Genomic DNA, 72,089 nt, shown 5'->3' on the forward strand with positions numbered 1-72,089 from the left:
CCATATCAGTTTATCACAAAAGAGTAAAAATTAGATATATCCCAATCTCAACCACATTAAAGGAAACAGTGTTGAATGAGCGTCGACTATTAAAAACCTTTTGGGGGCCATAAAAGTTTTGGATCAAGCTGATCTTTGTTTTTTACATTCATCTGGGCCTGTATGACCTAATCAACAGATTGGATGTCAAATAAACAGTACAGGAGTCCTTAGGATGATTTTAATGATGGATATCCAATCACTATTGTTTTCCCCTGGTCTGATCGACCTGAGATTTATATCCCTCTCATTTTTGGTATCAAAACCTAACATGATTTTTAAAAATGGATGAACGGAATGGATGAAACACTTATATCATAATGGGGCCCACAGAGCACCGACCATCAGCCACGAGGCTGGTGGCAGGGGGAGTAGCCAATCCGTTTCCATGGTAAACCTCCATTTATTTATCCAAGCCTTTACCAGGAACTTCCTGCCACGGGAAGCTACGTGGGCCCACCATGATGTTTGTGGGAAATTTGCCGCGTCCACAGTTTTGCAAGATAATTTTAAGAGGTGAGCCAAAAAAATTATCCAAATCGTCGGGAAAAAGTGTGAGTAAATTCCTATCGTTAAAACCCCTTTGGATCTTCCACGATGCTTATATACCATCCAATCATCCATACCATTCATAAGTTCAGATGAACTGTAAAAACAAAATTATCCGTAGCCCACGCATGTTCAACTGTGGTGGATTTAGTTCAGTATTGGGCTCTTGTCATAACATGGTCTGTAAAAACGAATGGAAGAGGTGGATTTCCCATAAACATAAACATCATGGTGGGCCCACGCAACTTCCCGCGGCAGGAAGTTCCTTTGAATCCGCGTCCTCCTCCTCGGGACAAACGATCACATACAGCGGCTGTATATACATTTTCGATACAAATATTTTTTCTAACGAAATGCGTCATGCGTGCAGAATATCTTATCAGTAAAAAATGTATGGAAAAAACAATGATTTCAAGGGTTATGAAGATTGGACCGATCTATGCATCGACTACATCGCACCATCAAAATCAATTGACAACCGCTTGTTTGACTTATAATCTTTTTGCAGCGAAAATAAATAATTTTATTAGAATTAATTTAATAAAAGGTTATAAATATGCTTCATTTCACTGTTTTCACGGACTGGATTCTCTACGTATAACAAAATTTAGGAAAATAGAAGTGGCTGTATTTGAAACCTTGAGTACAGCCTCTGCACGTAATTATTTCTCACTCCCAACGCCACCCTCTCCTGGTCGCCACTTTCCCGGAACCCGGCCCCAATCTCCATGGGATCCACCGAGATTTATTTGTTATATCCACTCCGTCCATCCATTTCGCATGATCATTTTAGGCGAGTGAGATCCACAACTCAAATAGACCACACAACAAGGTAAAGTGGGAATGGAAAAGACACCATTGAAACATTCAAGAGGCCCACCATGATGTTTATATGCGATCCAACACCTTCATAACGTGACTCCCACCTAGATGAAGGAGGAAAAAAATTCCGAATATAGCATGATGGTGGGCCCCACATTACTTGGGTTACAAGGATTCTAGTAACTGCCTACGTGGAGGCTGGGACATGAAACCAGTGATGAAGGTGGAATCCTGACCGTGGGGCCCACTTCTAATGCATGCATTGTATATGTATGCCGTTCATTCGTTTTATTGACTTATGTTATGGCATGAGCCTAAAAATAAAGCAGCAAAAAAATCTATGCATGCATATATTGAGGTGGGCTTTGTTATTGCTTGATTTGTAGTTTCAATAACATGATAAGGGGGGTGCGTTGGAATTGAATCATGCGGCTCAACTCAAACCAATAATTATCATCGTTGATGTAGTTTTTTGGCGAACCCTCCTTGGCTAACCCTATAGGACTTACATAGAAGAAAATGAGAGATAAAGGAAACCCTAGCTAATACAAGGGACTCTCCGATGCCTAAGTTAGGTTCTTAGGTCTTTTAAAAGAGATGATCCCCTTGAAAAAGAGTCACTGGTCATGTTTTGTGAGTATGTGTACCTTTAATCGGCTAAAAGTATCTCTATTTATATGAGAATGAAGATCACGCCATAAGAAATCTTTCTCATTTAGAATTCCTGATATGTCGGAGATTTTCTTGAGATTATGGCTGTTTGAGATTCCTAGGATCTGATTTTATCTCCCGAAGATTTTGGGAGAGATCTTCGAGCTGTTGGAGGGATTCTTGGACTGTTAGTTGGGGAAAATGTCAGGTGGTAGGGGCGCTAGATGCAGTAGACGTAAATAATACTGAGTCTTTCGTCTAATCAGCATTTATCTTGTCAGAGGTTATGCCGACCTATAGCCGACATATGGCCGATCTATATTCGACATATGGCCAACCTATGGTTGGGTTGACATGTAGCCAACCTATGGCTGATCTATATCCGACCTATGGTTTAGGTCGACTTATATCCGATCTATGATTTAGGTCAACAACCGGCCATTTGAGTGGATTTACAGTTGCATCTTATTTGAGTGGCCTTACAGTTACATCAACCTACTTGAAGGTTGACCCTTGCTTGTCAATAGATGCCTCTTAATGCCTGAGCCCTATTGGGTCTATGCTGGTTTGTAGAGTTGGTTCATTCCATAAGTTGTTCTATTTTTTCCCCCAACAATCACCTTAAGCACCAAGATAGACAGATACACAGTCTGTGACTAAAATTGAATAAGATCGGTCGTCTATGTAGCCAATTGCATTAAAAGTATAAGACGCTCTTCAGATGGTAGGGTTCGTCATCTAATGATGGGTTACACATTTAACTTTATATGAAAAGACTTTTCAATATAAATAAAAGAAAAATGGAATATATATATATATATATATATATATATAAAACTTTATAGTTGTTTACAAAGATTAAATACAAAATATCTTTTTTAATGTTAGGATTGAATCCAACATACGAGCATATATCCAAATTACAAGTAAAATTATCAATTACTTGATTAACACTAAAGATTACACTAAAGAATCTAAACAGTAGGCAAATATATTCAATTTGGTTAGGTTAGTACGAGACCATTTGCTTTGCCGAAATCCTTTTTTATTTATAGTCTTAATCCAACCATCTGTATGCTTATCATGTTCTAACAATTGTTGTTAATGTAAAAACCTGGTCACTCCTGCCTCACCTCCTGTAAGCTAGATTATCTACAATTTACTGAAAAACATGAGAAGACACAGGGAGCACCGGTTAAGGTGTTGAGAGTCAAATATTACATATTAGACCCCAGTTATTACTTGGTTTTACATACATGATAATGTTTAATGTCCTATTTTAATCATGTTTTTATTGCAAGGTGAATTTAAGAGCTTGGATTGAAAAATGGTACTATAAAGGCATGGATTTAATGCTCACAAATCACCAAAGCAAGAGACGGATCTTAGGGGACCGAGATTAAAGAATTCACACGCCAAAGATCCGAGAAAACTCAATGATTGAAGTTAAATGGGCCTGAAAATCGTCCTGAATGCAAGATCACAAGGTTCCCACCATCCGTTTGGCTTGAAACTTTATATATGCCCTGAAGACCCTAAATTAACCGTACATGTCGAAATTCAACCCTTAGATCATTGTGGAAGTGGTCCAACAGACAGATCAGCCAATAAATCATTGATTTGGGGCCCACCTGATATCTGGATATGCTTCAATTTTGGTTTCAACCCCTTAAATTAGATAAGAAAAGGAATGGGCAGAGTGGATTGACCCCAAAACATCGTGATGGGCCCCACCTTGGGTTGAGTGCGCACACACGCATGTGAGCGTGTAGCGTACCGGAACCAGGGGTCAGGTCAAACGTGCGTTTGACATGACTTATCTCTCGTTTACGCACAGCGACTAGATGTGCATCCGCTGAGGTGATCAGTGGGCCACCATGATCATCTATTCAAACGATCTAAACCGTCCATTCGATCCAAGGGGGCACCGACCACAACCATGCTCTTCATTTACATCCATGCACGTGTACACACAAAAATCTCATCCAAAATGCTAGATGGATGGCAGGAACAAAGATATAATGGGCCACACCAAAACTTGACCAAAACCACCCCTTCCGACTGAAATCTCACCAGTAATCTAATGGACGGGGTGAATCTCTCCGAAAACATCATTGTGGGGTCCACCAAGCATCTCAGCGAATTCGCATGCGCAACGCACGCTTAGGAAAACCGGAATTTTTGAGAAATAGTGGTCTGCCATCGTTGATCTGATGGCTGATCCGGACCGTTCAGGTGGAGCTTAGGCCAGCCACGACCCCAACCATGGAGCCAAAACTGAGATGTGGGATGATCAGCGTCCCAAAACTCAGTCTAAGCGCAAGCACTGCCGCACTTTCGCTGCGCACGTCGCTATTACTGCGTAAAACGTACCACTGACTACCAACCTAGCAACCGACCTCGTTAATGCTTATAAAAGAAAGAAAGATGAGACGTGAGGGATATCCAAGGACATGGAGAAGCAAAGAGAGAGAGAGAGAGAGAGAGAGAGAGAGCAGCCGGCCAAGCTCCATCAAGAGTAAGAGAGAGAGAGCAGCTGGCCAAGCTCCATCAAGAGTAAGAGAGAGAGAGCAGCTGGCCAAGCTCCATCAAGAGTTCTTCCTTCCTCTTCCTTTACTTGTTTTGATGTTTTTAAGAGATTCTAGCTTAATTATGTCTATAATGAGCTAAACCTCTTAGCTAGGACTAAGAGATGGAGCTTGTAGCGTGATGGGATATTTTTTACGGGTTTAATTCATGTTTAAGTTGAGTTATCTTTGATTTTAGTTGATTATAAGAGATATTTTTAGTTTTTAATGGTTTGTTGTGATTTAAATTACAATAGATCTGCGATAGCTTTAAGTATACTCTTTGCATTATAAGGATTGTGAACTTAGGAACCCATTGTTCACCATCATCTTATGGGCATGGTTGGATGATGGAATCATTCCTAACGTTCATAATTCTCTTAGATTAGTTTCGGATTGGTTAAATTCTGTTGTTTACTTTGTCTCATGGGCATGGTTTTATGATGAAATCACTTCTAGTTCTCATACCGATCATTCATTGAAAACTAGATCAAAAGTAGTTCATAGTTGATTTTTAATGATATATCTTCCAATTGGATGAAGATGAGACTCTAATTCCAGTTATGTTCTTAAATCAATCATGGATCTCCCTGATCTCTACAAATGGATCATTAAAAACTCTAGTTTCCCACCTTTGAATTTTACAAGTTTTAAATAATAATTCACCATTATTCTCTTACATTCTCCTGATTAGATTACATCTTCTTCTAGTTCTAGTTCTGGTTATTTTAAGAATACGTACAAGGTTTAGTCCCTGTGGATTCGACCTTGGTTTTACCGAAATTATTACTACATCGTGACCCTGCACTTAGGGTTGTGAACATAAAACCGGAAACCCTCCGATGCCTAAGTCATGATATGGACTTACAATAGGTATAATATAATTGGAATATTTGTCGTGTGTACCTTTACTATAGAGGAGGCCTTTATTCATACCATTTGGTCTCAGAGACGTATATGACAATTAGAGCTGTACACAAGCAACAAAAGCTTGGTAACTCGCTTGACTCGACTCGAAAAAGCTTGACTCAACTCGGAACTCGAGCTCGAAAAGAGTTCGAGTCGAGTTCGAGCTTGCCCTTACTCGACTCGACTCGAATACTGCTCGAACTCGGCTCTACTCAGTAACTCAGTACAAGATATATATACCCTTTTAAAATTAAAACTCTAGTCCCATTCCCAGCCTAGGCACTCGTTCTGATGCTCCTCTTCTTTTCCATCTCAAGACTAACCTTTTCAAGATTTTAACAAAAATACTAATAATTAGAACTACACCTTGTTGATGCTCCTCTTCTTCTCCATCTCAAGACTAACCTTTTCAAGATTTCAACAGCTTGTTTCAATATAGGTGAAGCTCTGTTTTTCCCATCTTTCTCTATAGCGCTTGTCTTTCTTTCAAACCGTTCTTGTAGATTTGTTTGGGCCACCAACATGCTCAGCACAATCGAAGTGGAGTCTTCTGTCATCGAATTGAACCGTCTCTTCATATCTTTCTTCTCTTCCAACAGTCCATCCCGCTCACTCCTCATCTCCCAAAGCTCTACCAGATTCTCGCCATTGCTCCTTTCTAGCTTCTCAATCTCCAAAAACAGCCCATCTGCTTCCTCTTTCCTCAATTCAACTCTGCTCGAAATATGCTCGAATTCGGTCGAATCGAGCACGAGCTGTTGCTCCGAGCTCGAAGGTCGAGCCGAGCTGAGTATGAGTTGGGGTTCAAGTAGACCGAGTTGAGCACGAGCTGGGCAAAGCTCGGCTCACCTCGACTCGTGTACACCTCTAATGGCAATGCCTCTTGTATGGTGATTGCGTATCACAGGAGAGATCTTCCTCTAGGCGTGTCGTGGTTAACTTCGTGAGATCCTCGACGAATATCTCAAAGGATAATCTTATCTTAATATATTGTAATTGAATTTGTATTCTGAGATGGTGGTCGATATTAGATGCCGACCTTCAAGGCCGAGGTTGATACCCAAAACCAAGGTCGGTATCCGAGGTTGACTTTCGAGGTTGGGGTCTTTGTTTGAGGCCGACCTTTGAGGCCGAGGTTGGTACCCAAGGCCGAGGTTGGTATCCAAGGTCGAGGTGCTTTTTCAGCCCTCAAGTAATTCATAGTCTTTGAGTTTGTACATTTAGTCAGTTCATTTTTACCCATAACAGTAGCCCCTTACTTCTGAGCATTCTCTATGATATTAAAAAGTTAGTATGGACTGACACTATGTGACACCTTGCGCCGAAGAGGTCAGACAGAGTAGGGCTAATAGGTCGAGCAATCGTAAGATCTATAAGTAGATTGATCAGTGGTAGATTGCGCACAATATAATTAATAGGAGGGACTTTTTTCTTCAATTGAGGGAACTCCTAGTCATTGGCCAATCGAAGTAGAATGAGTAGGTCGGGCGATGTATAACTAATAGGAGAGGCTTTTCTTCATCTCACTTGAGGTAAGTCCTAGTAGTCGATCGCGTAGCTCGGATAGTCAGAATTTGAAAGAAATTCTCCTCCCCTGACCTTAGGGGGGGGGGGGGGGGGTAGTAGAATTCACAGTGAATGACTTTCTTCCGTTGCACTAAGAGAAGTCCTCGTAGTCGGTCGTGTAGTTCGGATAGTCGAGAAATCAGTAAGAGATTTTCTTCCCCGAATCGGGGGAAGCTCTTTTATTGTAGAACACATAAATGTAGACATAAATAGTAGTTTTTCAAGCACATTTTTCCCTTTGAAAAAGGAGGTCGCCCTTGCCGAGTAGGTCTGTCAATTGAAGCGCTCCTCAATATATGTTGTCGAGGTCGGGGTTAGTTGATGAGCCTTATTATCGAACTCGATTGATTGGTTTAGATTGGTCATCAGGTTTCCTTGACCAGCTCAGCTTTCTCAAGTACCTGATCCGGCTTGGTGTTCAAGGGAGTGTACTGATGGAAGAGACTTTTCGGATGTCGGTTGGTACGATGGTATCGGTCTCTTCCAACATAGCCTCAACCGAGGTCGAGACTCGAGCACAATAAGCTTGTTGGATGTCACCAATTTGTCCTCGGATCTTACTGAGCTCAGCCTTCCAGGGGCCCTCATTATCGGCTACCGCCTCAGGAGCCTTTCCACGCCTATTCTTTTCCAAAGTGTGGCACAAGTCAGAGTAAGCGAGCATGGCGGTTCTCGAGGTGTGGGAGGGTGCATGGCTCGGCTGCCTAGGTTGTTGTTTAGTTCTCTGCGAGTTGATCGGTGCTTGAGGTGGTGCAAAAACCTTGGTAGCTTTCCGTGCATCTGCCCCGTGGTCGGGAGGTGGTTTTTGTCTCTTTAAGATACGCATTATCGGTTAATGTTACCTGTCAATGTTTCGACTTTATATTACAGAGATACGAGCCAACCTCCTCAGTTTTAGGACCATCGTGTAGGGCTTGCGGGTGCAGAATAAGTCTGAAGTTGGGAAGGCGAACTGCCTTGGTCTGCGGGCTGCTTCGTTGGTGTAGAGGCAGTTGCAGTTATTGTGACCAGAGCCATTTTCCTTCCTTTCGCCATTGTAGAACCTCAGTGTATAAGATGTGAATGACTTTGATGTTGTTCCCATAGACGACGCCAAACTGTTGATGTAAAAATTTGGTCGCTCTTGCCCCACCTCTTGCTAGCTAGAGTATCTGCAATTCGCTGAAGAATAAGAGAAGACATAGGGGACGCCGGTTAAGGTGGGGAACCCTCCGATGCCTATGTCATGATATGGACTTCAAGTAGGTGTAATAGAATCAGAATATTTGTCGTGTGTACCTTTATTGTATAGGAGGCCTTTATTTATACCATTTGGTCTCAGAGACATACATGACAATGCCTCTTGTATGGTAATTGCATATCACGAGATTTTCCTTCAGACTTGTCGTTGTTAACTTCGTGAGATCCTCAATGAATATATCAGAAGATAATCTTATCTTAATATATTGTAAGTGTATTTGTATTGAAAGCTGGTGGTTGATATTCAAGGCCGACCTCCGAAGCCGAGGTTGATACCCGAGGTCGAGGTCTTTAGTCGTGGTCGACCTCCGAGGTCGAGGTCAATATCCGAGGCTGAAATGATTTTTCGGCCTTTAAGCAATTCACGGTCTTCGAATCTGTACATTTGGTCAGTCTATTTTTACTCATAATAGTTGCTATAATCGTTTAACACTATTTAGCTTTCTGAACGCTTTTTATGTTCTGATAGTTGCTATAATCATTTCAATACTATTGAGCTTTTGGATGCTTCATTTTGAACTCACCACCTATTCCAATAATTACTTTAGGCATTCTTGCCAACTCAATTATATTCCACTCAGCCACTCAGACAACCTTTTAGATAATTATCATGCGCTTGCTCTAATTTTGAATTCTCTTTAGCTATTCATTCCTTAAATGTGAGTTGTAACATGCATTTGTAATAGGCATTTCAAGTATTATAAGCATATAATATCTTTTATTTGCTTAGAATACACATCTTGCTTTTACAGGCCTCACGGTCATGTACCATCCACGTCTTTGGTTCCGGTGTCCCACGGAAGTCGTGCCCCCCCTAAACCTCGGGTTACGGGCAAGGCGCGTCCTCGGAAGCAGATCGGCTGGTGTATGTAGTTACCTGTAGCTCGAAGACGAGTGCGGACGCTCCTCGAGCTCCGAGTTGTAGGTATGGTCCAAAGGAGATCAAAGTTACATGGCCCACAATGATATATTTATTATATCCATACCGTTCATCCAATTTTTGATATCATTTTAGAGAATTAGAAAAAAAAAATGAATCATATCCAAAACTCAAATGGACCACACCAAAAATAGCAGCGATGATAATGATTTTCACTGTTAAAAATTTCGTAGGGCCCACCATAATGTTTACTTTCCATCCAATCTATTCATAACGTCACAAAGACCTAGATGAAAAGGAAAAAAAATTTCATATTGATCCGAGAACCCCAAAAGGGTTTCAATGGCAGACGTTCAATCCCCCACTGCTTTTTTCAGTGTGGTCCACTTGATCGTTAGATCTGTTTTATTTTTCGTCTCAACACTTAAGACGAGCTCGAAAAATGGATGGACAGTTTGGATATAACACATACCTCATGATGGGACCCACAGAACTTGCTGACGTTAATACATCAGCTAATGTACACCAGCCCATCCGCTTCCGCGCGTCCCGGCGTCCCTCCCTATCTCGGCGTCACGCGCTTCGCACGTGCTGTCTTACAAAATGAATCCACGAATATAAGGTGAAAAAAAAAAAGAGACGGTACTCCACCGGACCACCAAACCCTAAAAAATTTCCCCTCTTTCGTTCCCTCTCCTTCTTCCCCTCCCTCTCTCTCTCTCTGCAACCCTAGCGAAAACCACCCTCGAAATACCAAAGCTTCCAGCAGCGAAAGGTAGAAGAAGAAGAAGAAAAACCCTAGATCTGGCCATCATCAAAACCCTAGATTCTTCCATTTCCGGTAACCCCCCTTCTCTCTCTCTCTCCATCTCCATCCAATAAATATATATCTTTCGAGAAAAAACCACCTCTTTCGACTCCTCTTATTATTTCTGCAAAAATAAAAAAATCTTAAATTTTAAATTCCTTCTTTTTAATCTTCCTCTTGGTATTATATCTTTTCTTATTTCCTTCTCTTTCGTAATGAAAATCGAGGTTTTTTTTTGAAATATCTGCAGAGAGTTGTCATGACGGGTTGACGGTTTTGTTCAAGACGATGGCACCTTCGTGAAACCAAAGGTACGGATTGTATGAGCTCATTTTTCTAGGGTTTTATTTTTTAAACACCATTACTTACAATATTATCATTTCATTTTATTCTTTTTCGGGACCAGAAAAATGTTGGATCTTTTTTTTTTTTTTTTTTTTCGTTTTGATTTTTTTTTTTTTTTTGGGTAGTTATACTGTGTGATTTATAATCATGCTTATCGTCCCTCTTAAATTCTGGAGTGGGGCCCACCTGCATGATGCCAGCATCTGAGACGCCATAGCTTGAAACTGATAGCTCGATTTTAAAAGTTGCCAATTGGACCATGTCTACTTGTTGAAGCAGGACCGCTCATAATCCGGTGGGCCCTGCTGTTTGAATTGAGGCATCAAGTGTTTCACTAGGGTATTGAATAGCTTTCCCGAATTCAATTTGATTACGTTTCACTTCACACTTCTGGCCATAGGATTGGAGCTGTTCATCCGGTGGGCCCTGCTGCTGAGCTGCTATTCAGCTGCATGTTCCTAACCAGCCGGTTGAAGCACCTTCCCCCCATGGAATTAGGGATGTTCGTCTTGCAGGCTTTATTGCTGAAATGTGCTGGCCCCAAAAATTTCTCTAGTACATTTCATCAGAAAAATGGAGGTCCAAGGATTCATCGTGACCGTCCGATTGGATTACTTCTGCCCATTTGATTGGACTGTTTGGTGTTCATCCACTAGCTCCACTGTGGAGACTCTGTGGCCCAGAAGATACTCTGATTGCATGTTCTCAACTTTTTCAATTGATTTTGGACTGTTGTTACATTTTTCCTGAACTGCCTATTGCCATGGTTAGAATTGTTCAGCCATGTTTGACTTCTGACCTATGGCATCTTTACAGTGGGGCCAATTGATCAGGCTTGTAGGTTTCAAGTGGTGGTAAAAGAAGAGGAATCAGATCAGCTACCGTGGGGATAACCCAAAAATGAACCCAATGCAATAACCAAACCATTCAATTGGGGTATCGTTACCCATTGGATTCTGGTCATCATTGTAATGATAGCCGTACTTGTCCCAGCTATTGGGTTTCACGTTAAATTCTGATAACTTCTATATATGTTTGTATATAACATGTGTGTGCGTGTGCATGTGCGTGCTATCAGCCACATTCACTCATCAGGGGGGGCACACTTGTATTTTGTTGTTTATTTGTTGGTAGACATTATTTCTATGGTGTGGCCCCACTGATGAGCGGATGGGCTGATTTTTTTTCCACTCGGTGATCCTCATGGTGGGGCGAACCTATTGGAAGGGTTGATGTTGCATGCACATGATAGGTTGGAATTTATTCGCTGACATGTATATTCTTTTACCGTTCGTTAGCACACTTAGGATTGTTTGGTAGATCTACAATTAAGATTGTCTGTCAAATGCAGGAGAATATGTTTAACATATTAGTGATAGCCAATAGCCTTCATCTTCTAATTTTGCCAAAAAGGGGTTTTCTTGTCAAGTCTGGGCTGGGAACCCAAAGCCAATCTAGCAAAGGATAAATGTGCATACAAAAAAGAAAAGCTAAGAGAAAAGGCATATAAGGTATTCTGTAGATTTTGGAGGTTACTATTGGCACACGTGCATAAGGCAGCCAATGCAAATGCGACTGCCTGTGCCAATGTCTGCAGGTCTGAGAAGTTGTCCATCAGGTGGGTCATCACATAGATGTCCTGACCCTAAAACAGGAGGGCCCACTTGTCAAGTCGGCCATGATGTTGGAAATGAATGATATCTTTGAAAAATTGATCTCTACCTAAAACAGGTGAGCTCACATGTTAGGTTGGCCATGATGTTGCAGATGATGTCTTGGAAAAATTGGTCTTTCTGTTCATTTGTTTGGTACACTGTGGCCTGCCTGATTATCGGACCAGGGAATCTAAATGGTGGGACCCACCTGATGGACAGCTTGGATCTTGTATGCTTATCTTGGATTAACAAACCTCATATTTCAGTCATAGATCAAGGTCCTACACTTTTTTTTTTTACGCACGTACTGACACCCCACACGCACCCATGCACTCACACCACAGTGAAATTTCACCACAATGGGCGCTCGAACCCATGACCTTGTGTTGAAACTCTTGTGAGTCTACCACCGAGGCATGAGTAAGGACCCACAGTCCTACATGTGCGAAGAAGGTGTTTTCTCTAAATGATTCTTTTGTTGGTTACAGAGCTTCTGTCCCTTATGTTACATAAACTCTCCGTGAATTCTTGATTCTCCTTCCAACTTATCATTATTATTAGAGGCAATCTGAGTCCTGCAACAGAACTGAAGCATTGTTGAGAAATGTAGTTCCACATTGGTGGACGACTCGTTGGCTCTTCAATGCATTTATGTGTTTTTTTTATGTTGTTCCAACAGATGTTGTCTGCTTCTTCTTGTTGATTCCTAGATAGTTGTGGCAATGGTACAACCATCTCATGGTAATTTAGTTAAATTCTGCAGCCCTCGCTCACTTCATGTGCTCTTGTTTTGGCTTATATTTTCAGTTTCGATCTTCCACAGGAAATCTAAGTGGCATCAGATCACGGGATTTGTGACCTCTGATATCAGCTATTCTCGGACATGTAAGGGCACAGTTTTCATCCTTCACAGTGTGGTCCTTTTCAGTAATGTTTTTATTTTTTGTCATTTTCATGTATCATCTAACTAATACTTGCCCTCACCTTCTTTGCATCTCTGTTTTGTATGTGCAGAACTCGATTTAGTTAAGTTATAGAAGCTTGTGTGGGACGTGATAGCATCATGGAAACTAGGTCAAAACTAAGAGCATTGAGAGAAGGGCGGACGGGTACTCAAGATGGGAGCGCAGAACGTACTCCTGCACCACGTCCTAGTAAGACTGAAGTTGTGCCAGTGGTTGTCGTGCCTCTTATAGGCGAGGATGGAACAGTTCTAGAACCGTACGTGGGTATGGAATTTGATTCCGAGGAGGATGCACGGAAATATTACAATGATTATGCCATGCGTACTGGTTTCGGCAGCCGTGTTAGTAGGAACCGCCGTTCAAGGAGAGATGGAGAGATCATTGCTCGGGACTTCGTGTGTTTCAAAGAGGGTTTCCGTATAAAGAGACATGGAGATAATGGAAACAAAGCAAAGCGGAATCGTATTAACACTCGGGAAGGTTGCCTGGCGATGATATCAGTGAAGAAAACAAGTAACGGGAAATGGGTTGTGTCGAAATTTATAAAAGAGCACAATCATGCGCTACTTAGTCCAAGTGAAGCAAGTTGCCTTCGATCACACAGGAGTGTATCCGGTGCCCCAAAAAAGCTGGATGTTGAACCTCTCTCTGATAAGGATCGTGAATTGATTGAGAAGTTTGAAGGAGCTGAAAATTTAGAACCGTATGAGGGTATGGAGCTTGAGTCTGAGGAAGCTGCGAGGATATATTACAGTGTGTATGCAAGGCGTGTTGGTTTCCGCAGCCGTATCAGTAAGAATCGCCGTTCAAGGAAAGATGGAAAAATTATTGCTCGGACGTTTGTGTGTTACAAAGAGGGCTTCCGTATCAACAGGAATGATAATAATAATAATAATAATACTAATAATAATAATAATAAAAGGGATGATGGTTCTTATCGACCGCGAGCAGTTACAAGGGAGGGCTGTGAGGCAACATTTACGGTAAAGAAATCAACTAATGGGAGATGGGTTGTTTCAAAATTTGTAAAAGAGCATAACCATCCACTACTCGATCCAGGTAAAGTGCGTTGGCTTCGATCTCATGCCAGTGTATCTTATGCTCCAAGAAGATCAGTTGATTCTGATGGGAAAAGAATAGCTGGGAGTGAAATGAAGTCCTTGGCAAAATCTGGCTTAAGTAGCAATGCTGGCCTCACTGACCTAGATAGTTTCAACCGTAGTCAAGCTATTCGAAAGAGAAAAAAGATCCCTGGTAAAGACCCGCAGAATGTCCTAGACTATTTAGAACACATGCAATCCGAGAATCCTGCCTTCTATTATGCAGTAAAAATTGATGAAGAGGAGAATTTGCGCTGTATCTTTTGGGCTGATGCAAGGGCAAGGATGGCTTACAATTACTTTGGTGATGTGGTTCGTTTTGACACAACATATAAATCCAGTCGATACGAAGTTCCATTTGCACCATTCACAGGAGTCAACCATCACCAACAGTCAACGTTCTTTGGGTGTGCTCTACTATACGATGAAACTGAATCGACATTTGTTTGGTTATTTAATACATGGGTTGAAGCAATGTCTGGACGTCATCCGATCACGATAATTACTGACCAAGATGCAACTGTAGAAGGAGCAGTCACTCAGGTGTTCCCGAAAAGTCGGCACTGCTTTTGCAAGTGGCGCATCTTACAGAAAGCCCCAAAGCAGTTGTCTCAAGTAAATCGTGCAAATCCTGCCTTCCTTGGGGAATTCCAGAAATGCATCAACCTATCAGCTTCAGTTAATGAGTTCGAATCATCCTGGAAATCACTGATGGATAGATACGGAATTAAAAAGAACGAGTGGCTTCAGTCTTTATACACTGCTCGTCAAAAATGGGCCCCAGTATTCTTACATGATACATTCAGTGCACAATTATCTCCAATCCAAGATAATGAATGTGTAAGCCCATATTTTGATGGCTACGTGACTGCGAAAACTACCATTGAGGAGTTCATTATGCAATATGAAAGAGCCCTTGCCAGTCGGTATGAAAAGGAACTTGAGGAAGATATTCGAACAACGCACACCAAGCCTAACTTGAAGACGAGATTGCCAATTGAAAAGCAAGCAGCAAACGCTTACACAAGGGTAGTGTTCTTGAGATTTCAAGAGGAAATATATGAAAGCCTTGGTTATGTTGCAAATAAAGTTGAGGATGGGGCAGTCAGCACTTATGCGGTATCCCCATTTGAGGATCAAAGGAGGGCATGGACTGTTACTCTTAACATGTCAGAGAGGAAAACAAGTTGCAGTTGCCTGATGTTCGAGTCTTGTGGCATTCTTTGCAGGCACGCATTAATAGTCCTGACAGTATCAAATTTTATGACGCTCCCATCTCATTACATCTTAGAGCGTTGGACAAGAAACGCCAAGAATGTGGTTGGATTGGATAAACGAGGAATTGCAACCCAAGCTAATTGTCGGAAATCTCCTTCCCTTCGGCACAGCTTTCTGTGCAAGCAGGCCATTAGATGTGCTGAGGTAGGTTCAACCTCTGTACAGGACTATGATGTGGCAATGCGCGCTCTTCGAGAGGCTTGGGAAAAAATTCTTGTTTCAAAAGATAAGGATGCTGGGATCGCACAACTCGAAGGTTCGGTTGGTGGTCAGCGAGACAATAACCACCTGCTGAATGATGCAAATAACATGAATTCCATGAGTTTGTTTGGCTCTCAACAGCCGAAGAAAAGAGGCCGGCCTAGGAAGTCCGGTTCGAAAACTGATGGTGACAAGGTTGCAAAGAACATGAGGAAATGTACACTCTGCAAGGAGCCTGGCCACGATAGCTCCAATTGCCCAAGATTGAGGCCCCTAGGGTACTGTGCATAGCCTCTGCTCTTGCTTTGTTTTCCCCCCTATTTTTTGCTACCTGGAAGGAACTACCTTTAACTTCTCTCTCTCTCTCTCTCTTTCTCTTTTTGTATTTAGGAACAGTTACAGCGCTGGTGGTGGCATGCTTGTAGGTATGTAAGTTGGTCTCTGTTAAGCTACTTGGTAAATAACTTTCAACCCTGTTTCGACTTTTTTTTTTCTCTTTTGGGTCCTTCCAGTGGATGCAGGACCAAGTGATTTGCATGGCCGTGGCGGGATGGTTGCAGATCAACTTGGCCGTGGCGGGCTAGGTGGAGACCAACTTGGCCGTGGCGGGCTAGGTGGAGACCAACTTGGCCGCGGCGGGCTAGGTGGAGATCAACTTGGCCGCGGGCTAGGTGATCATCTTGCCCGTGGCGGGCTAGGTGGAGATCATCTTGGCCGTGGTGGGCTAGGTGGAGATCAACTCGGCCGTGGCGGGATTAGTGGAGATCAACTTGGCCGTGGCGGGATTAGTGGAGATCAACTTGGATTTTCTGAAGGAATTCTGTGAGTAAACTGTTCCTCTTGTTTCTCTACAAGCATTTGTGCAGCCAAAGTTCTTATGTTGGAATGCTTGACTTAAACAGGGATCTTTCACTGGGTGATCGCTTTGACTCGCACGGCCCTTCTAGCATCCATAATTTCGCACCTAGCAGCTTTTTTCAGGTATTTGTTTTGTCTACTTCTGGGTTTATTGTGTCATGGTCATAGATATCTATTGTTATAACTCGAAATTGTTTTCTAATCCAGATTGCTTCTCTTGCAAACCCAAGGCTTCTCAATGCAAATGAGGTAGTACTACTTTCTTTCACTGTCTCTTATCATTGCGAAGAGTTTTTATACCTTTCGTGCTGAAACTCATAAATTTCTTGAACCATCTTGTAGGAATTCACGCTGACTGGGGGGCGGCCTTCATTTGGACCCTGAACAATCCTGATGTGTTTTTAATGACTGTTTTATCTTACTTTGGCTTGTTCTATCATGGCCTCCTTAGGATTTCTCCTGTTATGGATGTGTAAGAACTGGTACAAAAACATCGAAAAAGAAAAATCTTTAGGTGCTTTTTTAATCATGTTAACTCTGTGGATCTTGCTTGTAGTTTTAGTTATATATAAATGTGTATTTACTTACTATTCATGTTGAGGTTCTCATATACTGGAGATGGAAAAATCGGCTTTTCTATTGGTTTTGTTTGTCAGCATGATAAGGATTCAAACACAGTACAGTGGATGTTCTTTCAATCCCTTACACGGTCTATTCTCTTTCCATTCTGAAGGCCATCAGAGAAGAAGAGCAATGCTAAGACAAGCTGGGAGCCACCCCTCATGGTTGGTGCTGTATTCATCTTTTAAGAGGTATGCAATCTCTAGTTTCCCCTGTGGATGGTGTTTCAAATTTTCTGTTGGTTTTCAAATGATGCTTATCATTACCAGACTGCTTAGCCATATTCCTCTTTTTTCTTTATTCTTTTTTCTTTTTTTAAAGGGTTAATAAAAAAAAGGAAAAAAGAGGCACGTACCTCTCATCTGTTCTAACAATCTCGGTAGCTTGTTCTACCTGTGTTATAATATTAGACATTGCCATAATATTTGAGGCTGTCTTTATGGATCTTGTTTCGCCAATCATGTGTAAGGCCCTTTCCTTGTTAAGCACATGTTAGTTGATAACTTGATATTTTAATTCATTTTTCCGAGTAAATGGTGGTGGAGATTTAGTGAGGAGCAGAACTTGCTGGCCAATATGATTAGAGAGGTAAATACAGCAACTCGGTGGGTGGTTCGTTGGGACAGTCCTGAGAGTTGGTGGGTCTCAGGTGTGGAAAGCTATAAGCAAATTCTGTGCAGAGGAAAGTAGAAAAGTGGATTGGTCGGAATGCAGGGTTGGTTACATCATGAATGGAGGTGTTTTGGTAGATGGTTGGAGTGGGAACAAGGTGTAGTTCTGGGTAGATGTGAGTGGGGGATGAATTCTTGGCATTGTTGTTTGCAATCTCATAGTTGAAAGGGAGTATCATAAATGAATTTTATGAAGTTACTGACAGTGTTCAAAATATTATCTTTGATAATACCCACAGATATCTGGGAATGTATATCCCTCTTGAGGGAAAAGCTGGGGAAACATTAGGACAAAGGCAGAGTTATTTAGGGCTCAAAATATTACAGGAAAAAACTACTATACCTTATAGGCCTCTATTATATAGGTGCTCAAACAATGCGTTGTTAGACAAAAAATATTCAATGCACTTGTTTTTTTAAAATAATGCAATAATTCAGCACATACAATGCACCAATTTAAAACACCCCTAGGAAGAGATTCCCTTAAAAACAGGATTTTTTATTTTTATTTTTTTATTTTCTGTAATTTTGTGCATATTAACATGGTGTCACTGATATTATTGACAATATTGGCAATGTTATAGCATTTATCAACAATACAATGTATTTTTTTTTTTTTTTCCTCGAAGCATTGCTGTTGATTTCACAATACCAGTGATATTATTGATAATATCAATGGATAGTGTACTTTTTGTATTATACTCGGTATTTGTATCATTGACCTGCAATATAGATTATAATGGTCAATATTTTTCTATAATATTGACGATGCCACCAAGTTATTCCATAACCGTAACAGTGGATGTTTTGGCCACCACTGTTACCTTTGTGATATGGGTAACGGCTGTTACAGTTTCCTTCTTTTTAATTTTTGAAAAAAAAACCTGAAAAACCTGTATCTGCTCTGTAAAGTTGAAAAAAATAATAATCTGAAAAACCTTTATCTACCCCATGACAGACCATTACAGGGCTGTTATAGCTTTTAAAGAGGGGGTAACGGGCCTTAACGACAGCTACAGGTTATTTTTTTTCATAACGGCTATTATGGACATTACAACCGTGTAACATATAACGGTTGCCACCGTTACCTTTACGTAGCGGCCTTTATGGCTCAAAATAGATGCCATGGTTATTGATGCCAAAGTGGCGAGGAACATTTTTGCTGGAATCTCAAAGACGGCTTGAGCTTCGAGGATCTGTTGGGAGTTCTAAATGAGGGCTCATGTTGATCTGAGTGGGATTAAGAACATTTTTTTTTTTTTTCTCAAAGTTGTTCTATAGGAAGTTTGTTTTGTAGTGATTGCATCTCCTCAGTTTGCCAAAGTGTAGGCCGATTTTCTCTTGCCTAGGGTGGAAGCTTTTGTGTGGTTGGTGACGCTTGACAAAATTCTGATACTGGATAATCTCAAGAGAAGCGTTGCTTGATCAGTTATTTGCTCCTTTTTTTTTTTTTTCGGAAGGCGAAGAATCAGTTGATCATTTGCTTTTCTAAATCCCTAATGGATATTTATTCCCACTTACTCAGTTTACTTGGAGTGGCCTGGGTTCTGCAAGGGTCGGTGAAGGACCTTATTATGGAATGGGAAGGTGGGCCATTCTCATCTTAATGGAACATCCTCTGGAAGTGGAATGAAAGAAATGTGAGATCTTTTGTTTTGTTTCGTTTTGTTTTTTTTTTTTTTTATTTCTTTTCTTTTAACAAAAAACAATTACTTAAATAGATCTTTATAGAAAAGGAATAATGGCTGCATCCATCTTTGGGAGATGGGGGCTTGCTGAAGAAGCTGGAATTCCACGGAGCTCCGAGGGTGGAAATCTTCAGAGATCAGAGAGGTGCATTGTTGGTGTGAGGATTCAATCTTGTTGGCTCTCTCTCCGGAGAGGTGCATTGTTGGTGTGAGGATTCAATCTTGTTGGCTCTGTGTGTGTGTGTGTGTGTGTGTGTGTTCTTGTTTATTTATTTATTGTGCAGCTGTAATTCTGGGCTGTTGTAATTGCATATGAAGCTGTTTTTAGTTGTAATAAGAAGTGGGTGCTTTGGTAATCCAGATGAGTTGGTCTTCAGCGTTCCACCATGGGTAGACTGTGTCAAAAATCTCGTCCATAGGAAATCTGAACCTTTCGAACTGTCACCAAGAATGGACACCGGTTGGGAAGAGATACAACAGACGATAGTTACCTGGAAAGGATCCTAAGGTTGCTGGCGGAGATGGAGATTTTTGGGGCATTCTTCATCAGTGGTAGGCTCACAGACCAATCGACATCAATTACCTCATCCACACACCCCCCTTGTCAGAATAAAAAAGAAAAAGAAAAAGAAAAAGAGAACTGGCAAAGAACGGCTAGATAAAAAGGCTTTTAAGTAGGAAAGGAAGTACATGATACGTTGACCTGCATCTCTGCACCATACACAACTGTTTTCAATTCTGATGAATGGGGGGCCCTTGTTTGGTAATCCGTACATTTGGTCTGTTTTCAATTCTGATGAATGGGGGGCCCTTGTTTGGTAATCCTTACATTTGGTCTGTTGCTTCCAACTGTGTTGAACAATTTTTAACCTTTTGATGTGTGGTCCACGTTTAACCAAAATGAGATGCAAAAATGGTCCACATTCAACTGGAAAGAGGCCTGAATATGGTCATTTGGGGCCATATGTGGTCCATATATGCACCGACTTGTGTTGTTGGGCCAGTGATCAAATCATAAAGGTGGGCCATGGTCCATACTGGATTTTGCTGTTCGTATCATGGCTACACAAAGGTAGCCGCCATCCCCCAAATGGACTCATTATTGCTGGGCCACATCCTAGATTTCGAGGTAAAATGATGGTGTTGACAATCTGATTTCGCTTGGTTGTTTTGGACCTTTTTTATGCTCAACCATCCATTCAATAGCCACCAATTGGATTAATCAGGATCATTTGACCAATTTGACATTGGGGCCATGGGCCTTATTAGCAGTGGATTAGCCAATTTGATGAATTGTTTTGGCCCTACTCTTTGGACTGTTCAAATCGATCCTGCATACACAGTAGATGGATACTGTCTTGCCCTCATTAGTGCAGGGAGTCGCTCATCATGCTCTAAAAAATATACTACGGAAACAGTCTTAAACTTTCAATGTTTTGCTACATGCAGACGGTTAAGAAGAGATACAAAAATGCTCAACATTCAAGTGGAAAAATTCCCAATATTTGTCATTGGGTTCTTCCAATCTTGGAGATATTTGGGGAAAGGTCCATCCATAATAGGATGTAACAGATTGATTGTCCGGATTAGTCGAACCATTGACCCCTGCAGGTTGAAAATGAAAACCCATGCATGCTATGCAAAGATGCACCTCGTGGATCGGATTTATTTGAAACATAATCAATTTATTTGAATTCTTCAATTAATCAATTGGAGCTACATTTTACAAAGATGCTTTAACATTTACACACAAATAGGAAAGAATAAAAAATGAATCAGCAGCAACGTATCTTTTTCAGCTGTTAGTGATGTTAGATGCAATCTTTGAAATCACAGATAATGGAACAGTCGATATATGGCCATTGCTACCATAGAGCCCAATTCTTCCGAAGCTGGCAATGGAGCTATTCATGGTGGCATTAAAAAGAACAGTTAAGATCTGCCTCTGACCTTTACCAATGAAAAAATGATTGGGTGTCACTGAAACTGAAACTCCAAAAGGGGAACTCCAACCAACGTTGTAAGTCTCATTTGCAGCCATGTTAGTGACCGTTCTTTGAACTGTTCTTGATTGGTTTAGAAAGGCTATGGTGATGGCAGGCAAGTTCAGGTCGGTGCCGGTAATGGTATACGTCCCACAGCTCTGGCCAGTGTAATTCAGTACGACAGGACTGGAACCGTTGATGCCACAGAGGAACGATAAGAAGTCACTAAATTCTGCAAAATCAAGCAGGAAAAAAAAAAAAAAAAACAAGAAATCAGTTTTACTGCTAGAGCTCAAAAGAAGTGAGCAACATTCCAAAATTTAAAAAATGATAGTAGGAATGCCTAGTTAAGAAATTAATTAGCTAATGCTGAAGGAGCCTTTTTAATTCCTTGTTCTTTTATCAGTTTTTTTTTTTTAACCTCTAAATTCACACCGAAAAACCAATCCTAACCATCCAATTGATGGCTATCAAAAGGATGGTTAAAGGTAAAAAAAAGTTGATAGTCCAAATCCCAATGGCATAAGCAGATGGTTTCTATTATCTTCTCAGTGTAATTCTGTCCGCAATTAGGTCAGAGATTTGGATGGTTCGGATTGTTGTACAACTATGAAGTGTACGGTTGAAGAGTTGCTGCCATTTTTTAAATGGTGCAAAACTATCACAGCCGTCACGGCCCAAAAACAAATGTATGTTTGTTTCATCGACCATCATATTAGTTTTCACATGGATAGAGGGTGCCATGATTTAGCTCGGCTCAGAAAAGATGAAATAATCAAGGGCCTTTGAACAGAACAAGTTGAGGAAGAAGGGTACTGCTTTCACAAAAATAATCAGAACATGTTTATGTACTCTTCATGTAAATGTAGAAATGCCAATCCACTCCAAACAGCAATAATTAAAAAATGTCCTTCTTACCTTTTTCTTTGTTCAAAGAACCAAAAACATCAAACTTCAGATGCACTTTATTATCTAGATTCAATCAAGTCTTGTTATAGTAAAAAAGGAATCCAAAGTCATTTTCAATTCCCACATGAACTGCTGGCATAGGATAGGGCCCATGTCTCCATGTCATCAATTTGCTTGTCGTTTTGCTGGAGGTGTCATTGATTTGGTTGTTATTTTGTGAGGCTGTGGGCCCTACGGAGCTGGATTACGTGGTGATATTTGATTTGAGTTACACAAAAAGTACCTCAATAAGTGGTATATACACTTTTGAGGTGGTATATGGAATTGATATTTACTCCATGCTTTTCTCCAAAGATACCCTTTTATATGCTTTTGGTGATAAAATAATAAAACTTATGTTGCTGAAATTACCAAATGTGAAAAAAATGGTCCATCTATCAACAACAGAGATTGTAAGAGTAAATAACAGCTTCCTACAAATAAAATCAGGCCATTGTATCTAACATCTATCTAATTACGTAGTTGAAAAACTGTAAATTCTGTTCATTTGTGCAAAAGAAGAGAGAAATCAGCTATGAGGAATGGTGTCCTACATGCTTGAAATCTTATCTGTTGATGCAGTTGGGGCACCAAAATTCAAGGGGGAGAGATCTTATGGCAGTGGGGGACTCACAGGTTCCCAAGCATGTGAGTCACCTTCCTTTTCTTGTTTTAGTTATTTATTTTCCTTGAAAAATCTGGTGAACACTTACCGGAGTCGAAGATTAGACCAGGGTTTAATGCAGCTGTTGCATTAACAAATCCACTTCCCATGTCGAACGGAGTTGCAGGGGACTGGTTTAGATCTGGGTTTCTGTAAGCGCGGTGGGCCATGATTGGGCCTCCTTGTCTGTCATGCACTGAAGCAGTTGTAGAGAGTGCGGACCCAATGGCGGAAGGACTGAATTTTGGGAATTTTTGTTTGATCAGTGCAGCAAGCCCAGCAATGTGAGGAGCGGCCATGCTTGTCCCAGAGATCATGGCGAAATTCTCACCTGATTGGCATAACCGAATTTTGCAGCAAGGAATTAGTAAATTTGATATGTAATACATAGATGCATACATTAATGTAACTCACATACTAGATGAAAGATTAGCTGACCCCAGTTAATTGTGATATGGCTTAGATGAAGATGATGATGATGATGACCCTAGATTAAAGATGCCCTCAAAATCTCCCTCATCTGATTATCCTGACTGGGCCCCCATGAAATGTGGACCACTGTTTCTAATTGTCCGTTTGCACACCATTCATTGGATTGCTAGGAGGATCTTGTATAGGAAATATTGGGCAGGGTGGGCCAACCCATGATGAGGCTCAGTAGATGAAGGGTTTAACCTCAACTTATGGTGGGTCCCACTTGCAATATAGTGGAGTAAGACAAAAAAAAAATGCCATTTTTTAAAATTATTATTATCGAGGATCATATGATACCTCATCCTCACCTAGTTGTAACAACAAACTTATTCTTGAAGCTAACAAGAGCGGCATGAATTGCCATCACTCGGGATACAGAAGAAGAGAATTGTTTCCACAAATTAATACTTGTTCAAGTAAACTTAGTTCTTCTAAATATTGTCTTATTATGCAAAGCAAAAATTATTTTCTTGCCATATTGTGAGAAATGAGGTATCATCTAATTGGATACTTCAAATTCATTCATTGACAAAGTACCGTGGTTCATTCATTGAAAGCAAGGTATTCAAAATCAGTTATGTAACGGCTGTTATATAACAATAACGGTCATAACCGTTATGCGTTATGGGGTCGAAACAGCCGTAACGGTCCATAACGATCCTGTAACGGTCCTGTAACAGCTTCTTCTTCTTTTTTTTTTTTTTACCAAAAACAAAAAAAAAAAACAAAAAAAAAACAAAAAAGGGCCGTAACGGCCGTTATGGCCCATATCATAACGGTAACGGTGGTGGCTGTTACAGCCACCATTACTGTTTTGGAACACCTTGATTGAAAGAGCATCATGGACCATGGTTCATTCATTGAAAGAGCATCATGGACCATGGTGAACATGACATTTTTACACAACTCCGGTTTCCAGATTCAAATCCCCATTTGATTCCACGATTTCACATTAGTAAATCATCTAGTGCACTAGACATTTCACTCAATGCCATGAAGAACATCTGATTGTCATATGATTGTATTTTTGTTTGAATGACAGAATAAGTCACTTTATTAAGTATCGGCAAATTATGCCATGCACTTGTAACAGGCTAGACTATGGTGGCAACTGATACACCATACATGTGGCATACATGGACATGAATTCAGACTTTACACCATGGGCCATTTTGGACAGAACATTAAAACTGTTATCAAGTTAGCCTTTTTCTTAGCAATTTGGGGTTGGCTTCTAAATGCTATATTGACAGAAGTTCTACGAGCGGCTGCCCACCAGATATCAACCTTCCCCTTTTACCCAGGCTCTTGGGACCAACCTGGCAGAGGCTTTTGTTAACACCCTTCACATGCAAACTCATTCAATCTTGTATTGATCCCCAACCAAACCACGCATGGCAAAAAGGGCAAGCACGCAATGTAGGGTCATGAAGGATGGTTGTGCTAGGCAAACTGCTCAGCACAAGACACCTACACATTCTTGGCCATGCAAAATTGCAAGGAACCCACCAATACATGATTACTGACACGCATGCCAAGAGGGTCAAGCACTTGAGCCTCACACCATGCCTTAGCACATCCATTGTGCATTATCAGCAAAGAAAAATTTGCAACCAATGATGTTCTGAGCATGTGGTGACAGGTGATTTAACTTGTTTGTACCAGTTCCGAGTTATTTGTTCAATGCCCGCCCGAGGGAGCTGTTCCTAGTCCATTCCCTTGCCATGGGAGTAGCTCAAGCAATCCACCAACGAGTGATGGGTTCAGGATTGGACCCCTGCACCCAGCCCTCAGACCCAATACATTTCTTGAGTTACAGATCCATTTTGTGGATAGAAGAACACATTACCACATGATCCTGAGACCCAATCTGTAACAGTCAAATGGACATATAAAAAGAAAACAGTCGAGCATTCTTTTTCTTGATCAACTATGCCAAAATCAAATCAAATTCAATAGGTGATATCTGGCGGTTAAGATCACCCAATGAAAGGATTTTTTGATTTGGAGAGCCTGGATTGGTGTACACATAAGCCATGAGGCAAACACATGCCATAGTCTAACCCTTGTATAATAGGCAAACTAAAACTATATTAAACACCAGCAATTCTATTTACCTTGGAAATTTAGAAAGGTCAAGTTAGATGTGGTGGATTGGGCTTCTGGCTTGAAAGCTGTTGATGTTTGTAATCTTTTATCTTTCTTTGGGTTGTAATACTTTCACCTTCTTAATAAAATGTTGTTATCATTCAAAAGAAGAATAATAATAATAAAAAAAGAAAAAATGAAAAAATGAAAACAAAAACTTGGAAACAAACAGGATCCGATGCAAAATAATAATAAAATTCTATGCATCATTCATGCATTAATTAAAACTTTACCTTCGAATTCAGCAGAGTCGGTAGCCAGAGAACTCCAAGCAGCCCAGATTAGATTACCAGGAGCTATTAGATTTGGTTTCATTATATCAGCATCGTTGAGAAAACTATCTTCCGGGTCTGGTCCTCTAGCAGAATAATACATAACTTTTGGTGCCGAACTGATGTAGTTTGGTTTTAGTCCTCCTAATATTCTGGCAACACCTCCAAAATTGATGATTTTCTTCATCGATGCATCTCTCACTAAGGAAGAATTGTAGTATCGGAGTAAAATCTGCTCAAAATGACTACTGAAGCATCAATAAAGAAGCATAAGCAAAGGAAAAAAAAACAGAGTTGACATGTAGTGACTCATGCCATTGGTTTAATCTTAAAACAAGCTTTCTTTTTCTAAAACAGTTTTTAAGAGGCATTTTCTGGAATCCTTTTATTATTTATGAAATCTTTTCACTTGTAATGGAGGGGAAATCTCATGAATAGTTGCAACCCATCTTTAAAAGATGCAAGTTAATGAACATTTGAGGAGTCCAAGTCATTGAAATTGCCACCCACGAGAGATTCAGTCCAATGACAACTACTTCTCTTTCCCTTTTGTTTTGTTTGTGATTTAATCATTTAATCACATATTGACACAATTCAGTGTCATAAAACAAATGTACCCATTTTGGAAAATTTATGTCCAGCTACATGCCTGCGATATTAAAAATAAAAACGATTATAGGGTCCTGATGTACCAAGCTGTGTATGATGTCCCCATAATTTTTAGTGTCTTGATGCACCAAAAACTTTGGCCACACTTCTATTATGAATCCTAACAATCTGACATTGATAGATTGGAATGGTGTAATAAGTGTAGCTGATCACAAGTAGTTGGAATAAGGCTTAGATGATGAGGATAATTCCTTCAGGACAAAAGAAAAAAAAATAAAAAATAAAAAAGTGCAGAAAGCACCCCAGCCTGTGCAAGTGTGGCCCATGGTAGGTCATCCAGACTGTTAACTGAATGAGCCCAACCATGGATGGCCATTCCCCAAAAACCTTTTGATCCAAACAACTCCAAGAATGGGTAAAGTAGAATTTAAAAATGATTGATCAGTATTGCCCTTTTGGCCTAATTTTGGACTGTGGGCTGTTCATGGTGGGGCTGCTGGACAAGCAGTCTGGCTCTTGTAGAGATCTTCCACATGCCCATGGGAGCTTAAGAATAGTAAGGTGTTTGGTTACATGTGTGCAGTGTTTGAAATATCGGTATCACGATACGTATCGCATCCTTGGGATACAGATATATATCGGTTATCGCACGGGATATATTATTTGTATTAGGTAATTTATCGCACTTTTTGGGAAACATGGGGAAACATTGGGAAAATGGTTGAAATTTTTAATGAAATTTCAGGGATTGTTAAAAAAGACCTTAATACACACTTTTAAATCATAACATCTCAAAAAAGAAGTGCACATAATGGGTTTTCTTTGTATAGGGTCCTAAGCTATGTGCTGTCTGATTGAACTAATGCAACAATATTCAAATTGAATGCATAACATTTAGAGTGTACGTGATGATCATTTCATCCAACACTCCTAAAATACTTCGAAATTAGTCTCAATTGACAACTGGTTGAAGGAAAATTTTGAAAAAAATAATATTTTATTAATTTTTAATTAAAAATGATTTTTATTTTTTGAAAATTGACAAGGACTTAACAAATCAATAGATCATCCCTCACACATGATTGATTTCATGTTTGGAGTGCAACATTGCAAGCAATTTGGGGGAAATTTCAAAATTTTCTCAAATCGGACCACCGGTACTCAAATTTCGAAATTAGAGTGTCTGTGATGATCATTTCATCAAATACTCTAAATACTGCAAAATTAGTCTCAATTGATAGCTGGTTGCAGGAAAATTTTTAAAAAAACATGGAGAATATGTAAAACCAATGGATATAAAAATCAAAGCTCTTAACTCCATGATTTTTCATGCAAAACATGAAGAACCAATGGATTTAAAACCATTCGACACTGATTTAACATAATTTCAACCAAAAAAGGGATCGGAAATTGAAAATTTTCACTGGATTGAACATGTGGGATATATCGGCACTACCTATGCGTTTCGTATTGCATAGGTAGGATACAAGATACATCGTGGGATATATTGGCTGATATCGTCAATATTTAAAACATTGCATGTGTGCACTTTGAATTCCTCTGAAAATAGAATATAGTATAGCATATGAGTGCTAAAATATGCAAAGAAATAGTATGTAATCATGGAGAAATAGTTAAGTAGTCTATACGAGAATGATACCATCATCATCGTCATCATCATCTAAGCTTTATCCCAACTAATTGGGTTTGGCCCATACAAGAATGATATACTATATTTTATTTTCCGAGTGGATTAATTGAACACCAAAGTCCAAAAGTCCAAGAGATCGCCTCATCTCCATATGTAGGAACCTTTGGTAAGTTGCACTTGAAAACTCAGGTTTGCAAGCATAACATTGAGACTGGAACTGGATAGCATAATATCACCCAACACAAGACTAGAATGTGTGTTCACCAACATTTATTAATCCATTTTACAATTGGCATATGCATTGGTCAATCCAGACCGTTCAATTTGTGGGCCTATTCTGGACAGAGAAAATCAAGAAAACTGGACTGATTAAATGACCCTAATCATCCAACTGTCAGCTATCAAACAAGCAGTTAATAATAAATTAGTCAGCAGTTCAAATTCAATGGGAAAAATCAGATGGTTAAGATCATCCAACCAATGTGATTTCAGGCTATGCTCCATTCAGAAAAGGCCCCATGATTTGGACAACCTGGATTGCCATACTTGTAAGCCACATGTCGAGTGGATGAGTCAACACCACCACCAACAATTAGAAAATGGTGATTAGCAAAGACTATAGTCTCAATTACCACAGCATCGCACCTTGGAATCATCAGGAGATGGAATTATTATGCCCGGCATCCTCATGGGAGTTGGATTCAGCTGAAACCCAACAACAGAAGCATCCATGTTGAAGATGACGCCAACTGCACTGAGGTTTTTGGCTGTTTCAAAGGCTTGTTTGACAGTCGAGAGCCCAAGCACAAAGCGGATTGAATAGGTACAGACTAAGAGGTTTCCGTGAACCAACTCCTGATTCAGAAGACTGGGATCTTGGCATTCGTCGAAGTACATGTCGATCACGTCTGTGTCATTGTTCAAAGCATGAATTGCAGCAACCAGAGTGTACATTTTGCCTTTGTGAGTTCCCGCTGATGATAAATATATAAAATTAGTATCAGTTTGTATGCTGACCCCAAATAGCATGGACAAGGCAATGATTGTGGTCGAGGTGGTGATGACTATGATGATGACAATGACCATGACTATCTATTTTATAGGACCTTGTTTTGTTTTATCAAAATGAAGTGGGTAAGTGTGGGTACAAGGGAAAATTGAGATAGACTATTGGAAGTTGGTGCCGAAGTCTTTTTGCTGAGTTATAGTCAGATGACCCTGCCCAGAACAGAAATGGCGGTTGACTGGCACATAATAAGAATGGGCCCTATTTAGGCTTCTTGGGAGGGATATGAACCCTCCAACATGTGTGGGACATTGTGATTATTTGTCAGGTGGGCCCCTCCACGGATGTGCAGTGGCTACAAGATCCGGCCAGTTGCACATCAGGTGGTTAATACATGTATGAGAAAAACTGACAGTTGAAAAGAAAAATGACCAGATTGGCCTGATTTTATGGCAGGGGCATCACAGTTGAGACCCTACTGCATGATCTCGATCTCACATACATGTGTAACATTGACCTGCATGAGGAGAGGACTCAAAATCATATCTCTAAATGCATGAAATGCTTTCCATTTCTTTCATCAATGATCACAGGTCGATGGCAAACCCCTACTAATGGGTAACAAAGAGTTCAAAAGTCAACTATGGGGAGTAGGTGTCACATTCTCCATAAGAAAAGATATAACATTTTAAGAAATTATATGATTCTTAAACTGAGGATATGCAAGTATTGTACCCTTCAGTTTGGACAAGTGGGGCTAATGGCTCAGTGGTCCTAACTTCCGATCTCATGGGCACGAAGTGGACAGATCATGCCCAGACATCGCCAAGCTTTGATCCAATCTTTGGTTTTCTTCTGTTAACTGTTGCTGTGTTCTCTTCTTAACTATCAGATCATAACCCATCTCTAGAAGAGTTAGGATCATTCAATCAGTGAGATTTTGGGGAATCCCCCATCCACAGTGGGGGACGGTCAGATCAACTGCCTGGATTGGTGAGACATGTGCCCCACTTTTTTTTTGTTGAAAGGTATGATGTGGTCCACTTTTTTGTTGAAAGGTAAGACATGCTCCACTTCCACAAACTTAAGCCTCAAGGCCATTCTCAGGTCAGGAATCATATGTAGTTCCTCTCATAATTTTTTAATCGCTTTATATGTAATATAACAATAATAACAAGTGGCTCAGTTCTGTATTTGTTCTGAACAGGGAACCTCCCTGTTCGAAGCTTAATTTGTAGATGTCGGCCCCCATGGTGGTCTATCCAAGCCATTGATCTGATGGCCCCATAATAGATGGACCATTCCCACAAAATCTCCCAAATCAGAAGATCCTAACCACTGATTTTTGGGTCCTTCCTCCATTGAATGTGGTTTCTCATGCAATTTTTTTGAACCATGTATTTGCATGCCAATGATGGAAGATTAGAGTTGACCCATTGAGAGGATAATCTGGGAACGGCCCATCCATGATGGGGGCCATCGGATCATGGCTTGGATAGACCAACCATGGGACCCGCATCTTCAAACTAAGGATAGACCAACCATGAGACCCACATCTTCAAACTAAGTTCATAACAGGGAAGTTCCCTGTTCGGAATGAATAGGCAACTCAGCCTCTAATAACAATACCATACACCACCTTGTGATTAATCACAAACTTACATGCGAGTCCAACACCTGATATGGTGATGTTGTTGCCTAAGATGATTGAATTATTGTAGATTCTGTCATGAGCGGCAGCACCAACCGTGAATATCCATGGACTGAAAGAAGAAATACTCTTTGGTGAAGGCCCTGTGTTTCCTGCTGCCTGGACAACAAATATGCCAGCTTTTACAGCTGAGAGCAATGCCATGTCTATAGGATTGAAGAAAGTTGCCAGCCCAAGAGGACGTCTGTTTGGAGTGATAGATAAGTTTATTATATCCACTCCATCTTGAGCCGCCTGAGAATTTCAACCATTAACAATAAATGTCACAATACTGTTAAGTTGTAGTGAATATGCAAAGTTACTGTATTTATATATATATAAAAAATGTAAAATGTCTGTATATTGATGCATGCATGTGCATGTAAGGTTTCTTATTGCACTGGTGTATAACGCATCCCCATACACACCCTCAAGGTTTCTTATCCCTACCCCCTTTGGGGGTGTCACAATACTGTTAAGTTGTAGTGAATATGCACAGTTACTGTATTTACATATATATATATATATATATATATATTTTTTTTTTTTTTAAATTGTAAAATGTCTGTATATTGATGCATGCATGTGCATGTACGTAAGGTTTCTTATTGCACTGGTGTATAACACATCCCCATACACACCCTCAAGGTTTCTTATCCCTACCCCCTTGGGTGTCACCTAGATCATAATCTCTCTCACTTCCTCTTGTCCTGCACGTCACCACGTGTGGGGTCCACTTGTCTTGATGGCTCTTGTGCACTTGTACACACCCTTGGCCCTTTTGTAAGGGTTGTGTATGTGGTATCTCACTGGGCCCTTATCTATCCTACTAGATAAGGGAGAGACCTTCTGGTTTGGAGGATCAACATCAACACTTCATCTGATTCTAGCAGTATTGATCAGAGGTAATCCTAGCTGTAGGATTTTGTTTTTTCATAGTAGAAACCTAATAATATCTATGGGGATCCATAAGCTTAGGTTGAAAACTTCTAATTCCATTGCCTTTTGAAATTTCTCCAAAAAATAGAAGTATCTTTTCTTCTTTTAGAAAAAATAAATCTCTTCTGGGTAATTTGAGACTACCCAAGAAAGTAGTTTGTTAGAAAATTGGATGAATGGATGTATTCAATTATAAGAGGAAAAAAATGCATATAAAAAGATTATAATGTCAAAAGAAGTAAAAACATTCTAATAAAAAAGAGTAATATGTATTCCAAATGAAATATCCAATGTTTGTAGTATCAATACTATTGGTTGATATTATCAATATCACTCAAGTGATACGAAACATCCTTGGAATACAATTGAAAATGGAAAAATCTTGCGTACTGCTCAAAATATCGCACCATATCGCAATGTATCGACGATATCTCACGATATCACAACCTTTCCCTTAAAAAAATTTCTTGGTATCGACGATATCTGTCGATATTGATAGATATTGTTGATACATTCCAAGAACCATAACAGAACTTCTTAAAACCCCTCGAAATCAGTTTTTTTTTTTTTTTTTTTTTTTCACATTTTTCTTCAGTTTTATCTCTTCTAACCGGTTTGTGGGTAGATTTTTTTTCTTTAGTTTTGTCTCTCCTAACCAGTTTGTGTGTAGATTTTGGTCCATCCTTTGTTTGGATTTGGGAGAAAACCCTACATTTGAAATCAGAATCAAGATTTTTTTGAATTTGGGGCTATTTCTCAAAAGGTATTTATTTTGCCTTTTGATCCGTTATTTTTGTTTAAATCATATAAAATCAGTGTGAAATCATAAGAAATCCTTGACTCTTCGTGTTTTGCATGAAAAAAATCAAGGATTTCAACATTCAATTTCGAGATTTGAGGGTAGGTGGCCTGGTTTGGGAAAAATTCAAAATTTTCCCAATTTCTCTCGAACCGCTTGCAATCTTACACTCCAAACACGAAATGAAATATTTATGAGGCCTGATCTATTGATTTATGATTTTTTTTTTTGGTGAAATTTCAGGAAAAAAATTATTTTTAATTAAAAATTAATAATAAATTATAAAAAAAATATTATTTACATTTCACTCCTAATAGCAGTCAATTGAGTCCAATTTCAAAGTATTTAGAAGTGTTTGATGAAATGATCATCACATACACTCTAATTTCGATATTTGAGGGTAGGCCCGATTTGGGAGAAATTCGGAATTAAATAATATTTTTTAATTAAAAATTATTATTTTTTTTCTGAAAATTATTTTCTACCAATGGTCAATTGGCTGCATTTTATGAGCATTTAAAGGTCTATGATGATTTTTTTCAAAAAATATAATTATATATTTATTTAAAGAATGATTAATAAATGTGAAAATTTAAAGGTGTTTGATTATTTCTTCTTTTGCTTTTGAATGAATTGGTTGTGTTTTTATAAACATCGTCTTACATTTATAAATGTTATGAATTCACTTTGAATATAGTTGCATTAGTTCAGTCAGACAACACATAGCGTAGGAACCTATACAAAGGAAACCTATTATGTGCACCTTTTTTTAGATGTTATGATTCAAAAGTGTGTATTAAGGTTTTTTTTAACAATCCCTGAAGTTTCATTGAAAAATTCGACCAATTTCCCAATGTTTTCCCCATGTTTCCCAAAAAGTGCGATACATTACCTGATACAAATGATATAATCTTGTGCGATGACTGATACATATCTGTATCCCAAGGGTGCAATACGTAATGCAATACTGATACTGCAAATATTGGAAATATCTTAATAAAGAAAAGCTAAGGGTAGATTGATAACCAATCCCAAACATTCTTAAAAGGACTGCTATGAGGGAATTTTGTAAAGCATGGGTTTTTAATCTATGAAAACAGTCTAGCTTGAAAATTAATTTGCAGCTTGAGAGTTATTTTTAGTATGAAATAATTTCCAACTAAATGAAGACAAACAATCAAATCCTCAACCTAAGAATATATATGGTATCCTTGGGCTCTCAGCCTGTATATGTGGGCCATGGTTAGATTCTCAAAAAGCTGATCTAAAATTATCCCACATTGGGATATCCTAACCACTCCTTTTTGTTTTTTCATTGAATTCGGACTATACTGTATTTTTCTTTTCCTAATTGTCTCTTTGCAGGCTATAGTCAAAGGGTTAGGATCATTCTATAGGAAAGATTTTTGGGGCATGATCAAGGTATGCAAAAAAGGCTATGAAACGGCCATTACAGCCATTATGAAACGCTAACGGTGACCATATTACGTGTTACGGGGTTGTAACGGCTGTTACAGAAAAAACGACCCATAACAGCCGTTACCGGTGGTGGCTGTTACAGCCACTGTTACCGTTATGGAATTCCTTGGAAATGATCCATCAACGGTGGGATCCATCAGACCGAAAGATTGGACCATGGGTTCCACTTGTAGGGACTGAGATCAAAAGATACTTCAGATATCCTTGGCGCAACGACAATAATATTCCTAATGCCACAACTCCAAAACTAAATAACAAGCAAACAATTGAGGAATTATATTTAATTAAATATGCAAAATGCAAGGAAACAGGTTCAGATTATGTGAAGACACATCGATTTTCTACCTGGTCAATGGCAGCAACAACATCTGCAGCAAAGCCCCCAAAGCTTTTATACAACGCCTTGTAAACAGCAATGCTAAAACAGATTGACAAAAAAAGAAATAAAGAGCATGATAAAATTTCCAGAGACCTGCATACACATTCACTTTGCTACTACAAACACATAAATGGTCTAAACTAGAGTTTAATAAATTACTGTGCACGAGGAGCCATGCCACTTGCATTCCCAAAACGATGCCCGGCAACAATGACTGGAATCCCATGGTTTCCTGCAGCAACAGAAGCTGTATGTCTGTATTTCAAGTTCAAGAACAGACCATCAGTAGTCATTATTTAGGAGTTAAAGAATTCAATGAGAAGCAGAAAGAATTAATAAAATAGGGCACGTTTAGATACACAACAGAACTGAGTGGCAATTCCCTAACTACAATTCTGAGTTTTCCTTTTATTATTTTCATTTTCATTTTTAATTTTTTGATCAAGCAATCCATTGTGTTTTCAGAAATTGGACTGGATGCACAAGTAGTCACAATAGTTTCTCCTTGTGAATGGAATTGCATTATTTACTCTCCATTGAATTGAGTTAACCCAATTCATGTAACATACTATCCTGAACCTTTATTGAATACAAATGTGAAGGATGCACATGCATAGCACACATGTGCTATCTGGTCCATTGATTAGGTTCGCTCCACTGCAAACACACATTGGCCTTCAAATCAAGCAGATCTGCTCATAAGATGGATCACACATCTACTAAATCAGGAACATCCAATCATCAGATGGGACACACGTCATTGTGTATAAAGACCATTGATCAATTTACTTTAACCATCCATTTGTTCTGTACATGTTTGCTCTCCCCATTCCCCAATGCACATATTGATGTTTTGCTTTCAAATAAAGCAGAACCGCTCATAAGATGGAGTGCACATCTACTACGGATGCCTTTAAATCAGGAGGATCCGCTTATCAAATTGGTCACATGTCCACTATGGAAGAAGACCATTGGTCAATTTTTACTTTAACTGTCCACTTTTTCCGTAAATGTTTGTGCTCCCTGATGAACATATTGATGTTTGGCCTTCAAATCAAGAAGATCCGCTCATAAGATTGATCGCATCTACCATGGATGCCTTTAAATCAGGAGGATCTGCTCATCAGATGGATCACCTGTCCACTATGGGTGAAGACCACTTCTCAATCTACTTTTAACTGTCCATATTTTTGCTTTACATGTTTGCACCCCCCAGTGAGCATATTGGCGTGATGATTCACATCAGGGCCTGCCTGATAAATAGCTAGGATCTCATATATGTGAGCTGCGAAGAGAATTCTCTGTCCTAGTTGTATGAATAACCTCAAGCAGTGCTCTTTAATTAAAGATCATTTTCATTAGTTTTGTGAAAATTTCCATGAATCGTACAATAAAAATAACTGACAGATTTCTGAAACAAAAATCTGATTAAGATCATTTTCATTAGTTTTGTGAAAATTTCCATGAATCGTATAATAAAACTAACTGACAGATTTCTGAAACAAAAATCTGATTTTTGTGAAAATTTCCATGAATCGTATAAAAATAACTAACACTGATTTCCGAAACAAAAATCTGATTAATCATCTAAATTAACTGAAAAATTCATGAAACAACAAAAAAGTACCAAATACTAAGAATTTTGGAGGTAATGTAACATAAAAGAGAGAAACACTTACGTTCCATGGCCATCAGCATCAAATGGCGAAGCATAGTCCTGACTAGCGTTGAAGATTCCCCTAGTTATAGCAGATGCAGCAAAGTGACGGGCTCCGATAAGCTTCCTGTTGCAAGACCCAGATGGAAAATCTGCTGTAACTTCACAGATTCCCGAAAAGTGGGCGGGAACTGGATACTGGTTTTCAGAAATGTCATCAGCAAAACTGGGGTGCGTTGGATCAATCCCTGTGTCGATAAACCCGATAACTACTCCTTCACCAGCAAATTCCGGCCCGCCTTCTTTCACCCATGCACCACGAGGGAGGCCCAAGAATTGTGGAGTGTGGGTGGTTGCTGTTCTGACTGAAAAATCCAAGGCCACATTCGCCACTTCTCGCCTTCTTGAAAGTTTCTCTACCTTCAAAAGTTCACCAGATTAAAATATCAGAAAGTAAATTCTATCAATTGTTATTTCGGGCCAATTTAGCAGTTACCCATTTTATGGTTGGTCTGAAAAGCAGAACCAACGGTGGTTTGTGTGGACTTCCAAATGGCGCCAGATTCGGAGAACCGTCATCAAAAAAACTTGCAATGATAATCAGTCTAGATATTAATAATGACGGAAAATAATTGAAAATCACCTGGACAAAATCATTTGAAAGCTATAAAACGCAATAAAGATCAATGATGCTTATATAGCAACATTTAAAACATCCCAGAGGTTAAAAAACAGTATGGAAATTGAACCAATGGGTCCACATTTTACATTTTAAATTGAGCTACGCGAAATCATTATCGAATTTGATCCAAAGACTATAATATTTTAAATAAAGTGCAGGGGTCCAAACCAGCAAATCCACACTAAAAATCAACTAGGAATTTTCCTGCGAGAAAAAAGACTGAAGAAACAAAAATCATTAATCACCTAAGAATTGAGTTAGAAGCTCAAACACTGAAGAGAAGATAACATGAGTGCCAAGCATCAGCAATGGAAGTTCACAATTACTAATGAAACTAATGTGTAAAATTTAAAAACTGCCATCTGACTACACCCACACACCGAAAGAAGAATTATAGGTCCTCAACTTGAGCAACATGAGGGACCCATGATTTAGTGATCCAGAACATTGATATAATAGGTCCTCCCATGGATGAAGGATGCCCCATAATCTTCCAGGTTAGAAGATCCCAACCCTTCGATTGCTGGTTAAGAAGAAGTACAGCAACCGTTTGCATTCACCAGACAATGGACCAAACATCGAAGGGTTAGAATCTTCCAATCTAGGAGAATTATGGGTTAGGATCTTATAATCTGGGAGAGTTACAGGTGTGCTATATCCACAGAGGGTCACATCAAATGAACGGTCTGGACCACTAAACCATGAACCCCACATGTACAGAATCCTCCACCTAGAAACATTTGTTGAGTGCCTGGATCCTATAATTCCTCAAGCCCAAAACAGCCATTTGAACCAATCTAAAATGGTATTTAACGAAAATGATGAAATTAACCAATCAAAGGGAATAACTAACAGAAAAACAAAACAAAAGATTGTATACCTGTGGAGGGGTTATAAGAACAGCAAACCCATTAACCAAGTAATGATAACTGTAGAGCTTCAAATAGTTCTCCCCTTTCAACACCTTCCTTAACAATGCATTGTGATACCGAACCAGGTATGAACTATAACGCCGATCAGAACTCGAAATATTTCTGCATATGAATCAAATTAATTTTTTAAAAAAGGGGAACCCTGCCTTTGTCTAAAAGTCCAAATAAAAAAAAGTTCAAATAAAAAGAAAAAAGAGAAGTGCCAAGGCAATTTGTGAGAGGAGAAATTGGACAGGTGACTTGTGGGACACATGGAAACTTGGTCCACATGTGCGAGATCCAGGCCATTCCATGAAGGTGGGTCTCACTGTACACATGCTCCGGTCCAAAAGTTAGACAGGTCCACTCATCAAGTAGATCACATGTATCTGATAAATGGATGGATAGAAAAAAATGGCCAACAATCTATGTTCAATATACATGTGTGGCACACCTGTTGAGTGGGTCTTCATTATTTTCATGCCGTGTGTTTTCAAGATGAGCTTGGATCTCACACAAAGTGGGGCACAAACAGCCTCTTTAAGTTCTCCTCCCACAAATCACCTCAGCATTTCTCAAAGAGAATAGAGAAACAGAACCAACATAACCCTATATAAAATCTTCCAATCCTAGCAACTTGAGGTGAATGGAAAAAAGAAAAACAAAAAACAAGAGAAGAAAATGAGAATGAAGGAAAAGAACTAAAACCATAAAAAATAAATTGACTTCAAAAAAGCCCTGGCCATACAAATCTAACTATATTAAACCAATTAGTATGAGCAGATTCCAAAAACCAACGAATTTGTCGTCATAATAACAAGGAAATATCCAATGCTTGGGAAAACTTCCATTCAGGCCAGCATGCCCTACAGATGAGGCCACATTTGAAGGATCCAGACAGATCATCTTGTGGATCTTGATGAGGATGGTCAGTGCTGCAAGGAGAGCCCACATTTGAACAATCCTGGCCATATGGTAGCGTGTTGCAAATGAAATATGAAAGAAAAAATGGTACATGTGAAATGGGAAAAGACCCATCATTATAGTGGCTGTTTAATGGAGTGGTCCATCCGTGGTGGGGCCCACAAGATGAATCATTTGGCCAGTGGTGGATGGGCCTGACTGTAAGGAATGCTAAGTTGATTGAAAAAAAAAAAAACCGAGCATTGTTTTATACCCCATGATAAAATGAAATAAACCCAGATCTGGAAACCAGTTTGCAACAACAAAAAAAATCCAATAATCACAATAATGATGACGCTGACGACAATGATGATAAAACAATGGACAAGTAAACTAGCATAAACCCCATCAAAATTTAAAGCCATGGTAACACAAGAGTCGAATTCCAATTCATAGATGTTGTACAACAATCATGGAATAAAGCATCGATAAAAATACAGAGAGGATCCAATGGTGTCAATATTATTGCGAGTTAGCAACCAAGCACTCAATATCCATACAAGTTGTACATATGTATGAGTTCTGTACCCTTCATCTCTTGGGCCCTACTGTGGATGTCAAACTGATTGGGCAATCCTAGCCACTGATGGAGGACTCTTGATGATTAAAAGTTGCAGCTAGGAAAAAGTCTGCTAATCAATGCTAGGATCATCTAGATGGTGTTGTTGTCAGCAGATGGAAATCTGACATAGGTCATGGTAGATGAACAGTTGGATCTTGTAGCTATGTGACACATGTACAATTGAGTGGCTGATAACAAGCTCAGACGGTAGCATTTTGCACAGGATACTTTCTCACCAAATAAGTATTCACAATGGCTAAAAAGAAAACACAATTTATTATTTATTATTTATTATTATTATTATTATTATTATTTTAAAGTATACACCCAACATAAGCCCCTACCTAATTATTACAAAAAAAAAAAAGTTGAAATCCAATCCACAGTTTTTACTTTTTCCAACAATTATGATGATAATTTTTTTTTTTTTTTTTTTAAAGCTATCAATTGCAAAAACAATTCAGCTGAATAAATTGAAAAAATACTATTTGAACTCATCATATCACCATATGAATTTATCGCCAGACATTCCCCTAATTTGATGTGATGCATTCTGATATCACCGATCTTAGCACAATATTTAAATTTCAGTTAAAACTATTAGGGGAGGAATCTCTCAACAATACATCCCGGTACTGCCAATGGTAAAAATAATTCTTTCCAATGCATCCATGTATTGCGATACAGATGATTTCTACATAAAATCCAATGAAAATTTTGCAGCATTCTTGATACACTATGATTCATTCCAACATTCTGAATCTTGATTCCAATACTCTGCATTTATCTCAATTCCAAAACTTGGGTGAGCCATACCACGTGAATTTAGAGGATTTTATGTATAATGTTATGGGGTGGCCCACCTGAATGTTGAATCAGCCTGATTTATAGATCAAGGCTAAACAAGGGTTGATGCACCTGATGGATGGGGTGGATTTCTTGCACGTATTCGTTTCTCTCAAGTTAGAGAGAGACCCCAGTAGGTACCTATGCAAGCTATGCTCTTGTTTTCCTTTACAAAATCCAACATATAGCCAATCCACATCTAGACTTCAAAAGAGGGCATAATCATAAAAGCCCATTAAAAAAACCCAATTTAGTAAAAAAAATAAAAAATAAAAAGGAACGAAAGCAACATAAACCCATCTTTAAAAAAAAATCACAATTAGCCCAAAGATATATTACATTAAGAAAAACAAAAAAAACAAAGAAAGATATAAAACGATAAAGAAAAAAAGAAGGTGGGTACCTTGGTTTGTTGAGTGTATTTAATGTCTCAGTAGCTCCTTTACGTACACTGTTCAAACTCATATCATAGTTATTATAGAAAGAACCTGCTACAGGAGCTTGCTTCAATGTAACAATATAAATGGCTGCAGCATCATCTTCCTGACACGAAATTCTAATCCAAGACCACACAAAACAGAACACCAACACCATTAAATGCACCCAATAAATGCCCCTCTCCATTTCAACTATACCCAAACAAAAGAATCCACTTCAATGAAAAGAAATCAGCTATTCAACATCCTCTTCCAATAGAGGAAAACCCCACCAAAGAGAAAAAGCCCAAATAAATGAAATTTGAGAGAGAGAGAGAGAGAGAGAGAGAGAGAGAGAGAGAGAGTTTGTGGAGAGAATGTGAAGATTTTATAATATATTCAAATAAATAGGGACGAAAGAGAAGGAGATGAACGTTTTCTGTCCTTTTATTTCGAGTTTATATGACTGTTGGGTGTGGAGTCAGTGGAGAGAAAATAGAAAAGACAGGCACAGCTCAAAAGGCTTTTAGAGGGGAAGTGCCAAAAAAGGGAAATGAATCCGAGGTGGCGAGAGAATCTTATTCTTTGGCCCTATCTTTTATCGACCGTTGGTCGATTTTTCCACTCCTTTAAAACCCTCTATTGGTGGGGTGGCCCACTGATGGAATGGTTTTTTCCATTTTAGAATATTTTTGGATGCTTTGAGGAATGTGGCCATTGTTTGGAGTGGGAGCATCAAAACACTTTAGGAGAAGTGATTGGCCAATTCAAGGGATCTGGATCGTTGATTTGATGGGCCTCAACGTGGATTGGCTTTATTCGCCTGGCACCTACTCTAAGCCAGGGTTGGGCCTCTAGTTCGGGCTAGCACAAAATAAACTTGGCCCACTAAATGCATGTTAAGCTGTAAGTTGCCAAGTATCCTACCACAACACCATAACTTATGGTGGGCCCTACCATGTATGTAGCCCACAAGTCGAACGGTCAAAAACATACCAATTACTGCAATCGGCCCATCCATACGTGCCCGAACATCATTAGTTACAGGTTTGATACCATTTACTAAGTGGTGATAGACGCATAGTGGACTGTATAGGGCATGATAGTGGCATTCACCGATGCTGGCTTTTTGGGTTGCAGTGGATCCTTTCCAACGTTCTAATTTTCTTTTGTTCACGGGCTTCCACCTTTTCTTTTGCGTCATTCAAGGACCCACAAAACTCCAATCGCTTCTCCGGAGATCTGATAGAGTGATATGGACCGTTCAACGGGGGTACGTCCCACTTTTAGATTATGGTAAAAAATCCCAGTTGAAGGGACTATCGTGACCGCTTAATTGGATGATTTCCACGTGTTACCCATTTTTGGACGTTTATTGCCGTCCATTTGTAGACTATCTATCCGACCGTTGGGATAGCAGGGTTTTGGATTTTTCTTGAGCTATGGATACTCCACCGTGAAGCGTACTTGTTCATTGTCCAAATGGTCCACTTGTACGGTTTTGAATCAAAGAAAATAAGTAAGAGATGGCCGCGGCTTCGGCGGATTGCTAATGCATGGCCCACCTTGATGTATATGAATGACATCCACGCCGTCCATCCGTTTTGAGAGATAATTTTTAGTCATGGTCCGAAAAATCAAGAAGATATACATCTCAGATAGACCACATCACAGGAAACAAAGGTTATTGGCAAATACAAACTTCTTATGAGCCACAAAAGTTTTGGATCAAGCTGATATTTTTGTCATCTAGGTCTCTGTGACCTTAATCAACAGATTGGATATCAAATAAACATTCCAGTAGACCCCAAGAAGTTTTTAATGGTGGGTATTAAATTAACACTGGCTCCTGTGGTGTGGTCCACATAATATCTGGATATACTTTAGTTTTTGTACGATGAAATAAAATGAGATGTGAAAACGGATTGACGGGCTGGATGTAAGGAAAATACATCAAGATGGGCTCCACAGTCAGGGATTCACCCACCTCGGATCCACCGAAGCTGCATCCGTCAGACATTTTTCCCTCCACTCCTTTTTCAAAGGAAACGGATTGGCTATTCCCCCTGCCACTAGCCCTGTGGCTGATTGTCGGTGCTCTGTGGGCCCTACCATGATGTATGTGTTTCATCCATTCAGTTCATCCATTTTTAAAGATCATTTTCCAAAAATTAGAGGTATATAAAGCTAAGGTGGTCCACACCACGTGAAAACAATAGAGATTGGATATCCACCATTAAAATTATCTTAAGGCCCATTGTACTTTTTATTTAATATCCAATCTGTTGATTGGGTCATACAGGCCCAGATGAAGGGAAAAAACAAAAATCAGCTTGATCCAAAACTTTTATGGCCCCAAAATGTTTTTAATGGTCGACGCTCATTCAACAATATTTCCTGTAATGTGGTCCACTTGAGATTATGATATTCCTCATTTTTGGTCTAATACCTTAAAATTATCTGTAAAAATATATGGACAGCATGGATGAAACACATACATCATTGTGGGGCCCACAGAGCACCGACCATCAGCCATTGGCTGGTGTCAGGGGGAGTAGCCAATCCGTTCTCTTTTTCAAAAGGAAGATTCTGGCATTGAGGATCCTCGATCCCCGAGTACATTGTAAAGTATACAGGGGTTTTCAATTAGTGCAAGTGGGTCCATGGTCCCAGACCGTTGGCTAGGTTGATCCGCTGCGGATGGATCAGGCCTCAGAAAATCTCTTTGATTGTCATGTGCTATCCATCAATCTGAGACCTTTTTCATCCGAATGTGGACAGACCGTGGCTATGTTTCTCTTTTCAATCGCGTGTTTGCTGGCCACAAATTGAAAGGATGGGATTGTTTTTGAGGCATTCTCCATCCACGGGCTGCCCCAACGAATTGACTGTCTGGTTGAAAATCAAAATACCATGCACGTGAGGATCACCAAGTGAACTGACCACTTACATCCGTCAAAGGGTCACGTGCCCAGGACATCTGAGCCGTGTAAATGGTGGGACCCACCAAGAAGATCGGTACTCTAAACCTTCCTCCTGTTGTGGATCAGTCCAATTTCGGCGCCACGCAATCTTCCCAGTGGGGTCCACCGTTTTTTTAGACCTGGTGTCCCACACGAGTGACAAGTTGGCAGGAAAGATGGATGAATGCTAAGTTAGCATACAACGGTGTGTTCTGGGCAAACCATCATAGGGTTTGCATAAGGCCCATTAGTATGCAGGTGCTCATTAGATAAGCCGTCTATCTTATGGACATCCTTTGCAACGCACTAGTTTGATCTTGATGCTGCAAAAGTGGGACCATGAATCCATTCCATGGGCAAATGAACTGCCTGTCCGGGAAACCAAGAACCCCTCCATGACCGATCGAGCTCTATTGGCCCTGCATCAATGTAAGTGGTGTCATCCATTCATTTTGCCAGATCCGAAGCTCATGTAGACCACAAGAATAGTGAGGATTGAACGGTTATCGTTGAAAATTTTATATGAGCCGCGGAAGTTTTGGATGAAGCAGATATTTGTATTCTCCTTATGAACAGGTTAGATGGCAAATAAATGTTGCCGTGGGCTTTAAAAGGTTTCAATAGTGAAATTCAATCAAGGAGTCCACTTAAGCTTTGGATCTACCTTATTTTAGGCTCGTGCCCTAAAGTGAAATGAGTGGGTAAAACGGATGAGCTACATGGATAAAACACATACATCACGTGGGGCTCACATAGCTTTTTTTTTTTTTGGAGAGATCACTACCCAATGGAGTTGGAAACCTTAATGGGTGTGTGGATTACGTAGTACCCCACTGGACCTATCTAGAAATGAACAGTCATCATGGGGTTCATAATGATATGTGTTTTATCAAGCAGTCAATTCATTTTGAAAGATCATTTTAGGGGATGATCCCAAAAAGGTGGTAGAGTGAAGGCTCAAGCGGACCACGAAGTAGTTGGGATTGAAAGCTTACCGTCGAAAGCTTCTTCGAGTACATGACCTTATCAACAGGTTGGGTATGCAAATAAATATCACGTTGGGCATAAAGAAGTTTTCAGCAGTAGGTTTAGGTTCGAGCCCTTACCTCAGTGGTAGACCTGAGGAGTTTCAACGTGAGGTCTTGAGTTCGAAACTCTATAGGTGGTGACATCCCACCAAGGCATGCATGGGTGTGTGTGTCAAGTGCGTGTGTAAATAAAAAGAATATACCACACCTGAGTTTTATATTCCTCTCATTTTTAAGATCAAGCCTTATAATGATCTCTAAAAATAGATGAATGGAATGGTTAAAACACACACATCATGGTGGGGCTCCACGGAGCACCAACCAGCAGCCACCCGGCTGCTGGCAAGGGGGAGTAGCCAATCCCATTCCACGAGGAATAAACCACACAGATTAATGATCAAATGGCCAGATCATATAGGAATGAGATGCTCTCTTGATATGACAATTCTGAAGGTTAAATGTGTACATTTAATCTTGATTAATTATATTATATATGTAAAAATTAAAAGTGTAAACCTTTACATGCATCCTGTGTGAATATATAATAATAATAATAATAATAATAATAATAACCCATCCACTGCACTTTAAAACTGCATGCAATGACCATGGACCTCAGATAGCTTAGTGGTGCACCCATGTGGGGCTCATGTTTGTTTAAAATGAAGTCTTATTTACATGAACGCATGTGCATGTGTGATCTTAATGGTTTGAGTGGGGCACAGATAAAATCGGCTTAGGTCCCATTAATCTTGGCCAGAGTATTATATATATAGAAAATTAAAAAAAATCTAACTACTCAATTAATATTTGATTTACATTTTCTTGCCTTTTCATAAAGGTTTTCAAAAAGCTACTTCATTAATGGGCATAATTATTGTTCCACGGTCTTCTCGTGTTGGTCTAGGCGAATGGGTCAGTGGCTCAGTGAGCCCCACTGTGATTTTTATGTAAAATCCACTCCGATCACTGGGTATGTCACCCCATGTTAGGCCATGGGCATAAAAATTAGCTCTATACATGACTCAAGTGAACCACATGATTGGAAATAGTGTACAGTGCAGCGCTTGCCCTTCAAACTGCATGTTTCCATTCGTGTGGCCCATGGAAATAATGGATGGGTATAATTTTTAGGATACAAGCCTAAATTGCCATGTGGAATCTAATGGTTGGAGTGTTGAGGTATTTCTTCCCCTAGAACCCTAGAGTTCATCTTTTACAGCGATTGTGATTGTTTTTATCTCGTTTTTTTTTTAATTTTTTATTTTTATACTAGTTTTCGTAGTTTCTCTCCATCGATTTTGTTCTTGCTTTCGTTTCCTGTTTTTTTTTTCCTATTGAATGTAGAGTGAGTACTTGTATTTTGATGTATGTTTTCAAATCCGTGTTCATTGTAGAAGGATCAAATGAAATATTTTTGTTATTTTAGTCCTTATTTTATTGTGTTTGTAGAAGAATTGGAGATCGACGAAGCGTTTGATGAAATTCCTCATAAAAGAGATGCAGTTTCTCGGAATGCTCTCATGGGGGGTTATTTCCAGGTTATATATCCCTTATTTGAAAATTCAGTTCAAAATTCTACTTAAAAAAAAAAAAAGAGAAGGAATCTGCACGGTTTCTTCACGTTTCCAAGTTCCATCAAAATTTTACTTGTCAAAATTGCCAAATCCCATCACAATTTCTTCTAAGTTAGACCAAGCCCTATCCATGTTCATAAAATTATCTAAAGCGTTGTCCATGCCCAACTTATATGCCAGTTAATGTGCCCATGATCACCTCAGCCAACCCCGACCACCTGTAGCAATATTGAGTGTCAGCCCAATGAATGCTAAGAAAATTACATTTGGTTAATTTATCACTTAATTTAATTAGTTACTGCAATTCAATACAATAGTGTATCTAAACACAACAGGAGAATGGAAATGCATCAGAGAATGCAAATATGCATTACTTGAAACCCAAGGGTCTGAAAGGAGAGGCACTAACTAGGGGAACCCAGCAGAGTAGGAAAGAAATGAAATTGCCTCTGTAGACAATGGCCGAATGATTGGCCGGTGCACCTTCTCTCCGAGAACAGGCCTGAGCGAATTTGCTAAGCTCTCTGAATGGTCTTCAGCACATGTTTTTCCTTTTCGGATTCTGGACAAGGCATTGTCAAGTTCTTGTAAGATAACTATAGTTCCAAACCTTGGCTTCTGATATGTAATAAGGTGAGAAATAATATCACCAAAATGAGCAAGTGTTCATCAAAATGCTACAGACACCAGAGCAACTTCCATAAAACATCGAGTACATCTCACTATGGTTCTGAAGCACCAATGTTCAAGTGAAAAGGCAAGAACCACGTGAAAGGGACATCTTCCATTACGAATCTTCTTCCCAGCCAACTGTTTATGTTTCTTGAAGTTTTACTCCATGACTAAAACACAACAAATTTGATCTGCTTCTTCCTCTTCTACTTCTTCATGGTTAAAAGATGTGGCCCTTGAGGTAGAATGAGCTGAAAGAAGTGTGTCATGCTCGGTCAGCACTTTCTGTAACTGCTCATTTAGCTCAATTGCTTGAGAGACAATGATGTGGAGCGGGTTGCGGACAGTTTCATGGCCAAGATGGATCAGAAAAGGCCCCGTCGATGACAGAAGTGATCTGGACCGTCAGACCTTAAATCGGGTGTATCTCGCAATCTGGAATGAGTTATCAGTCGTAAAATATATGATTTGGGATAGGACGAGCTACTTTAGCCACCCAACTTGCTATGTCGGGTTGTGCAAGCCGGATTTGTGAAATACCATCAGGTCGATGGTCGTTTCACTATTTTAATTCCGTTTTTACTATAAATAGTAAGTTTCAGTTTGATTATAACTCTCCATCCATTGGGCTTTAGAAGTTGCGCCCAACGTGAAAAGTGCTTAGAATAATTAGGAGAACAGCGTGGCGAAGCAAATAGGACACTATTTTTGGCCGAAAACCTTGGGCACTAGTAGACATCACGACCGTCTATAAACAGTAAGTTTACTATTTATAGTAAGTTGCCAATTCTAGGAGTTTTAGTTGTGGTTTGATTATGAAATTTGTCCTAGTATCCCTATTTGAAGGGTTGTGAACTCGTTTGTTTCATTCATCAATCAAATTATGAATCTTATAGAATTTATTTCTATTTTTCTTGCTTTTTTTTTTTCCTTCTCATGGATTCGAGAAGTCTCTGTGAGGAGTCCAAAGAAGCTCCGTGGATTCAGAGTATTTATCCTTGAGGAAGACAGTGATTGACCTCATCAAGTTCACCCCTACGTCAGACAACCTTCTCGTCTTTGGGAGAAATGGGATACCAAGAATAATTGGAGTAGGGATGAATATGCACAAGTTTCAAAATATGGTATCATAACATATCATATGGCTAAAACCAACAATTACCAATGGTTATTGATTGTGTATCAGTGACCGAATCAGCCATGTCATTTTGATTTTGTTAACACATCAGAATAATTGGAAAATGCCTATTTTTATATTTATTGTCTTTTCAGTATGTTTTTAAGCTTGTGTCTATCCAGTTTGTGGTAAGGTCACTTGCAGCAAGTTTGTCTTATATTTTTAGTGCTGCATTTTTTTACTTTTGGTGACCATATATATTTACTTTATTTTAGATCCTTCAAAAAAAAAAAAAAAAATCTTTATTTTAGAGTTTAGGTAACTAGTAGTTTGTCTTAGTTAAGGCATACATTCCTCGGCCTTCTTCAGTATCCCAGGTTGATGCCTGAATCTGCTGGGACACGTTCTTTGCCTGGCATTAATGTGGTGTTGGCAATTAAGGGAGGAAGCTGTGGCATCTCTCTCTCCTCACAGGTCTATGTCCCGTTTGGGCAGAAAGGAATGATAGATGTTTGTGGGGCTGGTGCAAGTTGCTGGTTGTAGTTTTCAGAAGGGCAAAGTTGGATGTTATGTCTTGGGCCACGTCTCTTAATTCCTTTTAGTCTGCTTTAACTTTTCCGGTCACTTGGTATGAGTTTGTATTTTTCCAGTGTAGATTCCTCATTCATACCATCTTAACAAAATGATAATGATGTAGAGCGGGTTGCGGACAGTTTCATGGCCAAGATGGATCAGAAAAGGCCTGCTCGATGACAAAAGTACTAATCCGGACCGTCATACCTTAAATCGGGCGTATCTCGCAATCCGGAATGAGTTATTCGACCTACCATATATGATTTCGGGGTAGGAAGAGCTACTTTAGCCACCCAACTTACTATACTAGGTTGTCCACACCGAATTTGCAAAATACCATCAGATCGACGGTTATTTCCCTATTTTATTTCTGTTTTTACCATAAATAGTAAGTTTTAGTTTGGTTGTAACTCTTCATCCGTTGGGCTTTAGGAGTTGCACCCAACGTGAAAAGTTCTTGGAATAATTAGAAGAATAGTGTGGTGAAGCCAAATAGAACACTTACTATTTTTGGCCAAAAACCTTGCGCACTAGTAGACATCACCCGTCTATAAATAGTAAATTTACTATTTATAGTAAGTTAGGATTTCTAAGAGTTTCAGTGGTAGTTTGATTCCAAACCTTCTCTCATGTCTATGTATCCCTATTTAAAGGGTTGTGAACTCATTTATTTTATTCACCAATCAAATTATGAATTTTACAACACCCTGATGCATAGCTTAACTGGTAGATTGAGTGGAGATACCTCGTTTCAACACTTGAGGTCTTGGTATCGATTCCCTATTGGGGGTGGCTAACACTGGAGTTTGTACTAACAAGCTAACCCCAAAAATAAAAATAAAAAAAAATTATGAATTTTATATTATTTTCTATTTTTCTTGCTTTTTCCTCGTGAATTTGAGAAGTCTCTGTGAGGAGTCTAGAGAAGCTCCATGAATTTGGAGTAGTTATCCTTGTGGAAGATGGTGATCGAGCTCATCATGTTCATCCATGTCACAAAACAATTACCTTTCTTAAAATGAAAAAAAAGAAGAAGCACATCTACCCTTTCCCTTTATGTTCATTTGTTCATGACTTCTTTATTAACCCCGTAGATTCATGAAAGATCATTATCCTCTTGAAAATAAAGAAAACAACACCATCTTACCGAGATGTCATCACAAGATGCATAACTTGTTGTTTCTGAAATGAACATTGTTCCATGAGATCCAGTGTGAAGTCATCCATAGCTCCCTGCAAGAGTTAACTAAACATTCAGCATGGGTAAAGCCCGTAAACCGTAGGCTGCAAATTCCAAATCTCCAAATTTAAGCGCAATTAGAACGTGTGAAGTGCTCTTGTGACCATATCCAAGGCAAACGCTAGCTGTGTTGCAAAGTAAAAGACCATATTGCATTTAAAAAAAACGTAAATGAATAAGCACAAAATTATAAAATCATAACAATAAAATTACAAAGCCATCCGTACATACATAGTCAGCATGACAAGAACCAAAGATACCAACGCCCGCTAAAAGGATCATCACCGCACCAAAGGTCTTTCTAAAAGAGGACTCTATCAACATCCCCTTTAAATAGGGATACTAAGCCTTTGACGAAATTTCAGAATTAAATTACAATTAAAACTCTCTAAAATTCGTAACTTATTATAAATAATAAATTTACTTTCATAGTAAGTGTCCTATGTGGCTTAACCACGTTATTTTTCTATTTTTTCTAAACACTTTTAATGTTGGACACAACTCCTAAAACCCAACGGAAAAATGGAAATAAACATGTACTACCAAAAAAAGGGGCAAAGGCTACGGATAAAATCCGTAGCCATAGACCTATGGCTACTGATTTAGTCCGTAGCTAGTCCGTAACACAACCGTCGTCGTAGGTGCCATAACGATAGGTCTGAAACCTATGGCTACAAATTTAATCCGTAGCTATAGGTTCAATAGCTACAGATATAATCCGTAGCAATTATATCTGTAGCAAAAACTTAAAACAGCTACAGATATTATTTGTAGCTAAAAGTCCGTAGTAATAGGCCAAAATTTAAAAGGTTACACCTGCCTGATTAGTGGCTACGGATTTAATCCGTAGCTATATGTTAAATAGTTACAGATATAATCCACAACAATTATATCTGTAGCAAAAACTTCAAACAGCTACAGATATTATTTGTAGCTGAAAGTCCGTAGCAATATACCAAAATTAAAAAGGCTACACCTGTCTGACTAGTGGCTATGGTCAATATCCGTAGCTATTTTGTACATTGAAAAATTAAATCATTTATTCATCCAATTACCACCTGTTCATTCAATTACCACCTGTATAATCATTCATTCATTCAATTACAATCATTCATTCATTCAATTACAATCCTTTATTCATTCAATTATATCATTCATTCATTCAATTACAATCCTTCATTCATTCATTTACATCATTCATTCATTCAATTACAATCCTTCATTCATTTAATTACAATTACAATCCTTCATTCAATTAATTACAATTACAATCAATTACAGTTACAATTACAATAATGCTGAAAATACAAATCTTTGGCTTCATTAGAGAAATGTGCTCGACTTCACCCTGAAATTTCAGCAGCTTCATATATTCCATCATCCTACAAACAGTCATGTCATTCATAAATTAGAATGCCCATTGGAGAAAAGAAAGATAGTGAAAGAAGTGCATCACGTATAACTACTTTTTTTTCTTAATAAATTAAAAAAAAAAAACTCAAAGAGGAATGAAATTGACACAAAAGAAATGGTTTCACCATATGATTATAGGTTTAGGTTTTGGTTTAGGTTTAGGTTATAGGTTTACGTTAAGGTTAGGCTATATGTTATAATTAAGTTTAGGTTATAGGTTAAGGTTTAGGTTATAGGTTTTGGTTTAGGTTTAGGTTAAGGTTTAGGTTATAGGTTATAGCTTTTGGGAACTTGATTATAGGTTAAGGTTTAGGTTTAGGTTTAGGAAATCGTGTTTGGGTTCGGGATCGGGTTTAGGTTTGGGTTTTCAAGTTTAGGTTTAGGTTAGGGAGTTGCGATTAGGATTAGGTGTAGGTTTGGGTTTAAGGATTTGAGAATACATTTAGGTTTTAAGTTTAGGTTTAAGGAAAGGTTATAAGTTTAGATTAGGTTTAGGTTTAGGTTTAGATTATAGGTTATAGCTTTAGGGAATTGAGAATGAGTTATGGTTTATGGAAAGGTTAGGTTTAGGTAATAGGTTTTGGGATTTGGGAATAGTTTTAGATTATAAGTATAGGTTTAGGTTAGGTTATAGGTTAATGTTTAGGGATTTGAGTTTAGGCTATAGGTTTAGGTTTAGGTCTAGGTTTAGGTTTAGGGAATTGAGTTTAGGTTATAGGTTTATGGAAAGGTTAGGTTTAGGTTATAGGTTTTGGGATTTGAGAATAGTTTTAGGTTATAAATATAAGTTTAGGTTAGGTTATAAGTTAAGGTTTAGGGATTTGAGTTTAGGTTATAGGATTAGGTTTAGGTTTAGGTTTAGGGATTTGAGTTTAGGTTTTATGTTTAGATTTAGGTTTTAGGTTTAGGTTTAGGTTTAGGTTTGGGTTTTGGGATTTGAGAATGGGTTCGGGTTTAGGTTATAGGTTTTGGTTTCGGTTTAGGTTATAGGTTTTGGGATTTGATAATGGGTTTGGGTTTAGGTTATAGGTTATAGGTTTTGGTTTTGGTTTAGGTTATAGATTTTGATTTAGGTTATAGGTTAACGGTTTAGGTTAAGGTTTAGGTTTAGGTTATAGGTTTTTTGGATTTGAGAATGGGTTCGGGTTTAGGCTTTAAGTTTTGGTTTTGGTTTAGGTTATAAGTTTTGGTTTTGGTTTTGATTATATGTTTTGATTTAGGTTATACGTTATAGGTTTAGGTTTTAGGTTTTGGTTTTGGTTTTGATTTAGGTTCTAGGATATAGGTTTAGGTTAAGGTTTAGGGAAAGGTAATAGGTTTTGATTTAGGTTATAGGTTATAGGTTTAGGTTTTAGGTTTATGTTTACGTTTAGGTTATAGGTTATAGCTTTAGGGAATTGAGAAAGGGTTATGGTTTAGGTTTAGGAAATCGGGTTCAGGTTCGGGATTGGGTTTAAGTTTGGATTTTCAAGTTTAGGTTTAGATTTAGGTTAGGGAGTTGAGATTAGGATTAGGTGTAGGTTTAGGTTTAGGGAATTGAGTTTAGGTTATAGGTTTAGGGAGAGGTTAGGTTTAGGTTATAGGTTTTGGGATTTGGGAATAGTTTTAGGTTATAAGTATAGGTTTAGGTTAGGTTATAGGTTAAGGTTTAGGGATTTGAGTTTAGGTTATAGGATTAGGTTACGGTTTAGGTTTAGGTTATAGGTTTTGGGATTTGAGAATGGGTTTGGGTTTAGGTTATAGGTTTTGGTTTTGGTTATAGGTTTTTGAATTTGAGAATGGGTTCGAGTTTAGGTTATAGGTTTTGGTTTTAGTTTAGGTTATAGGTTTTGATTTAGGTTATAGGTTATAGGTTATAGGTTTATGTTAAGGTTTAGGTTTAGGTTAAAGGTTTTGGGATTTGAGAATGAGTTCAAGTTTAGGTTATAGGTTTTGGTTTTGGTTTAGGTTATAGGTTTTGGGAGAGGTTAGGTTTAGGTTATAGGTTTTAGGATTTGGGAATAGTTTTAGGTTATAAGTATAGGTTTATGTTAGGTTATAGGTTAAGGTTTAGGAATTTGAGTTTAGGCTATAGGTTTAGGTTTAGGTCTAGGTTTAGGTTATAGGTTTTGAGATTTGAGAATAGGTTCGGGTTTAGGTTATAGGTTTTGGTTTTGGTTATAGGTTTTGGTTTAGGTTATAGGTTTTTGAATTTTAGAATGGGTTCGAGTTTAGGTTATAGGTTTTGGTTTTGGTTTAGGTTATAGGTTTTGATTTAGGTTATAGGTTATAGGTTTATGTTAAGGTTTAGGTTTAGGTTAAAGGTTTTGGGATTTGAGAATGAGTTCAAGTTTAGGTTATAGGTTTTGGTTTTGGTTTAGGTTATAGGTTTTGGTTTAGGTTATAGGTTTTGGAATTTGAGAATGGGTTCGGGCTTAGGTTATAGGTTTTGGTTTAGGTTATAGGTTTTGATTTAGGTTATAGGTTAAGGTTTAGGTTTAAGTTATAGGTTTTGGGATTTGAGAATGGGTTTGGGTTTAGGTTATAGGTTTTGGTTTTGGTTTAGGTTATAGGTTTTAGGATTTGAGAATGGGTTCGGGTTTAGGTTATAAGTTTTGGTTTAGGTTTAGGTTTAGGTTATATGTTTTTGGATTTGAGGATGGGTTATGGTTTAGGTTTAGGAAATCGGGTTCAGGTTCGGGATTGGGTTTAAGTTTGGGTTTTGAAGTTTAGGTTTAGGTTTAGGTTAGGGAGTTGAGATTAGGATTATGTGTAGGTTTTGCTTTAAGGAATTGAGTTTAGGTTATAGGTTTAGGGAAAGATTAGGTTTAGGTAATAAGTTTTGAGATTTGGAAATAGTTTTAGGTTATAAGTATAGGTTTAGGTTAGATTATAGGTTAAGGTTTAGGGATTTGAGTTTAGGCTATAGGTTTAGGTTTAGATCTAGGTTTAGGTTTAGGGAATTGAGTTTAGGTTATAGGTTTAGGGAAAGGTAAGGTTTCGGTTATAGGTTTTGGGATTTGAGAATAGTTTTAGGTTATAAGTATAGGTTTAGGTTAGGTTATAAGTTAAGGTTTAGGGATTTGAGTTTAGGTTATAGGTTTAGGTTTAGGTTTTATGTTTAGGTTTGGGTTTTGGGATTTGAGAATGGGTTCGGGTTTAGGTTATAGGTTTTGGTTTTGGTTTAGGTTATAGGTTTTTTGAATTTGAGAATGGGTTCGGGTTTAAGCTATAAGTTTTGGTTTTGGTTTTGGTTTTAGTTTTGATTATATGTTTTGATTTAGGTTATAGGTTATCGGTTTGGGTTTTAGGTTTTGGTTGTGGTTTTGATTTAGGTTATAGGTTATAGGTTTAGGTTAAGGTTTTAGGGAAAGATAATATGTTTTGATTTAGGTTATAGGTTATAGGTTTAGGTTTTAGGTTTAGGTTTAGGTTTTGATTTATGTTATAGGTTATAGGTTTAGGTTTAGGTTTATGTTTAGGTTATAAGTTTTGAGAATTGAGAATGGATTCAGGTTTAGGTTATAGGTTTTGGTTTAGGTTATATGTTTAGGTTTATGTTATAGGTTTTGGGATTTGAGAATGGGTTCGGGCTTAGGTTATAGGCTTTGGTTTTGGTTTAGGTTATAGGTTTTGGGATTTGAGAATGAGTTCGGGTTTAGGTTATAAGTTTTGGTTTTGGTTTAGGTTTAGGTTATAGGTTTTTGGATTTGAGAATGGGTTATGGTTTAGGTTTAGGAAATCAGGTTCAAGTTCGGGATTGGGTTTAAGTTTGGATTTTGAAGTTTAGATTTAGGTTTAGGTTAAGGTTAGGGAGTTAAGATTAGGATTAGGTGTAGGTTTAGGTTTAGGGAATTGAGTTTAGGTTATAGGTTTAGGGAAAGGTTAGGTTTAAGTAATAGGTTTTGGGATTTGGGAATAGTTTTAGGTTATAAGTATAGGTTTAGGTTAGGTTATAGGTTAACGTTTAGGGATTTGAGTTTAGGCTATAGGTTTAGGTTTAGGTCTAGGGAATTGAGTTTAGGTTAAGGTTTAGGTTTAGGTTTAGGTTATAGTTTTGGGATTTGAGAATAGTTTTAGGTTATAAGTATAGGTTTAGGTTAAGTTATAAGTTAAGGTTTAGGGATTTGATTTTAGGTTATAGGTTTAGGTTTAGGTTTTAGTTTAGTTTAGTTTGGGTTTTGGGATTTGAGATGGGTTCGGGTTTAGGTTATAGGTTTTGGTTTTGGTTTAGGTTATAGGTTTTTTAGGTATAGGTTTTGTTTAAGAATGGGTTCGGGTTTAGCTTTAAGTTTTGTTTTGGTTTGGTTTTACTATTTAAGTTATATGTTTTGATTTAGGTTATAGGTTATAGGTTTAGGTTTTAGGTTTTGGTTGTGGTTTTGATTTAGGTTATAGGTTATAGGTTTAGGTTAGGGTTTTAGGGAAAGGTAATAGGTTTTGATTTAGGTGATATGTTATAGGTTTAGGTTTTAGGTTTAGGTTTAGGGAATTGATTTATGTTATAGGTTATAGGTTTAGGTTATGTTTAGGTTATAAGTTTTGGATTTGAGAATTGGTTAGGGTTTAGGTTATAGGTTTTGGTTTATGTTATAGGTTTAGGTTTAGGTTATAGGTTTTGAGATTTGAGAATGGGTTCGGGTTTAGGTTATAGGTTTTAGTTTTGGTTTAGGTTATAGGTTTTTGGATTTGAGAATGGGTTCGGGTTAAGGTTATAAGTTTTGATTTTGGTTTAGGTTTAGGTTATAGGTTTTTGGATTTGAGAATGGGTTATGGTTTAGGTTTAGGAAATCGGGTTCAGGTTCGGGATTGGGTTTAAGTTTGGATTTTGAAGTTTAGATTTAGGTTTAGGTTAAGGTTAGGGAGTTAAGATTAGGATTAGGTGTAGGTTTAGGTTTAGGGAATTGAGTTTAGGTTATAGGTTTAGGGAAAGGTTAGGTTTAAGTAATAGGTTTTGGGATTTGGGAATAGTTTTAGGTTATAAGTATAGGTTTAGGTTAGGTTATAGGTTAACGTTTAGGGATTTGAGTTTAGGCTATAGGTTTAGGTTTAGGTCTAGGGAATTGAGTTTAGGTTATACATTTATGGAAATGTTAGGTTTAGGTTATAGTTTTTGGGATTTGAGAATAGTTTTAGGTTATAAGTATAGGTTTAGGTTAAGTTATAAGTTAAGGTTTAGGGATTTGATTTTAGGTTATAGGTTTAGGTTTTATGTTTAGGTTTAGGTTTAGGTTTAGATTTGGGTTTTGGGATTTGAGAGTGGGTTCGGGTTTAGGTTATAGGTTTTGGTTTCGGTTTAGGTTATAGGTTTTGGTTTAGGTTATAGGTTTTTTGGATTTAAGAATGGGTTCAGGTTTAGGCTATAGGTTTTAGTTTTGGTTTAGGTTATACGTTTTGGCTTTGGTTATAGGTTATATGTTTTGATTTAGGTTATTGGTTATAGGTTTAGGTTTTAGGTTTTGGTTGTGGTTTTGATTTAGGTTATAGGTTATAGGTTTAGGTTTAGGTTTTAGGGAAAGGTAATAGGTTTTAATTTAGGTTATAAGTTATAGGTTTAGGTTTAGGTTTTAATTTATGTTATAGGTTATAGGTTTATGTTTAGGTTATAAGTTTTGGGATTTGAGAATGGGTTCGGGTTTAGGTTATAGGTTTTGGTTTAGGTTATATGTTTAGGTTTAGGTTATAGGTTTTGGGATTTGAGAATGGGTTCGGGCTTAGGTTATAGGTTTTAGTTTTGGTTTAGGTTATAGGTTTTGGGATTTGAGAATGAGTTCGGGTTTAGGTTATAAGTTTTGGTTTTGGTTTAGGTTTTGGTTATAGGTTATTGGATTTGAGAATGGGTTATGGTTTAGGTTTAGAAAATCGGGTTCAGGTTCGGGATTGAGTTTAAGTTTGGGTTTTCAAGTTTAGGTTTAGGTTTAGGTTAGGGAGTTAAGATTAGGATTAGGTATAGGTTTAGGTTTAGGGAATTGAGTTTAGGTTATAGGTTTAGGGAAATGTTAGGTTTAGATAATAGGCTTTGGGATTTGGGAATAGTTTTAGGTTATAAGTATAGGTTTAGGTTAGGTTATAGGTTAAGGTTTAGGGATTTGAGTTTAGGCTATAAGTTTAGGTTTAGGTCTAGGTTGAGGTTTAGGGAATTGAGTTTAGGTTATAGGTTTATGTTTAGGTTTAGGTTTAGGTTTAAGTTTGGGTTTTGGGATTTGAGAATGGGTTCCGAGTTAGGTTATAGGTTTTGGTTTTGGTTTAGGTTATAGGTTTAAGGAATTGAGTTTAGGTTTTGGTTTAGGTTATAGGTTATAGGTTTAGGTTAAGGTTTAGGTTTAGGTTATACGTTTTTGGATTTGAGAATGGGTTCGGGTTTAGGCTATAGGTTTTGGCTTTGGTTTAGGTTATAGGTTTGGTTTATGTTATAAGTTTTAGGTTTAGGTTTAGGTTTAGGTTATAGGATTTGAGAATGGATTCGGGTTTAGGATATAGGTTTTGGTTTTGGTTTAGGTTATATGTTTTGATTTAGGTTATAGGTTATAGGTTTAGGTTTTAGGTTTTGGTTTTGGTTTTGGTTTTGATTTAGGTTATAGTTTATAGGTTTAGGTTAAGGTTTAGGGAAACGTAATAGGTTTTGATTTAGGTTATAGGTTATAGGTTTAGGTTTTGGTTTTGATTTAAGTTATAGGTTATGGGTTTAGGTTAAGGTTTAGGTTTAGGTTTAGGTTTAGGTAATAGGTTTTGGGATTTGAGAATGGGTTCGGGTTTAGGTTATAGGTTTTGCTTATAGGTTAAGGTTTAGGTTTAGGTTTAGGTTTAGATTATAGGTTTTGGGATTTGAGAATGGGTTCGGGTTTAGGTTATATGTTTTGGTTATAGGTTATAGGTTTATGTTAAGGTTTAGGTTATAGGTTATAGGTTTAGGTTATAGGTTTTTGGATTTGAGAATGGGTTATGGTTTAGGTTTAGGAAATTGAGTTCAGGTTCGGGATTGGGTTTAAGTTTGGATTTTCAAGTTTAGGTTTAGGTTTAGGTTAGGGAGGTAAGATTAGGATTAGGTGTAGGTTTAGGTTTAGGGAATTGAGTTTAGGTTATAGGTTTAGGGAAAGGTTAGGTTTAGGTTATAGGTTTTGGGATTTGGGAATAGTTTTAAGTTATAAGTATTGGTTTAGGTTAGGTTATAGGTTAAGGTTTAGGAATTTGAGTTTAGGCTATAGGTTTAGGTTTAGGTCTAGGTTGAGGTTTAGGTTATAGGTTTAGGTTTTAGCTCATAGGTTTTGGTTTAGGTTAAGGTTTAGGTTTAGGTTATAAGATATAGGTTTAGGGAATTGAGAATAGGTTAAGGTTTAGGTTTAGGAAGTCGGGTTCAGGATCGGGTTTATGTTTGGGTTTTCAAGTTTAGGTATAGGTTTAGGTTAGGGAATTAAGATTATGATTAGGTGTAGGTTTAGGTTTAGGGATTTGAGAATACATTTAGGTTATAGGTTTAGGTTTAGGTTTTAGGTTTTAGGTTAAGGTTATATGTTTAGGTTAAGGTTTAGGTTTAAGTTAAAGTTGAGGTTTAGGTTATAGGTTAAGGTTTTAGGTCATAGGTTTTGGTTTAGGTTAAGGTTATAGGTATAGGTTAAGGTTTAGCTATAGGTTTAGGTTTAGGTTATAAGATATAGGTTTAGGGAATTGAGAATAGGTTAAGGTTTAGGTTTAGAAAATCGGGTTTGGGTTCGGGATCGGGTTTATGTTTGGGTTTTCAAGTTTAGGTATAGGCTTAGGTTAGGGAGTTAAGATTAGGATTAAGTGTAGGTTTAGGTTTAGGGATTTGAGAATACATTTAGGTTATAGGTTTAGGTTTAGGTTTTAGGTTTTAGGTTGAGATTATATGTTTAGGTTGAGGTTTAGGTTTAAGTTAAGGTTGAGGTTTAGGTTATAGGTTAAGGTTTTAGGTCATAGGTTTTAGTTTAGGTTTAAGGTTATAGGTATAGGTTAAGGTTTAGGTTTAGGTTTAGGTTTAGGTTATAAGATATAGGTTTAGGGAATTGAGAATAGGTTAAGGTTTAGGTTTAGGAAATCGGGTTTGGGTTCGGGATCGGGTTTATGTTTGGGTTTTCAAGTTTACGTATAGGTTTAGGTTAGGGAGTTAAGATTAGGATTAGGTGTAGGTTTAGGTTTAGGGATTTGAAAATACATTTAGGTTATAGGTTTAGGTTTAGGTTTTAAGTTTTAGGTTAAGGTTATATGTTTAGGTTGAGGTTTAGGTTTAAGTTAAGGTTGAGTTTTGGTTATAGGTTAAGTTTTTAAGTCATAGGTTTTGGTTTAGGTTTAAGGTTATAGGTATAGGTTAAGGTTTAGGTTTAAGTTTATGTTTAGGTTATAAGATATAGGTTTAGGGAATTGAGAATAGGTTAAGGTTTAGGTTTAGGAAATCGGGTTTGGGTTCGGGATCGGGTTTATGTTTGGGTTTTCAAGTTTAGGTATAGGTTTAGGTTAGGGAGTTAAGATTAGGATTAGGTGTAGGTTTAGGTTTAGGGATTTGAAAATACATTTAGGTTATAGGTTTAGGTTTAGGTTTTAGGTTTTAGGTTAAGGTTATATGTTTAGGTTTAAGTTAAGGTTGAGTTTTGGTTATAGGTTAAGTTTTTAGGTCATAGGTTTTGGTTTAGGTTTAAGGTTATAGGTATAGGTTAAGGTTAAGGTTTAGGTTTATGTTTAGGTTATAAGATATAGGTTTAGGGAATTGAGAATAGGTTAAGGTTTAGGTTTAGGAAATCGGGTTTGGGTTCGGGATCGGGTTTATGTTTGGGTTTTCAAGTTTAGGTATAGGTTTAGGTAAGGGAGTTAAGATTAGGATTAAGTGTAGGTTTAGGTTTAGGGATTTGAGAATACATTTAGGTTATAGGTTTAGGTTTAGGTTTTAGGTTTTAGGTTAAGGTTATATGTTTAGGTTGAAGTTTAGGTTTAAATTAAGGTTGAGGTTTTGGTTATAGGTTAAGGTTTTAGGTCATAGGTTTTGGTTTAGGTTTAAGGTTATAGGTATAGGTTAAGGTTTAGGTTTAGGTTTAGGTTTAGGTTATAAGATATAGGTTTAGGGAATTGAGAATAGGTTAAGGTTTAGGTTTAGGAAATCGGGTTTGGGTTCGTGATTGGGTTTCTGTTTGGGTTTTCAAGTTTAGGTATAGGTTTAGGTTAGGGAGTTAAGATTAGGATTATTTGTAGGTTTAGCTTTAGGGATTTGAGAATACATTTACGTTTTAGGTTTAGTTTTAGGTTTTAGGTTTTAGGTTAAGGTTATATGTTTAGGTATAGGTTTAGGTTGAAGTTAAGGTTGAGATTTAGGTTATAGGTTAAGGTTTTAGGTCATAGGTTTTGGTTTAAGTTAAGGTTATAGGTACAGGTTAAGGTTTAGGTTTAGGTTATAAGATATAGGTTTAGGGAATTGAGAATAGGTTAAGGTTTAGGTTTAGGAAATCGGGTTCTGGTTCGGGATCGGGTTTATGTTTGGGTTTTCAAGTTTAGGTACAAGTTTAGGTTAGGGAGTTAAGATTAGGATTAGGTGTAGGTTTAGGTTTAGGGATTTGAGAATACATTTAGGTTTTGGGTTTAGGTTTAGGTTTTAAGTTTTAAGTTAAGGTTTAGGTTTAGGTTAAGGTTGAGGTTTAGGTTATAGGTTAAGGTTTTAGGTCATAGGTTTTGGTTTAGGTTAAGGGTATGGTCCCTTCAAATACAGATATAAACACGGCCATCCGACGCAAATGTCAGGCCCTTCCAATGCTGTCCATAAAAAATGGACAGCTTCATCATAGTCATAATAGCGGTTCCCTCTTTCCAGGGAACCCCGCTCTTCCGAACAACTCCGACGCACATTCGGGTCTGCTCCATTAATTTTGAGCAAATACATAAACACGGCTTGTCCAAATGGCCAGGCCCCTCCAATGTTGTCCATAGGAAATGGACAGCTTCATCATGGTCATAACAGCGGTTCCCACCTTCCAGGGACCCCCGCTCATCCGGATAGCTCCGACGCACATTCGGGTCTGCTCCATTAATTTCGAGCAAATTTAATGGAGCAAATACATAACCACTTGGCCCCAAATACTTACTTTATAAAAGAAAATTTTCTCTATTTTCTCAAAATTTTCATTTCGATCTTTTTTGGCCCAAATCCATGTCAATACATGAGAATCATGCATAAACATGAATTTTAAGCAAAATACATGAGGGAAATTACAACATAGATATCATGCACACGATATCACATAATGTATTGTTTGATGAACTACACATGTGCATTCTTGACAAGAGACGTACCAGATGCTTGAATCTGAAATATGCAGCTCCAACCCTCCCACATGCAACATCCACCTGAAAGAATGCGCATAACCATCATGCTTGAGTAATCAATACAAGAATGTACAAGTAAAACCATAAAACCAGATATACTGCATTTTCAGGATCTCCTCCATGGTTAATGATTCATTCTAAAGCCCTTCTCTCTCATCCTTTACTCGGGCTTGGGACTGGTAATGCAAGGAGTTGCATTGGCAGAGTTAAAAAATAAAGAAACACTCGACAAAAACCAATGGTGGTTGATCCTTAGGCCAAGTCACATGAAATAAAGAAGTTGTTGAGCCCAATCTGGTTCAGTGCCATGGTCCCATGAGTCATCCACAGAACTCGACTAAAGATTCAACAAATTGGTCTGAGTAAATTTTTTTTTTTTAAAAACAACAACAAAAATCAGGTGGGCATAGTCCAAAAATGGCCAGTTTGACCCGCTTCCTATCAGTACATTCTGCCATCTGGACTTTATGCCTCATGCCAAACGACTCTGCTTCCACAAAATGCAGATGAAGTTCCAATGCAACATTAGCTTTCCTCTGGAACTTTGATGTTCATCATTAGTCGGGTTGGATCATCCAATGATAGTGATATATTAAAGGACATGACAAATTGCTTAAATTTGATATAGGCCGTACATTTTGGCAGCTACTACATGGATATCATTGACATAGGACTCATCAAAAGAATACCATATCTGGTAAGAAGTATGAATAATGCAAAGAAAATGAATAGTAGAATCAATCACTAGGATAAGAAAATCCACATGGCAATGACTATTGACATCAAGTGATAGCTACCTGAAACCTGGAAAAAAGAAATTTAAGATTGCATTACAAGCCCACGTGCATACTCATGTGAGTAGAAAGAAAAACTTCGAACTCAACTAAAACATGATTTTTTTTTTCTGAAGTGTACTTAAACATGAAGAGGCATCTATGGAAGAAAATGAACCCTACAAACATCTTGGTTGGATCCCGATACTTAAGACTCCATACTACACTACGTCTTCTTCTTCTTCTATTCATTAGTTAAAGCTAGGGGGAATGCCATGTTGCATTTCCATGGTGAAACAATAGTGTCACTAAAATAACCAAGTTACGAGTTCCTTGTTGGATCGACACATTGTATTAATTTTTAAGATGAAAAGTACCCACTAGCATATTCCTCAAAAAAGAAAGAAATGAAGAAAGTAACCACTAGCATATTGCAACTTGCAACACCAACTGAACAGATATAAAAGCCCACAAAAAGCAATGACATGATAAATAAAGAGGCATCTATGGAAGAAAATGAACGAACTAAAGAAGGCACTTACAAATACTGTAGATGTTCAAGTTTTCCAAGTTCAAGTACCAGATGGCTTGATAAGTTCGAATTTCCAAGGTCCCTGAAGAACAAGAGCATCATAAGATAAATAAATAAATGTGTACAGCCAAGATTTCTTTCTTGATATGCACAAAAATTACTTTTCTAAAAAGTTCAGATAATAAAATATGAACCCTACAGACATTAGCAGACACTGAACTTAGCAAAAATCTAAGGTACAAGAACACCCCAGCGGCTCCAGCCCTCAGTATGAACATGAGTTTTGCTCAAACGATTCCAAAACTGAAAATATCATCAATCTCTTTGAAAATAAACCACTAAAATGGTTCCCCAAACTTTGACAAAGAAACAGGATTAAAGAAGGTTAGTCATAACATAAGACATGGTACGAACCAATTCAAAACCATGCCTACATTAATTTTCCAATATACATATATTGGCATCATAACCAATGTTTTAAAATCCAAACACAATCTAAACTTGTTTCTGTTAGCAGTTCAGTCTCAAACGCTCCAACTGCCAGCCCAACCAGTCCACCCAGCCATTGCATCTACCCAACCAATACAATCATGACACTGCACCATACAACAGCTACAAACTCAACCCTGAATCTACCCAAAACTCAAGAACAATTCATCCTAAAGATTTGGAACCAAATCTTTGAGTCTCTATGCATAGTTAATCTTGCATAAGGTGGCAAAGGATAAACTCTACCTGCTTAAGGGCTCCTTTGGAAGGATCATACATGTATTCACTGAGTAAGATATGCTCAAAGATTGCAGGGCCATCCAGAGATGGAAGATCATGCTTCTTTCTAACTTTACACTTCCCTTCTATCATCTCCATTGGCACATTGAGTGTTTCTTCACTGTAATACACCTACTAAGAATCATAACCACCCTCATATTTGCCAAAAATGTCAAAAAAAAAAAGTAGTCCCGATTACATGAAACGTCGTAGATGAGAGGGGCCTCTCAAAGAATTTGCTAAGTGTAGAGCTGGACACAAGCCTAGCCAACTTATACAAGATCTAACTTGTAGAAGTCCAAACATAGACTAAAAATAGATAAGTAGGATAGCTAGGACTGCTTAAGTTGCTCAAGAAGCAAATTAAAAACAGATAACTAAGATGTGAGATGCGAGGCTTCATACAATCCCAGGATGGCAAGAGAAGATCAGACTAATGCATTTCAACAAACTCTAAATATAACAAACCATTGAAAATATTAAAATTAGAAAGGCACTTCCTCTTTTTTAAAGAGGCAAAAAGGTACTTTCTTTTTTTCTTTTTTAAAAGGGAGAAGTACTTTTCTATCAAAAGACTTAAACAATTAAGAATCCCTTGTGAATTCATATGTATAGTAGGTCAATTGTTTAAATGTATAATCATACAACTAAAGAATCATTATAGTGCATCCCAGCATTGCCATGTAAGCATCGATGATGCATGCAAATTAGAATTTAGCAAGTTCTAATGCCAAAGCAGAAAATCCATGGAAGCATACCGGAGACATCCCTGACAACCACTTTGTAACGACAGCAATATCCTACAACCACTCATGTTCACACTGCCAGCAGGTGGCATCCCGTACAAGATTTATAGAACCCTGAATAATGCCAGAACAAAATGCATTAAAGGTGGAAGATGTAGCACTGAGAAAACAGACACCACGCCTCATGAAAATAAATAAACGTATACCACCCGAGAATAAATAAATAAAGAAAAAAACTAATATAAAAAAAGAAGAACCCCATCCAGAGTTACAACATACCCAAAACAAACTCTTCACAGTCCACATGTTGAGGTATTCTGACCATTTTAACTGTCCATATTCTTTGAAGTACCATGAATAAGCTATGGTCCCATAATCACATTTCAGTGATACTCCTGACCTTTGATTTCTGGAGTCGAGCATGAGCCACAGGAAATTTCAATCTATTAAATTCATCTACACATAGTGATGGTAAGGATCATGCATTCAATGTAAAATGCTCACAATTTCACTTATAACATAGGACCTGCTAGAACATAGATGGTTTCGATCATCAGACCAGCACAACATGTGGGCCCACGAATGGAAGATTTTCAAATGCAGGTGAAAGCTGTAAATTAATTACAACCTACATTTACAAGAAATTTCAGCATCCAAACAGGCCCTGTAATCCATTTACCAGCAATTGATTTATGACTTGCAGATTTTATAGCATCCAAGCGACACCTAAATCAAATCCAAACGCCCCAAAAAAAAAATCATCTAACACCAAAACATTAAAACCCAAATAAAAAAATGCATAGTAAAATGGGATATTACTCATAGTAAATAAATAAAAAGCTCTTGATGGGGCAAATGTTGGCGCCGATCGGTGGAGGTGGCAGCGTTGGTGGAGTATAGAGGTTGCAATAGTGGATTACAGCGATGGTGGCTGCGGATGAAGGCTGCAGTAATGGGGGCTGTCTCCATATCTGTGCAATCAACAACAATTACAAACAGAGAGCAAACAGATGCTACAAAGCAGCCACTCCTCCAGCCCCATTCCAACTGTACTTGAGACCAAAATTGTTCTCTCGAATCTGGAAGGTGAAATCCCTAATTCTAAAAATTCTCAGATTCCCAAAATCTTAAAATCCCCACTTTATAAAATCAGAAAAACCCAAATTCAGGGTCCACATTCAAATTTGTAAGCCCTAAAATCCCCAAATCCCTAAATGAGGGTCCACATTCGAATTGGAAATCCACAAATTACTAAATCTCCAAATTCATAAATCAACATTGAGATTGAGAGAGATTGAGAGAGAGAGAGAGAGAGAGAGAGAGAGAGAGAGAGAGAGAGAGAGAGAGAGAGAAATACCTCGCCTTCGTGAATCTGATTCAATCGAGCTTCAGAGAGACAGAGGGAGGTCGTGATTGAGAGAGGAATGAAGGTGGTGCGTGGGTAGGGAGGGCCTTGCACCACCACTCGGCCAACATCAGTTGTCCGAATGAGTCCCTCACTGAGGATTGGCAAGGGGGGAGAGAGAGAGAGAGAGAGAGAGAGAGAGAGAGAGAGAGAGAGAGAGAGGTGGGGAGAAGATGGAGAGAAAGCAGCAAGGGGAGAGATGCAGTTTCCGTGTGTGGGCGCGAGAACGAAAAAACGCAAGCGGGACCTTTTTTTTACAGGCGCGGACGCCCAATCAAGACAAATCGCATTTTTTATACTGTGCGCGGACGCCTAATCGAGACAAACAGTCATGTTAGGGGCTCCGTGTGGCCCACCTTGATGTGTGTCATTTATCTGTGCCGTCCATTCAATTCAACGAATTTTTTAGAGATTTCTCCTGAAAAAGGAGGCAAATAGAAGGCTCACATGGACCACACCATAAATCAACAAAAGACACTTAATCTCCATTGTTTCCTATGGTGTGGTCCACTTGAGCTTTCAATTTACCTATTTTTTGGAGCTAATGCATTAAAATGAGCTGTAAAAATGGATGGGCGGCTTAGATTAAACACAAAAATTGTGGTGGGCCCTATAGAACTTCTAACGGACCGTCAATTTGTATATGGGGTGTGGTGGGGTTGAAGTATTTAGCTACGGTTTAAATCCGTAGCAAAATAGCTACGGTTTATATCCGTAGCTAAAATCTCCAATAATCCATAGTCTTTGCTCGATTTTTTGGTAGTGATGGAATTCGACTGTCGATACGATGGAATCTCACAAAGTCGGCGTAAGCAACCCGGCACAGCTGGGTTGGCTAGCTAAAGTATCTCATCCTACTCCAAAATTATAGACGGTCTTTATGATGTCTACCTTCTGTCGGGCCTTCTTTGGTCCATCTTAAACATGAAAGTGTCTATGACCTACTCTATATCACATCTGAGCCATTATTGAATCTGGTCTCAACCTGAGATATTGCCTCCCAAATTACATAACCTTTGTCTGTTAGCCTCATTACCTGTCCACCTGCCCTCCTGTAAACAATAGTTGGCAATAAGAACTTGTTTCCATGAGCCATCATCATCATCATCATCATCATCATCATCATCATCATCGCTAACTCTCCATAAGCCATTTTCTATGGAGAGCTTTTATAGTTCCAACATTCTTGACACCCAAGCACCATATTTCTTAGATTAGACATCATGATTACGAGTTCTTCAGCTCATATTTCCTCTTCTACAGGAACATCATTGATGCTGGCTTTGCTACCTAAGATGCTTGAGCCCATCTTGATGTATTTTCCTTACATCCACCCCGTCAATCCATTTTTACATCTCATTTTAAGTCATGTTGAAAAAAAATAAATAAAAAGCATATCCAGATCTTATGTGGACCACACCACAGGAACCAGTGTTGATTTAATACCCACCATTAAAAACTTCTTGGGATCCACGGGAATGTTTATTTGATATCCAATCTGTTAATTAAGGTCACAAAGACCTAGATGAAGGGACGACGAAAATATCAGCTTGATCCAAAACTTTTGTGGCTCATAAGAAGTTTGTATTTGTCAATAACCATTGTTTCCTGTGATGTGGTCTATCCGAGATGTAGATCTTCTTGATTTTTGGAATCGTGACTAAAAATGATCTCTCAAAACGGATGGACCGCGTGGATGTCAGTCAAATACATCAAGGTGGGCCACGCATTAGCAATCCGCCGAAGCCGCGGCCATCTCTAACTTATTTTCTTTGATTCAAAACCGTACAAGTGGACCATATGGACAATGAGCAAGCACGCTTCACGGTGGAGTATCCATAGCTCAAGAAAAATCCAAAACCCTGCTATCCCAACGGTCGGATAAATGGTCTACAAATGGACGGCAATAAACGTCCGAAAATGGGTAGCACGTGGAAATCATCCCATTAAATGGTTACGATAGTCCGGGAGCGGATTGGATACTGAACGCTTCAGTAGCCTTTTGGCTACTAAAGTGAAGTGATGTGGCAAAATGACATTGGTGGATGCCAACCGGCGGTTTCCTTCCAATAAATGCTCTTTCCACGGAGATCCGTTAGCTGAGAGGCCGGGAACGCACTCGGTCGCCACGCACTGGTAATTGTTTATCCCAGCGGATTTACTGGGATGTTTGTGAGAAATCCTATCTGTCTATCCGTTTTTTGAGTTCAATTCAGGAAATGAAGCCAAAAATGAACCGTTTCCAAAGCTCAAGTGGGCCAAAAACGTGATAATTGAACGTCAACAGTTGAAATATTCGTGGGCCACAGACGTTTTGAGTCATGCTAATATTTGTGATTTCAGCTCATCCCAGTAGGAATGAAGTTATTAACGGCGTGGATGGCTTGTAAACAACAATGTCAAACCCAAGTAGATTTTAATGGCAGAAATTTCCTTCACTACATTTTCCTTTAGTTAAGCCCACTTAGCTTTGGATATAGTTTCATTTTTAGTATCATGTTAGCTCAAAAAAAGACATAAGGGTAGGATTTCTCAAAAACATCACAGTGGCCTTACCTGGTTACCAGCGTAGGAAGAAACAGGCCTCCAGAAAGAACGTACGTGGGTTTACCGGAGTGTGGTCAAGGGAAGTGGATTGTGTTCTGAGTAAACTCTGTGGGACCACCGTGACTTATATATTTTATCCATTCTGTCCATCCATTTTACAAGATAATTTTAGAGCCTTAGCTTAAAACCTAAGTACATAAAACGCTAAAATCTACCACACCAAAGGAAACTGTGTGAATTGGATTTATACCGTTGAAAAATTCTTGGAGGCCACAAAAGTTTTGGATCAAGATTATATTTGTTTTTTTACCTTCATCCATATTTTTTGATCCTTTGAACAGTTTGGATGAAAAATAAACATCACTGTGGGGCCTGGAAAGGTTTCAACGGAGGAAATCATTATTTCCACTGTTTCCTGTGGTACGGTCCACTTGAGATTTTTATAAGCTTCAATTTTGATCTCAACGCCTAAAATTAGATGGAAAAACAGATGAAACGTGTGGATAAATTACATAAATTCACAGTGGGCCCAACTGAATTTTCTTATTATCCGATTTTGTGGCCGAGTGGGTGCACGGCGGAAACGGAGAAAGATCCGTTAACGGATCTAACGGATGTAACGGAGTAGCATTTATACTACGAGAATATATTATTGGTATCTAACCAATGGCGTTTTGCCACATCACTTCAGTAGCCTTTTGGCTAATGAAGTATTCAGTATCCAATCCGCTCCCCGATAGTCCCTTCAACTGGATTTTTTACCATAATCCTAATGGACGTACCCCCGTTGACCGGTCCATATCACTCTATCAGATCTCGGGAGAAGCGATTGGAGTTTTGCGGGGTCCTTGAATGACGCAAAAGAAAAAGTGAAGCCCGTGAACAAAAACAGTAAATTAGAACGTTGGAAAGAATCCACTGCAACCCAAGAAGCCTGCATCGGTCAATGCCGCAATGATGCCTTGTACAATCCACCATGCGTCTAACACCACTTAGTAAATGGTATCAAACCTGTAACTTATGATGTTGGGGCACGTATGGATGGGCCGATTGCAGTAATTGGTTTGTTTTTGACCGTTCGACTTGTGGGCTACATACATGGTGGGGCCCACCATAAGTTATGGTGTTTTGGTAGGATACTTGGCAACTTAACAGCTTAACATGCATTTAGAGGTGGCAATGGGCCAAGTTTATGAGGCGCTAGCCCGAAATAGAGGCCCAAACCTGGCTTAGAGTAGGTGCCAGGCTAATAAAGCCAATCCATGCTGAGGCCCATCAAATCAACGATCCAGATCCCTTGAATTGGCCAATCACTTCTCCTCAAGTGTTTTGATGCTCCCACTCCAAACAATGGCCACATTCCTCAAAGCATCCAAAAATATTCTAAAATGGAAAAAACCATTCCATCAGTGGGCCACCCCACCAATAGAGGGTTTTAAAGGAGTGGAAAAATCGACCAACGGTCGATAAAAGATAGGGCCAAAGAATAAGATTCTCTCGCCACCTCGGATTCATTCCCTTTTTTGGCACTTCCCCTCTAAAAGCCTTTTGAGCTGTGCCTGTCTTTTCTTTCTTTGTATGTTCTCCACTCTCTCTCTCTCTCTCTCTCTCTCTCAAATTTCATTTATTTGGGCTTTTTCTCTTTGGTGAGGTTTTCCTCTATTGGAAGAGGATGTTGAATAGCTGATTTCTTTTCATGGAAGTGGATTCTTTTGTTTGGGTATAGTTGAAATGGAGAGGGGCATTTATTGGGTGCATTTAATGGTGTTGGTGTTCTGTTTTGTGTGGTCTTGGATTAGAATTTCATGTCAGGAAGATGATGCTGCAGCCATTTATACTGTTACATTGAAGCAAGCTCCTGAAGCAGGTTCTTTCTATAATAACTATGATATGAGTTTGCACCGTGTACGTAAAGGAGCTACTGAGACATTAAATACACTCAACAAACCAAGGTACCCACCTTTTTTTTTTCTTTATCCTTTTATATCTTTCCGTTTTTTGTTTTTCTTAATGTAATATATCTTTGGGCTAATTGTGATTTTTTTTTTTAAAAAGATGGGTTTATGTTGCTTTCCTTCCTTTTCATTTTTTTTTACTAAATTGGTTTTTTTTTTTTTTAAATGGGATTTTATGATTATGCCCTCTTTTGAAGTTTAGATGTGGATTGGCTATATGTTGGATTTTGTAAGGGCTTGTTTGGATGCCTGTAAGTTCTTGTAAGTTGTAATTGACTTCAGGTGAAAGTTACTTGCACGTAACTTGTTTGAATGTAAGTTGTAAGTCACTTACAAGGAAGTTAGTTTTTCTGTTTGGATGACCTGTAAGTTACTTACAAGTAGAAAGCTGAATATTCACATCGAGTAGAGCTTAGATTGAGAAATTATTCTAAAATATTATAATCATATAAAAAAAAGTGGGATCAAATATGTTATTTTATTAAGCCATTCAAGATAAATATTTGAGATAATTATTAAGCTAAACCAATCATCAAGTGGGCTATAAAAGGGGGCCCACGAATTCAAAATATCTATAATATGGAGTAATAACTCAATATAAGCATTGAGAATAAACTTAAAATCATTAATAGAAAATCTACTAATTAAATTACAGTACCAATGTCTTCTTTAACTATAGAAATTACATTTAAAACTTTTCACATGGGAATCATCCTCTCCAATCATTCATTCCTTTGAATAGGACTTATTCTAAAGTGTACATCAATGACCCGCGTTAAATTGAAGAAATGCTATCCATGGTCAGCCCTACTGCGGCCTATTCATCTGGATTGCTGAACCATGGCTCCAGTTATAGAAATCAAGAATCAAATGTACCGTGGATATTTGCAGTTGAGTAATTATTAATGATCAAGTGAAGAATCGGGACATGGTCCATCCATAGTGGGTCCATTTGAACAATGGCCTTGGTTGCAAGGGCCATAAGAATAAATAGGATTTATGTACCAGATACATGATGCATTCATGGTTTTCTGATCCAGGCCACTGGTCCATATAAGGGAAGTGTGGTTACTGGCCAATGAAAACTTACACTGTAAGCATACGTCCTATCAATCAAATCTCAATGGGTGTCTACCATGAATGGAAATGCCTCACAGTCCATGCAAACTAGAAAATCCAAACCATTTAGAAATGTTAAGCAAGGTGGGCCTAAAATCCCTGATAGAGAAACTGCAGCATATTTTAACATGCCATTTCTTCCTCTGTGAAAAACCTAGCAACACAAGCAAGGTGGGCCTAAAATCCCCGATGGAGAAACGGTTGGGCGGAGTGGATATATAACACATCATCAAGGTGGGCCCACGGCAGGGGTAACACCCACTACCGTGTTACCAGTAATGCAATCAGACTGCGTACTGAGTTGTTGCTATACTTTTTTAATACTAAGTAAATTCAGTTGGGCCCACTGTAAATGTATATGGTTTATCCAATCCGTCTATCCATTTTTTCATCTAGATGTAGACGTTGAGCCATAAATTTAAGAATATCCAAAGCTCAAGTGGGCCATACCACAGGAAACAGTGGAAATACTGATTGGATCGTTGAAACCTTTCTAGTGCCCATAGAGATCTTTATTTGTCATCCAACATGTTCATAAGATCACAAACACCTGGATGAAGGAAAATAAAAAATAAAAAAAATCATCTTGATCCATAACTTCTGTGGCCCCCCAAAAATTTTCAACGGTATACACTCAATTCACATTATTTCTTATGTTGTGGTCCACTTGATCTTTGGATATAGCTAATTTTTAGGATCATGACTTAAAATTAAGTATTAAATTGGATGGATAGTGTGGATCAAATACATATATCATGGTGGATCCCACAGAATTTACGGAATACTCAGCAGGCGATCCCTTCTGTTTTCAAAGGAGGAAAAAAGGGTAGATGAAACCCTACCGTTTTAGGAGGAGAAGAGACGGAA

At 38.4% G+C, this 72,089-nt stretch overlaps 2 protein-coding genes across 5 annotated transcripts; one reads left to right on the forward strand and one right to left on the reverse strand.

Annotated features, from left to right (window-relative positions):
- The first annotated feature begins 9,855 nt into the window (after positions 1 to 9,855).
- On the forward strand, positions 9,856 to 17,026 carry LOC131246333 (protein FAR1-RELATED SEQUENCE 5-like). 4 transcript variants are annotated; one of them, XM_058246351.1, is made up of 10 exons: positions 9,856 to 10,063; positions 10,281 to 10,341; positions 12,710 to 12,771; positions 12,854 to 12,915; positions 13,045 to 15,852; positions 15,965 to 15,999; positions 16,087 to 16,396; positions 16,477 to 16,555; positions 16,640 to 16,681; positions 16,775 to 17,026. In XM_058246351.1, the coding sequence occupies exons 5-10, from the start codon at positions 13,094 to 13,096 to the stop codon at positions 16,814 to 16,816; spliced, it is 3,267 nt and encodes a 1,088-aa protein (XP_058102334.1). In that variant the 5' UTR covers positions 9,856 to 10,063; positions 10,281 to 10,341; positions 12,710 to 12,771; positions 12,854 to 12,915; positions 13,045 to 13,093; the 3' UTR covers positions 16,817 to 17,026. The 4 variants fall into 4 exon arrangements, with proteins under 4 accessions (XP_058102334.1, XP_058102324.1, XP_058102313.1 ...); XM_058246341.1 differs by lacking the exon at positions 12,710 to 12,771 and having other exon boundaries at positions 12,838 to 12,915; XM_058246330.1 differs by lacking the exon at positions 12,710 to 12,771.
- A 4,068-nt stretch (positions 17,027 to 21,094) lies between these two features.
- LOC131246345 (subtilisin-like protease SBT2.3) lies at positions 21,095 to 40,941 on the reverse strand. Its single transcript, XM_058246373.1, has 10 exons — positions 40,480 to 40,941; positions 37,675 to 37,828; positions 36,135 to 36,532; positions 34,615 to 34,710; positions 34,422 to 34,494; positions 30,832 to 31,114; positions 28,809 to 29,137; positions 25,865 to 26,135; positions 23,059 to 23,340; positions 21,095 to 21,629 (listed from the first exon to the last, which is right to left on the reverse strand). Exons 1-10 carry the CDS (start codon positions 40,698 to 40,700, stop codon positions 21,208 to 21,210), a joined length of 2,529 nt encoding a protein of 842 aa, XP_058102356.1. The 5' UTR covers positions 40,701 to 40,941; the 3' UTR covers positions 21,095 to 21,207.
- Positions 40,942 to 72,089: the final 31,148 nt, after the last annotated feature.

This window comes from Magnolia sinica, chromosome 1, assembly GCF_029962835.1.
Source record: "Magnolia sinica isolate HGM2019 chromosome 1, MsV1, whole genome shotgun sequence".
Taxonomy (NCBI): Eukaryota; Viridiplantae; Streptophyta; class Magnoliopsida; order Magnoliales; family Magnoliaceae; genus Magnolia; species Magnolia sinica.

Coding starts and splice junctions, on each gene's coding strand:
- LOC131246333 (XM_058246351.1), top strand. CDS start 13,094: ATGGAAACTAGGTCAAAACTAAGAGCATTGAGAGAAGGGCGGACGGGT. Junction 15,853..15,964: donor CCAAGATTGAGGCCCCTAGG/GTACTGTGCATA, acceptor TTTTGTATTTAG/GAACAGTTACAGCGCTGGTG. Junction 16,000..16,086: donor TGGTGGTGGCATGCTTGTAG/GTATGTAAGTTG, acceptor GGGTCCTTCCAG/TGGATGCAGGACCAAGTGAT.
- LOC131246345 (XM_058246373.1), bottom strand. CDS start 40,700: ATGGAGAGGGGCATTTATTGGGTGCATTTAATGGTGTTGGTGTTCTGT. Junction 34,711..36,134: donor GATGCTGATGGCCATGGAAC/GTAAGTGTTTCT, acceptor CTTGAAATACAG/ACATACAGCTTCTGTTGCTG. Junction 34,495..34,614: donor GGCATGGCTCCTCGTGCACA/GTAATTTATTAA, acceptor AATCTGTTTTAG/CATTGCTGTTTACAAGGCGT.